The 61635-nt window shown below is 49.6% G+C and overlaps 1 long non-coding RNA gene and 17 other non-coding genes across 18 annotated transcripts; 9 read left to right on the forward strand and 9 right to left on the reverse strand.

The window, feature by feature from the left end:
* Positions 1–13278: 13278 nt before the first annotated feature.
* Positions 13279–17036, reverse strand: LOC148664618 (uncharacterized). The gene is made up of 3 exons (XR_015936522.1): positions 16950–17036; positions 14506–14553; positions 13279–13933 (listed from the first exon to the last, which is right to left on the reverse strand). It is a non-coding gene; the product is annotated as an uncharacterized LOC148664618 (long non-coding RNA).
* A 12023-nt stretch (positions 17037–29059) lies between these two features.
* Positions 29060–29131, reverse strand: trnah-gug (transfer RNA histidin (anticodon GUG)). The gene has a single exon. It is a non-coding gene; the product is annotated as a tRNA-His (tRNA).
* Positions 29132–29825: 694 nt separating this feature from the next.
* trnav-cac (transfer RNA valine (anticodon CAC)) lies at positions 29826–29898 on the forward strand. The gene has a single exon. It is a non-coding gene; the product is annotated as a tRNA-Val (tRNA).
* A 621-nt stretch (positions 29899–30519) lies between these two features.
* On the reverse strand, positions 30520–30591 carry trnad-guc (transfer RNA aspartic acid (anticodon GUC)). The gene has a single exon. It is a non-coding gene; the product is annotated as a tRNA-Asp (tRNA).
* Positions 30592–31615: 1024 nt separating this feature from the next.
* trnaf-gaa (transfer RNA phenylalanine (anticodon GAA)) lies at positions 31616–31688 on the forward strand. The gene has a single exon. It is a non-coding gene; the product is annotated as a tRNA-Phe (tRNA).
* A 109-nt stretch (positions 31689–31797) lies between these two features.
* trnav-aac (transfer RNA valine (anticodon AAC)) lies at positions 31798–31870 on the forward strand. Its single transcript has one exon. It is a non-coding gene; the product is annotated as a tRNA-Val (tRNA).
* A 574-nt stretch (positions 31871–32444) lies between these two features.
* trnah-gug (transfer RNA histidin (anticodon GUG)) lies at positions 32445–32516 on the reverse strand. The gene has a single exon. It is a non-coding gene; the product is annotated as a tRNA-His (tRNA).
* A 694-nt stretch (positions 32517–33210) lies between these two features.
* On the forward strand, positions 33211–33283 carry trnav-cac (transfer RNA valine (anticodon CAC)). Its single transcript has one exon. It is a non-coding gene; the product is annotated as a tRNA-Val (tRNA).
* A 621-nt stretch (positions 33284–33904) lies between these two features.
* trnad-guc (transfer RNA aspartic acid (anticodon GUC)) lies at positions 33905–33976 on the reverse strand. The gene has a single exon. It is a non-coding gene; the product is annotated as a tRNA-Asp (tRNA).
* Positions 33977–35002: 1026 nt separating this feature from the next.
* trnaf-gaa (transfer RNA phenylalanine (anticodon GAA)) lies at positions 35003–35075 on the forward strand. Its single transcript has one exon. It is a non-coding gene; the product is annotated as a tRNA-Phe (tRNA).
* A 760-nt stretch (positions 35076–35835) lies between these two features.
* On the reverse strand, positions 35836–35907 carry trnah-gug (transfer RNA histidin (anticodon GUG)). Its single transcript has one exon. It is a non-coding gene; the product is annotated as a tRNA-His (tRNA).
* Positions 35908–37294: 1387 nt separating this feature from the next.
* Positions 37295–37366, reverse strand: trnad-guc (transfer RNA aspartic acid (anticodon GUC)). Its single transcript has one exon. It is a non-coding gene; the product is annotated as a tRNA-Asp (tRNA).
* A 1022-nt stretch (positions 37367–38388) lies between these two features.
* On the forward strand, positions 38389–38461 carry trnaf-gaa (transfer RNA phenylalanine (anticodon GAA)). The gene has a single exon. It is a non-coding gene; the product is annotated as a tRNA-Phe (tRNA).
* Positions 38462–38578: 117 nt separating this feature from the next.
* Positions 38579–38651, forward strand: trnav-aac (transfer RNA valine (anticodon AAC)). The gene has a single exon. It is a non-coding gene; the product is annotated as a tRNA-Val (tRNA).
* Positions 38652–39735: 1084 nt separating this feature from the next.
* On the forward strand, positions 39736–39807 carry trnah-gug (transfer RNA histidin (anticodon GUG)). The gene has a single exon. It is a non-coding gene; the product is annotated as a tRNA-His (tRNA).
* A 574-nt stretch (positions 39808–40381) lies between these two features.
* On the reverse strand, positions 40382–40454 carry trnav-aac (transfer RNA valine (anticodon AAC)). Its single transcript has one exon. It is a non-coding gene; the product is annotated as a tRNA-Val (tRNA).
* A 109-nt stretch (positions 40455–40563) lies between these two features.
* On the reverse strand, positions 40564–40636 carry trnaf-gaa (transfer RNA phenylalanine (anticodon GAA)). The gene has a single exon. It is a non-coding gene; the product is annotated as a tRNA-Phe (tRNA).
* Positions 40637–60866: 20230 nt separating this feature from the next.
* Positions 60867–60938, forward strand: trnaa-cgc (transfer RNA alanine (anticodon CGC)). The gene has a single exon. It is a non-coding gene; the product is annotated as a tRNA-Ala (tRNA).
* The last annotated feature ends 697 nt before the right edge of the window (positions 60939–61635 follow it).

Consider the following 61635-nt stretch of genomic DNA (forward strand, 5'->3'; position numbering starts at 1 on the left):
ATAAAAAGGCAAAAACACCACACTTGGAATGCAAACGTACCCTAAAAAGGAAACACGGTTTTAAAACCAACTTGATTTTCCCCTGGAGAAACCTTTTTATGGACACATCGCATCTATTACACATGTATAACTAAATATAAAGATAAAACTTAATAGAAGAAGTCATGACATATCACACATGACGAAGTCTGGTCCAGAATAAACAGTTTACACTGACCCACCTTTATTTACCCTGGTCACTCACTTCTATTAACTGTTTTAATAAGGGTAACAAATGAATATTTGTTTCAATTTGGGATCTACACCTGGGAGCCCTGAAATGTTGGCCAGAGGGGAGAAGCTGATATTCAGACGTGAGAATATATTAAAAACAAGGATCTGATGTTGTTTTTCACCTGTCTAATCAAAGCTTGTTCAAAAATGATCTGATTATAGGACACACGAGTTTATAATCATACTCATTCCACTTTTTAACCCCGTATATATGCACAATATGAAACGTATATACACTAAATCTCACGTGTGACTCCCATAATATACATTTCTTTACGAAAATTAGGAACACTTATTACAATTATCAACCCCCCATGACGAGGCAATATTTCATACCTTTGTTTCTTTGTGGGTTCAAAGTTCTGTCCTGTCGTTTCACACGTAATGTTTTGGTAGTTATCTCAATTTTCCTTTGCAATTATCTCCAAGATCATCATCAACTTTTTGTAAAACGCTATGCCCAACTGATATTTAAAGAAAGTCCTGTACCAAAACGTCTTCGTAGGGAAAGACAACTTTTTTTTCCTTACGTCAGTCGCTACACGGTTACTCTTAAAATCCATTCATCGCCTTTAAAAAAAGGTTTCGTTTTTTATTGTGGTTCACTGACATTTCTGTCACAATTCTGAGGGACCCCAAATAAAATTAACTTGCCTGTTTGAAGACGCCGGCGAGGTTAAGACAGGTATCGAGCCACCTGCGTATCTAACGGGCGTTTAAAATAAAAAAATGGCGTGTAATGTTCCGAAGGGCTACTGTTTTTTTATAGTTTGTCGATTGTAAGGGACGTGGGCCGCGACAGAAATACTGGTCGGGGTGGGAAAAGATTTATTGATGGTTTATTGTACCGCAACGGTCACAATTGACTCACCAGCAAAGATGGCGCCGAGGCCACATCGACTCCCTCCCGCCCTGCCTCGCACCGAAGCTCGAGCTGCGGAGCGCGACGCCGAACCGCCGGTCCGCGGGTGCGGGCGCCGGACATAGACGTCATAACCCCTTCCGAGGCGCAGGAATTATAGATCACTGTAGTTTCTTCTGGGCCCGGGTTAGGGACAGTGTGCCCTCCGTGAGAGTCTTCTGAGGAAGACAGTGTCTAATGGGTGTCCAGGCTGGGTACCATCTGTCCATCACAGGACACACAGACACACACACTCACACACCCTGGACAGGACACCAGTCCATCACAGGACACACACACACACACTCACACACCATGGACAGGACACCAGTCCATCACAGGACACACACACACTCACTCACACACCCTGGACAGGACACCAGTCCATCACAGGACACACACACACACACCCTGGACAGGACACCAGTCCCTCACAGGACACACACACACAACCTGGATAGGACACTAGTCCCTCACAGGACACACAGACACACACACTCACACACCCTGGACAGGACACCAGTCCATCACAGGACACACACACACACCAGGTCCAGTTTTCCCAGAAGCCAATTAGCCCAAAAGCCTGTCTTTGGACCCGGAGAACACAGGGAGACCATGCAGACTCCACACAGACAGTCCCCCCCCGGGTCCAGACCCGAGCACGGAGCCCCCCCGCGCTGAACCCCTCCGTACAGACGGCCGCACACAGCTCCGTTGTTCCCGATTCCCGAGGTGATCTGTTAAAAGAAGCCGGTGTGTTGCCTCCAGGTGAGGCCCGCGGCCCGACGCCGGTGGTGGCGGTGGTGGCGGCGGCAGAGAACGCGGCGCCGGTGCCGACGACGAGCGGGGTTTTGTTGGAGCGAAGTCCCCCTCCAGATAACCCATGAACCCCGTCTCTACTGTCACTCCAGTCAGGACAGGAGGCTCTTCTGTACACAGAAGGGGGTGGGGGTGGGGAACAAGCTGCCCAGCCCTGTGGTTGAAGCCGATACCCTGGCTTCTCTCCAGACACAGCTGGCTGAGCTCCTCCAGTCAGGACAGGAGGCTCTACTGTACACAGAGGGTGGTGGAGGTGGGGAACAAGCCCAAGCCGCCCAGCCCTGTGGTTGAAGCCGATACCCCGGCTTCTCTCCAGACACAGCTGGGTGAGCTCCTCCAGTCAGGACAGGGGGCTCTACTGTACACAGAGGGTGGCGGGGGTGTGGAACAACTCCTTTGTTCGGGGCCTTGGGGCATTCTTGTTGTGAAAGGCGCTATATAAAAAAAACTTGCAGGTTTGGGTTTTTCGGAGATCTTTTCAGAGATCTTGTCTGACGTGCCCGTTTCAAAAACGTAACGACACTCCTCACGCCCGAGCGCCGCCGGTCTGTGACGTAACGTATCCTTACACAACCATGACGGTTTCATCATGGACACCACGAAAGCCCGAAATGTGGTCGACGTTTTAATTTGGCAACGCCACGATGGATCCCAGTTTTTTTTTTATTTTGGAGGCCAAAGAGGACAAAAAAGGAAACGTCCGGAGTGGATCGATGGTCATCTCTGCAGTTGTTCTGATGTTCTGGAAAAAAACAAACAAAAAAAAACGGCTCGCTTGCCCGGTCGTGTAGTGTTTCCACACCCCACGCAAATCAGCTTCTCTTCGCTCCCGGGGGCTCGTCGCCCGCCGCACCCCTCTCACGTGATAGGGGCTTCCCCCGGCTGTGACGTACTTACCCTACCCCCTTTGGCCAACGTCATACCGAAGGTCGGCGATGTTGACGGACTGTCTTGTAGCTGATAAGGGTTTAAATTTCGACTTAAGGAGTTGGCCATCGTTATATTTCGCGAGGTATAATACGGGGGGAAAAATAACATTTATATTTATCAACGTACTAGTAATACTGGGTGGATGTCACGTTCCCCAAAGTTCAGTGCCTCTCTGTAATAAAGTAGAAATGCGACATTAAACTCCGTTCGAAACGGGAGAAATCACCAGGACACGATACAACTGACGTCCGGAAAAGAAAGAAAAAAGAACTCCTATTCCCATTTGGATTAAGGGAGCCTGTACCTTCACGAGTCCGGGTTGTGAAAACTTCTTATATTAATAATTAATAAGTCTGGACTCTCCACTCAGAGCTCCTCCCAGGTCAGGGGGATCCCCTCCAGCCCCCCCTGGATGATGCTCCAGTCCGCTCAGCACACAGCAGCTCTCAGTGGGGAGGAGAGCAGAGGGATGGAGCCAGTTCAGAGAGGGGGGGTGATTAGGAGGCCATGATGGGTAAAGACCAGGGGGGGAATCAGGCCAGGACACTGGGGTAACACCCCTACTCTTCTCCAGAGACACCCCGGGATTGTTAATGAGCACAGAGAGTCAGGACCTTGGTTTGACGGCGCCTGTTTACAGTCCAGTGTCCCCCGTCACTATACTGGGGCATCAGGACCCACACAGACCGCAGGGTGAGAGCGCCCCCTGCTGGCCCCACTCACACCTCTCCCAGCAGCAGCCTTGGGGGGGGGGGGGGGAGGGAAAAAACCAAAAGCTAAACAGATTTTTTTTTATTTTTTTTTTATTGATCCTTAACAAAAGAATAAAAATTACAAGCTTCAGTCCAGTCCAGTCTGGTGTCTCTCAGCTCCAGTCCAGTCTGGTGTCCCTCAGCTCCAGTGCAGTCCAGACTGGGGTCCCTCAGCTTCGGTCCAGACTGGGGTCCCTCAGCTTAGGTCCAGCACAGTCTGGGGTCCCTCAGCTTCAGTCCAGACTGGGGTCCCTCAGCATCGGTCCAGCACAGACTGGGGTCCCTCAGCTTCGGTCCAGACTGGGGTCCCTAAGCTTCGGTCCAGCACAGACTGGGGTCCCTCAGCTTCGGTCCAGCACAGTCTGGGGTCCCTCAGCTTCAGTCCAGACTGGGGTCCCTCAGCATCGGTCCAGCACAGACTGGGGTCCCTCAGCTTCGGTCCAGTCTGGGGTCCCTCAGCTTCGGTCCAGCACAGACTGGGGTCCCTCAGCTTCGGTCCAGACTGGGGTCCCTAAGCTTCGGTCCAGCACAGTCTGGGGTCCCTCAGCTTCGGTACAGCACAGCCTGAGGTCCCTCAGCTTTGGTCCAGTCCAGTCTGGGGCCTCTCAGCTCCAGTCTAGTGCAGTCTGGGGCCCCTCAGCTCCAGTCCAGTCCAGTCTGGTGTCCCTCAGCTCCAGTGCAGTCCAGTCTGCAGTCCCTCAGCTTCAGACCAGCACAGTCTGGGGTCTCTCAGCTTCAGTCCAGCACAGACTGGGGTCCCTCAGCTTCGGTCCAGCACAGACTGGGGTCCCTCAGCTTCGGTCCAGCACAGTCTGGGGTCCCTCAGCTTCAGTCCAGACTGGGGTCCCTCAGCTTCGGTCCAGCACAGTCTGGTGTCCCTCAGCTCCAGTCCAGTCTAGTGCCTCTCAGCTCCGGTCCAGTCCAGTCTGGTGTCCCTAGGCTCCAGTCCAGTCGTCTGGTGTCCCTCAGCTCCAGTCCAGTCCAGTCCAGTCCAATCCAGTCCAGATCTTAGCAGGCACAGAACCAGGAAAGGAACCTGGAAAGAATATTGTTATTGCAGGTGTGAGGGACATAGACACAGACGTCACCATGACATCAAACAGCAAGAGGAGACTCCTCCTTGAATCACAGACATGACCGGGCGGCACCCCCCTGTCTGCTCACCCGCCCCTCCTCTTCCTCTTCTTGTCCTTCCCGGCAGCCTGCTCCTCCTCTCCCTCGCTCTTCCTCTCCTGAGCTACGGTCTCCGCCACCTCCATCGGCTCGTCCTGATCTTCTGTCTCCACCGACACGCAGCTCAGGGACATCAAAAAGACGCATCGGCGCTTCTGAAGCAGAGACAGGAGAGTCACGTTAAGAGTCGGACTGGACACTCCAGTACATGAACACTGCACTGAGAGAGAGAGGGGTTCATACAGACACACTGACTGGACACTCCAGTACATGAACACTGCACTGAGAGAGAGAGGGGTTCATACAGACACACTGACTGGACACTCCAGTACATGAACACTACACTGAGAGAGAGAGGGGTTCATACACACACACTGACTGGACACTGGACAGGAGTAAAGAGAGGATCAGAGCATTACCCACCTTCTTTTTCTTCTGTCTCACAGGAGGTGGTGATTGGACCTCCTCCAGCTGGAGTCCAAAGAGGGAGAGAGGGGGCAGGAGAGGGACAGCACAGGGAGAGAAAGAGAGAGACAGGTGAGTCAAGTGTCCCAAGAGCACAGAGACTCTGCTGAGATCACACTCGCAGTGAGTGAGCCTGGGTGTAGCCCACTAATACTGACCCACTGGAAACCACAGGACAGAGAGGAGGAGAGAGACACACTGAGGACAGAGAGGAGGAGGAGAGAGACACTGACAGACAGGGCTGAAAGAGAGAGAGACAGAGAGGCAGGGACAGGCAGACAGCAGGACGAGAGAGACACTGACAGACAGGGCTGAAAGAGAGAGAGACACTGAGACCCAGGGACAGACAAGACGGCAAAACTCCACCACAGACAGGACAGGGGGCAGGGTGGGACCAGCACTGACCTCCTTCCTCTCTCCTGCCGGAAGAGCTGTCTCCACCTCCTCTTCATCCTGCAAGTCAAGAGACAGGCTGAGAGAGAGACAGGCTGGCGGGACATCGGCGAACAGAGCTGAAGTCAGAGAGCAGAGGAGACTGGCCCAGCTGGGACAACGCAGGACAGACAGAGAGACAGACAGGGAGACACACGGAGAGACACAGGGAGAGAGACCCAGCTGGGACAACGCAGGACATACAGAGAGCAGGGAGACACACGGAGAGAGAGAGGAGGGAGGGAGACCTAGCTGGGACAACGCAGGACAGACAGAGAGACAGGCAGGGAGACACACGGAGAGACACAGGGAGAGAGACCTGGCTGGGACAACGCAGGACAGACAGAGAGCAGGGAGACACACGGAGAGACACAGGGAGAGAGGCCCAGCTGGGACAACGCAGGACAGACAGAGAGCAGGGAGACACACGGAGAGACACAGGGAGAGAGACCCAGCTGGGACAACGCAGGACAGACAGAGAGCAGGGAGACACACGGAGAGAGAGAGGAGGGAGGGAGACCTAGCTGGGACAACGCAGGACAGACAGAGAGACAGGCAGGGAGACACACGGAGAGACACAGGGAGAGAGACCCGGCTGGGACAACGCAGGACAGACAGAGAGCAGGGGGACACACGGAGAGACACAGGGAGACAGACCCAGCTGGGACAACGCAGGACAGACAGAGAGCAGGGAGACATGGAAAGACACAGGGAGAGAGACAGGGAGAGAGGGACAGACACAGAGAAAAAGAGAGACTCAGACAGAAGGACAGAAAGACAGAAAGAGAGAAGTACAGATGGACAAAAAGACAGAGAAAAGGACAGAAAGACAGAAAAGGACAGAAAGACAGATGGACAGAAGGACAGATGGACAGAGAAAAGGATAGAGTGATGGATAGAAAGACAGAAAAAGACAGAAAGACAGAAAAGGACAGAAAGACAGATGGACACAGAAAAGAACAGAAAGACAGAAGGACAGAGAAAAGGACAGAAGGACAGGACAGAGAAAAGGACAGATGGACAGAAGGATAGATGGACAGACGGACAGATGGACGGACAGACGGACAGACTCTGCCCCACTTGCCTCGTCAGACATCTCAGCCTCTCTCCTTGCCCTCCGCACCGGGGAGCCCCAGGAGGGGCCTGGCGGGGCCGGGCGGGCGATGGGGGGCAGGACGGGCGGGGGCAGGGGCAGGGGCACCGCCCCGGGCAGCAGGGGGGGCTCGAGGGGCATGACGGCGAGGAAGGGGGGGCGGCGGGGCGGGGCGGTCAGGGGCCTGAGGGGGCCGGAGGGGGGGGCCGGGGGCGGGGAGCGGAGGGGGCTCTCGGGCGAGGAGGGGGGGGACACCGAGCGGAACGAGCCGGGCGAGCCCGAGCGGGACGAGCCGGGCGACCCCGGGAGCTCCAGCTGCAGCTCGGCCGCCCTCTCCAGCTTCTGGACGAGCTCGGGGAGACACGAAGACACCACAGGATTCTGTCCAGCGGGGAGAGGGGGAGACACAACGCAGGGGGGATGAGGAGCACAGACTACGCCTGGACGGGTGAGTGTGTACACTGTGTCCAGTGAGAGTGTGGACAGGTGAGTGTGTACAGTGTGTCCAGTGAGAGTGTGGACAGGTGAGTATGTACAGTGTGTCCAGTGAGAATGTGGACAGGTGAGTGTGTCCAGTTTGTCCAGTAAGAATCCGGACAGGCGAGTGTGTCCAGTGTGTCCAGTAAGAGTGTGGACAGGTGTGTCCAACAGTAAGAAGCTGTCTTACCCTGTAACCCAGCTCAGGGGTGTTAGGGGGTGCTCTGTCTCCTCCCCAGATCTCACCTTCAGGTCGTGTGAAATGCCGGACCACTAGGAGACGCTGGAAACGAGGACACAAGACAAAGGTCAGGTCCACAGAGCTCACTCAATCACTACAACAAGCAGAGACCTCTCGGCCATCAGGACTGTGGGGGTCAGAGTGGGGAGCTGTAGGGTATCGGGAGTTTAGGGGTCAGTGTGGGGAGCTGTAGGGTATCGGGAGTTTAGGGTTCAGTGTGGGGAGCTGTAGGGTATCGGGAGTTTAGGGGTCAGTGTGGGGAGCTGTAGGGTATCGGGAGTTTAGGGGTCAGTGTGGGGAGCTGTAGGGTATCGGGAGTTTAGGGGTCAGTGTGGGGAGCTGTAGGGTATCGGGAGTTTAGGGGTCAGTGTGGGGAGCTGTAGGGTAGATGTGGGGCACCGGGCCCACCACAGGGCGGCCGGTCCAGTCTCGCGGAAGGCGACCAGGTGAGACTTACGGAAAAGCACCGGGACTTGGGCCGGGACCTCTCCCGCTGCCAGTCCGGATTCGGCCTGACCGGTGTGACCTGTGAAGACGCCAAACAGCCCATCTCCGAGACAGCTCTGACCACATAGCCCAGCCCAGTCGTGTCGCGACTAGGGGCCTTGGGCAGTCTCTACAGTGTGTCCAGTGAGAGTGTGGACAGGTGAGTGTTTACAGTGTGTCCAGTGAGAGTGTGGACAGGTGAGTGTGTACAGTGTGTCCAGTGAGAGTCTGGACAGGTGAGTGTGTCCAGTGTGTCCAGTAAGAGTGTGGACAGGTGAGTGTGTACAGTGTGTCCAGTGAGAGTCTGGACAGGTGAGTGTGTACAGTGTGTCCAGTAAGAGTCTGGGACGTTCAGAGGCAATCTGTGCTCTCAGAAGGCTATAATGGACCTGCGACCCTGTCTCTTGAGCCGAGGCGTGTCCTCAGTCAAGATCACCACTGGAAGTGTCTCTCCTCGTCTGGAGGTGTTACCGTGAGACCTGGTCTGTCAAGCGCTTTGCGCTGCTATGTGTGTGAAAGGTGCTCTATCAGTGAAGTTTATTATTATTATTATTATAATACAGCGAGCTCTGCTGGGGGCGGAGAGGCCAGTCGGAGGAGGGCTGGACGCTGGACGCTGGACGGCGGGCGGGAGGGGTGGACTTACGACGCCTCGCCGGGCCCGGGTCCTGCTGCGACCGCGCACGGCCGTGCGGCATCTCTGTCGGTCCATCGTCCTGCCGAGACAAGCAGAGTCACAGAGGGGAGGGGAGGGGGCGGAGCCACACAGCTGGGCGGCTTGTTCCCCACCCCCGCCCCCCTCTGTGTACAGAAGAGCCTCCTGTCCTAACTGGAGGACCTCACCCAGCTGTGTCTGGAGAGAAGCCGGGGTATCAGCTTTGTTCCACACCCCCGCCACTCTTTGTGTACAGTAGAGCCTCCTGTCCTGACTGGAGGAGCTCACACAGCTGTGGCTGGAGAGAAGCCAAGGTATCGGCTTCAACCACAGGGCTGGGCAGCTTGTTCCCCACCCCCGCCACCCTCTGTGTATAGAAGAGCCTCCTGTCCTGACTGGAGGAGCTCACCCAGCTGTGTCTGGAGAGAAGCCAGGGTATCGGCTTTGTTCCCCACCCCCACCACCCTCTGTGTACAGTAGAGCCTCCTGTCCTGACTGGAGGAGCTCACCCAGCTGTGTCTGGAGAGGAGCCAGGGTATCGGCTTTGTTCCCCACCCCCACCCCCCTCTGTGTACAGTAGAGCCTCCTGTCCTGACTGGAGAATCTCACCCAGCTGTGTCTGGAGAGAAGCCAGGGTATCGGCTTTGTTCCCCACCCCCACCCCCCTCTGTGTACAGTAGAGCCACCTGTCCTGACTGGAGGAGCTCACCCAGCTGTGTCTGGAGAGGAGCCAGGGTATCGGCTTCAACCACACGGACTGGGCGGCCTGTTCCCCACCCCCACCACCCTCTGTGTAGAGGTGCACCTCCTCTCAATATCTTTTTACAGCACGATCACACCCATAAGAGTGGAGTAACGGTAAAAAAAAAACAACTTATTTCTCCACTTATTTTGTTATTTCTTGCCAGCGGCGCTTTTGACTGACTTACCGATTTCACGGGGATACTGAAGAGCGATTCTGTTTATTAAGCGCTATATAGTTCTTTCCTCCTCCTCTCTCTTCACTCCTCTGAGCTCACGGGGCTCCGGCGCCGCCCCCCGCTAGAATCCGCCGCTCTGTGACGTCAGGCGGCTCATTGTGACGCCCCCGTGACGTCAGCCCCCGACGCGCTCACGGCTCGGCCGCGAAACAAAAATGGCCGCCATTTTTCGCGGTTGTTTTTTTTTGGGGGGGCGGACATTTTATTTTTCCAACTCTCGGCGGCCAGCCGGGTGTCCCTGTACGACCCCGGTAGTCGCCACCTCGGACAGGCAGGGGAAACGGGTCCAGCTGTTTCCGGCCCAAGGGTGACAAAAGCTGCACTTGAATTTAAAGACAAAATCACGTCGAGGGCGCATTCAGCACCCCCACGTCCAACACGGGTTTCCGTGGGGTGGGGTTAAGTGAAAGTAGCACCCCCCCGACCCCCAAGTCGAAGAAAGACCAACCTCCACCCCCCTCTAGCGCCCAAGGGCGGAGATTTCGGGCCACGCCACGTCCAAAAAACACGGGTCCCCCCCGTCCTGCGGGGAAAAGAGACGCCATTTTCTTTTCCGAGCGCTGCGTGGGACCTCACGACCCCCCCCAAAAAAAAAACGGGCTTCGGTAGACGAGGAAACCCAGGCACGTCGACCTCTCTACAACACCACCCGGCCGTTTCTGTTTCAGACCGTGGGAAAAAAAATAAATAAATAAAATGTCGCCCCTCACCGACCGCCGCGCAAAAAAACACAACTTCACGCTACAGAAACGGGCTGTGTGTGTGGGGGGGGGGACACGGGAAAAAAATAAAACCTGCGTGTTTTCGGCAGAGTAAGCTCAGCGGGGAAACTCCCTGAATCTCGGGGTTGCTTCTTGAACCCCGAAAACGACCTTTTTTCTCTCTCTCGTTTTCTTGTTGTCGGGGACGTTCACGAACTCCGCTGCGTCGGTGCGATTCCAAGCGGGACTTGAACATAACCCCCCCGTAGGGGACACAGTGCCCCCGTGTGGCCGAGAGGACCACCACCTGCAGGGCTGAGCTTTTACTGCCGTGTCCCGCTTTCACTCTGGCGATGAAGGAGGGAATCAAGGAGGAGAATTAATATTGTGATCCACCAGTCCATCACAGGACACACACACACCCTGGACAGGACACCAGTCTTTCACAGGACACCAGTCCATCACAGGACACACACACACCCTGGACAGGACACCAGTCCATCACAGGACACACACACCCTGGACAGAACACCAGTCCATCAAAGGACACACATACAAACCCTGGACAGGACAGCAGTCCATCACAGGACACACACACACACACTCACACACCCTGGACAGGACACCAGTCCATCACAGGACACACACACACTCACACATCCTGGACAGGACACCAGTCCATCACAGGACACACACACCCTGGATAGAACACCAGTCCATCACAGGACACCAGTCCATCACAGGACACACACACCCTGGACAGGACACCAGTACATCACAGGACACACACACCCTGGATAGAACACCACTCCATCACAGGACACCAGTCCATCACAGGACACACATACAAACCCTGGACAGGACAGCAGTCCATCACAGGACACACACACACTCACCCACCCTGGACAGGACACCAGTCCATCACAGGACACACACACACACTCACACACCCTGGACAGGGCAGCAGTCCATCACAGGACACACACACACACTCACCCACCCTGGACAGGACACCAGTCCATCACAGGACACACACACACACTCACACACCCTGGACAGGACACCAGTACATCACAGGACACACACACACTCACACACCCTGGACAGGCCACCAGTCCATCACAGGACACACACACACTCACACAACCTGGACAGGACACCAGTCCATCACAGGATGTTCAGTGCCTCTCTCTAATAAAGTAGAAACGCGACATTGGACTCCGTTCGAAACGGGAGAAATCACCAGGACACGATACACCTTGCTCCGGACGATGGGAGAAGACCTGTACCTTCACGAGTCCGGGTTGTGAAAACTTCTTCTGGCAGTTCAAAACGTTTCGAAGAGACTACAGCGCTACCCTGTTTTCCATTTCTATCGTGTGTTATTATACAGTCATAAGTATCTGTCCTGATCACAGAGTCCCCCTCTCACTGCCAGGACTGAAGCCCAGTGCAGCACGAATAATAATAATAATAATGAATAAGTCTGGACCCTCCACTCAGAGCTCTTCCCAGGTCAGGGGGATCCCCTCCAGCCCCCCCAGTGTGCAGCCCCCACCTGGATGATGCTCCAGTCCGCTCAGCACACAGCAGCTCTCAGTGGGGAGGAGAGCAGAGGGATGGAGCCAGTTCAGAGAGGGGGGGGTGATTAGGAGGCCATGATGGGTCAAGACCAGGGGGGGAATCAGGCCAGGACACTGGGGTAACACCCCTACTCTTCTCCAGAGACACCCCGGGATTGTTAATGAGCACAGAGAGTCAGGACCTCGGTTTGACGGCGCCTGTTTACAGTCCAGTGTCCCCCGTCACTATACTGGGGCATCAGGACCCACACAGACCGCAGGGTGAGAGCGCCCCCTGCTGGCCCCACTCACACCTCTCCCAGCAGCAGCCTTGGGGGGGGGGGGGGGAGGGAAAAAACTAAAAGCTAAACAGATTTTTTTTTTATTTTTTTTTATTGATCCTTAACAAAAGAATAAAAATTACAAGCTTCAGTCCAGTCCAGTCTGGTGTCTCTCAGCTGCGGTCCAGTCCAGTCTGGGGCCCCTCAGCTCCAGTCCAGTCTGGTGTCTCTCAGCTCCAGTCCAGTCCAGACTGGGGTCCCTCAGCTCCAGTGCAGTCCAGACTGGGGTCCCTCAGCTTCGGTCCAGCACAGTCTGGGGTCCCTCAGCTTTGGTCCTGTCCAGTCTGGTGTCTCTCAGCTCCAGTCCAGTCTGGTGTCTCTCAGCTCCGGTCCAGTCCAGTCTGGGGCCCCTCAGCTCCAGTCCAGTCTGGTGTCTCTCAGCTCCAGTCCAGTCTGGTGTCCCTCAGCTCCAGTGCAGTCCAGACTGGGGTCCCTCAGCTTCGGTCCAGCACAGACTGGGGTCCCTCAGCTTCGGTCCAGACTGGGGTCCCTCAGCTTTGGTCCAGCACAGTCTGGGGTCCCTCAGCTTCGGTCCAGCACAGACTGGGGTCCCTCAGCTTCGGTCCAGCACAGTCTGGTGTCCCTAAGCTTCGGCCCAGCACAGACTGGGGTCCCTCAGCTTCGGTCCAGCACAGTCTGGGGTCCCTCAGCTTCGGTCCAGACTGGGGTCCCTCAGCTTCGGTCCAGCACAGTCTGGGGTCCCTCAGCTCCAGTCCAGTCCAGTCTGGTGTCTCTCAGCTCCGGTCCAGTCCAGTCTGGTGTCCCTAGGCTCCTGTCCAGTTCCGTCTGGTGTCCCTCAGCTCCAGTCCAGTCCAGTCCAGTCCAGTCCAGATCTTAGCCGGCACAGAACCAGGAAAGGAACCTGGAAAGAATATTGTTATTGCAGGTGTGAGGGACACAGACACAGACGTCACCATGACATCAAACAGCAAGAGGAGACTCCTCCTTGAATCACAGACACGACCAGGCGGCGCCCCCCTGTCTGCTCACCTGCACCTCCTCTTCCTCCTCTTGTCCTTCCCGGCAGCCAGCTCCTCCTCTCCCTCGCTCTTCCTCTCCTGAGCTACGGTCTCCATCGGCTCGTCCTGGTCTTCTGGCTCCACCGACACGCAGCTCAGGGAGTTAAGAAGGGCGCACCAGCGCTTCTGAAGCAGAGACAGGAGAGTCACGTTAAGAGTCGGACTGGACACTCCAGTACATGAACACTGCACTGAGAGAGAGAGGGGTTCACACAGACACACTGACTGGACACTCCAGTACATGAACACTGCACTGAGAGAGAGAGGGGTTCACACAGACACACTGACTGGACACTCCAGTACATGAACACTGCACTGAGAGAGAGAGGGGTTCATACAGACACACTGACTGGACACTCCAGGACATGAACACTGCACTGAGAGAGAGAGAGGGGTTCATACAGACACACTGACTGGACACTCCAGTACATGAACACTGCACTGAGAGAGAGAGGGGTTCATACAGACACACTGACTGGACACTCCAGGACATGAACACTGCACTGAGAGAGAGAGGGGTTCATACACACACACTGATTGGACACTGGACAGGAGTAAAGAGAGGATCAGAGCATCACCCACCTTCTTTTTCTTCTGTCTCACAGGAGGTGGTGATTGGACCTCCTCCAGCTGGAGTCCGAGGAGGGAGAGAGGGGGCAGGAGAGGGACAGCACAGGGAGAGAAAGAGAGAGACAGGTGAGTCAAGTGTCCCAAGAGCACAGAGACTCTGCTGAGATCACACTCGCAGGGAGTGAGCCTGGGTGTAGCCCACTAATACTGACCCACTGGACACCACAGGACAGAGAGGAGGAGGAGGAGAGAGACACACTGCCTGGACACCACAGGACAGAGAGGAGGAGGAGGAGAGAGACACACTGCCTGGACACCACAGGACAGAGAGGAGGAGGAGAGAGACACACTGAGGACAGAGAGGAGGAGGAGAGAGACACTGACAGACAGGGCTGAAAGAGAGAGAGACACTGAGACCCAGGGACAGGGAGACAGCAGGCCGAGAGAGAGACACTGACAGACAGGGCTGAAAGAGAGAGAGACAGAGAGGCAGGGACAGACAGACAGCAGGCCGAGAGAGAGACACTGACAGACAGGGCTGAAAGAGAGAGAGACACTGAGACCCAGGGACAGACAAGACGGCGAAACTCCACCACAGACAGGACAGGGGGCAGGGTGGGACCAGCACTGACCTCCTTCCTCTCTCCTGCCGGAAGAGCTGTCTCCACCTCCTCTTCCTCCTGCAAGTCAAGAGACAGGCTGAGAGAGAGACGGGCTGGCGGGACATCGGCGAACAGAGCTGAAGGCAGAGAGCCGGGGAGACAGGCCCAGCTGGGACAACGCAGGACAGACAGAGAGCAGGGAGACACAGGGAGAGAGACCCAGCTGGGACAACGCAGGACAGACAGAGAGCAGGGAGACACAGGGAGAGAGACAGGGAGAGAGGGACAAACACAGAGACTCAGACAGAAGGACAGAAAGACAGAAAGAGCGAAGTACAGACGGACAAAAAGACAGAGAAAAGGACAGATGGACTGATGGACAGAAAGAGAGAAAAGGACAGAAAGACAGATGGACTGAAGGACAGATGGACAGAGAAAAGAACAGAAAGTCAGAAGGACAGATGGACAGAGAAAAGAACAGAAAGACAGAAGGACAGTGAAAGGGACAGATGGACAGAAGGAAAGATGGACAGAGAAAAGGACAGAAGGACAGACGGACAGAAAGACAGACGGACAGAAAGAGATGGACAGAAGGACAGATGGACAGAGAAAAGAACAGAAAGTCAGAAGGACAGATGGACAGAGAAAAGAACAGAAAGACAGAAGGACAGTGAAAGGGACAGATGGACAGAAGGAAAGATGGACAGAGAAAAGGACAGAAGGACAGACGGACAGATGGACAGACAGACAGATGGACGGACAGACAGATGGACAGAGAAAAGAACAGAAAGTCAGAAGGACAGATGGAAAGAGAAAAGAACAGAAAGACAGAAGGACAGTGAAAGGGACAGATGGACAGAAGGAAAGATAGACAGAGAAAAGGACAGCAGGACAGATGGACAGACAGACAGACAGATGGACAGACGGACAGACAGACAGACAGACAGACAGACGGATGGACAGACAGACAGACAGACAGACAGACGGACAGATGGACAGATGGACAGACAGACAGACAGACGGACAGACGGACAGACGGACAGACAGACAGACGGATGGACAGACAGACAGACAGACAGACAGACGGACAGATGGACAGACAGACAAACAGACAGACAGACGGATGGACAGACAGACGGACAGAAGGACAGATGGACAGACAGACAGACGGACGGACAGAAGGACAGACGGATGGACAGACAGACAGACAGACAGACGGACAGACGGACAGACGGACAGACGGACAGACAGACGGACAGATGGACAGACAGACAGACAGACAGACAGATGGACGGACAGACAGACAGACAGACAGACGGACAGACTCTGCCCCACTTGCCTCGTCAGACATCTCCGCCTCTCTCCTTGCCCTCCGCACCGGGGAGCCCCAGGCGGGGCCTGGCGGGGCCGGGCGGGCGATGGGGGGCAGGACGGGCGGGGGCAGGGGCAGGGGCACCGCCCCGGGCAGCAGGGGGGGCTCGAGGGGCATGGCGGCGAGGAAGGGGGGGCGGCGGGGCGGGGCGGTCAGGGGCCGGAGGGGGCCGGAGGGGGGGGCCGGGGGCGGGGGGCGGAGGGGGCTCTCGGGCGAGGACGGGGGGGACACCGAGCGGAACGAGCCGGGCGAGCCCGAGCGGGACGAGCCGGGCGACTCTGGGAGCTCCAGATGCAGCTCGGCCGCCCTCTCCAGCTTCTGGACGAGCTCGGGGAGACACGAAGACACCTCGGGATTCTGTCCAGCGGGGAGAGGGGGAGACACAACGCAGGGGGGATGAGACTACGCCTGGACAGGTGAGTGTGGACAGTGAGAGTGTGGACAGGTGAGTGTAGACAGTGTGTCCAGTGAGAGTGTGGACAGGTGAGTGTGTACAGTTTGTCCAGTAAGAGTCTGGACAGGTGAGTGTGTCCAGTGTGTCCAGTGAGAGTGTGGACAGGTGAGTGTGTCCAGTAAGAGTCTGGACAGGTGAGTGTGTCCAGTGTGTCCAGTGAGAGTCTGGACAGGTGAGAGTGTACAGTGTGTCCAGTGAGAGTGTGGACAGGTGAGTCTCTACAGTGTGTCCAGTGAGAGTCTGGACAGGTGAGTGTGTCCAGTGTGTCCAGTGAGAGTCTGGACAGGTGAGTGTGTACAGTGTGTCCAGAAAGAGTCTGGACAGGTGAGTGTGTACAGTGTGTCCAGTGAGAGTCTGGACAGGTGAGTGTGTCCAGTGTGTCCAGTGAGAGTCTGGACAGGTGAGTGTGTACAGTGTGTCCAGTGAGAGTGTGGACAGGCGAGTCTGTACAGTGTGTCCAGTGAGAGTGTGGACAGGTGAGTGTGGACAGTAAGAGTCTGGACAGGTGAGTGTGTACAGTGTGTCCAGCAAGAGTCTGGACAGGTGAGTGTGTCCAGTGTGTCCAGTAAGAGTCCGGACAGGCGAGTGTGGACAGTGTGTCCAGTAAGAGTGTGGACAGGTGTGTCCAACAGTAAGAAGCTGTCTTACCCTGTAACCCAGCTCAGGGGTGTTAGGGGGTGCTCTGTCTCCTCCCCAGATCTCACCTTCAGGTCTTGAGAAATGACGGACCACTAGGAGACGCTGGAAACGAGGACACAAGACAGAGGTCAGGTCCACAGAGCTCACTCAATCACTACAGCAAGCAGAGACCTCTCGGCCATCAGGACTGTGGGGGTCAGAGTGTGGAGCTGTAGGGTATCGGGAGTTTAGGGGTCAGTGTGGGGAGCTGTAGGGTATCGGGAGTTTAGGGGTCAGTGTGGGGAGCTGTAGGGTATCGGGAGTTTAGGGGTCAGTGTGGGGAGCTGTAGGGTATCGGGAGTTTAGGGGTCAGTGTGGGGAGCTGTAGGGTATCGGGAGTTTAGGGGTCAGAGTGGGGAGCTGTAGGGTATCGGGAGTTTAGGGGTCAGTGTGGGGAGCTGTAGGGTATCGGGAGTTTAGGGGTCAGTGTGGGGAGCTGTAGGGTATCGGGAGTTTAGGGGTCAGTGTGGGGAGCTGTAGGGTAGATGTGGGGCACCGGGCCCACCACAGGGCGGCCGGTCCAGTCTCGCGGAAGGCGACCGGGTCAGACTTACGGAAAAGCACCGGGATTTGGGCCGGGACCTCTCCCGCTGCCAGTCCGGGTTCGGCCTGACCGGTGTGACCTGTGAAGACGCCAAACAGCCCATCTCCGAGACAGCTCTGACCACATAGCCCAGCCCAGTCGTGTCGAGACTAGAGGCCTTGGGCAGTCTCTACAGTGTGTCCAGTGAGAGTGTGGACAGGTGAGTGTGTACAGTGTGTCCAGTGAGAGTCTGGACAGGTGAGTCTCTACAGTCTGTCCAGTGAGAGTCTGGACAGGTGAGTGTGTACAGTGTGTCCAGTGAGAGTGTGGACAGGTGAGTGTGTACAGTGTGTCCAGTGAGAGTGTGGACAGGTGAGTGTGTACAGTGTGTCCAGTGAGAGTCTGGACAGGTGAGTGTGTACAGTGTGTCCAGTGAGAGTGTGGACAGGTGAGTGTGTACAGTGTGTCCAGTGAGAGTCTGGACAGGTGAGTGTGTCCAGTGTGTCCAGAAAGAGTCTGGACAGGTGAGTCTCTACAGTCTGTCCAGTGAGAGTCTGGACAGGTGAGTGTGTACAGTGTGTCCAGTGAAAGTGTGGACAGGTGAGTGTGTACAGTGTGTCCAGTGAGAGTGTGGACAGGTGAGTGTGTACAGTGTGTCCAGTGAGAGTCTGGACAGGTGAGTCTCTACAGTGTGTCCAGGAAGAGTGTGGGACGTCCAGAGGCAATCTGTGCTCTCAGAAGGCCATAATGGACCTGCAGCTTGGTTTTCCTCGGACCCGCGACCCTGTCTCTTGAGCCGAGGCGTGTCCTCAGTCAAGATCACCACTGGAAGTGTCTCTCCTCGTCTAGAGGTGTTACCGTGAGACCTGGTCTGTCAAGCGCTTTGCGCTGCTATGTGTGTGAAAGGTGCTCTATCAGTGAAGTTTATTATTATTATTATTATTATAATACAGCGAGCACTGCTGGGGGCGGAGAGGCCAGTCGGAGGAGGGCTGGACGCTGGACGGCGGGCGGGAGGGGTGGACTTACGACGCCTCGCCGGGCCCGGGTCCTGCTGCGACCGCGCACGGCCGTGCGGCATCTCTGTCGGTCCATCGTCCTGCCGAGACAAGCAGAGTCACAGAGGGGAGGGGAGGGGGCGGAGCCACACAGCTGGGCGGCTTGTTCCCCACCCCCGCCCCCCTCTGTGTACAGTAGAGCCTCCTGTCCTAACTGGAGGACCTCACCCAGCTGTGTCTGGAGAGGAGCCAGGTTATCAGCTTTGTTCCACACCCCCGCCACCCTCTGTGTAGAGAAGAGCCTCCTGTCCTGACTGGAGGAGCTCACTCAGCTGTGTCTGGAGAGAAGCCAGGGTATCGGCTTCAACCACAGGGCTGGGCAGCTTGTTCCCCACCCCCACCACTCTCTGAGTAGAGGTGCACCTCCTCTCAATATCTTTTTACAGCACGATCACACCCATAAGAGTTGAGTAACGGTAAAAAAAACAACTTATTTCTCCACTTATTTTGTTATTTCTCACTTTTGACTGACTTACCGATTTCACGGGGATTCTGAAGAGCGTTTCTGAAGTTGAAACTAACGATCTAAGTCGAAGTAACTTTATTGGAAGAAACACGTGTTTAGAAAGGACTATATAGCGCTTTCCTCCTCTTCTCTCTTCACTCCTCTGAGCTCATGGGGCTCCGGCGCCGCCCCCCCGCTAGAATCCGCCGCTCTGTGACATCAGGCGGCTCATTGTGACGCCACCGTGACGTCACCCCCGACGCGCTCACGGCTCGGCCGCGAAACAAAAATGGCCGTCATTTTTCACGGTTGTTGTTTTTTTTGGGTGGACATTTTATTTTTCCCAACTCTCGGCGGCCAGCCGGGTGTCCCTGTACGACCCCGGTAGTCGCCACCTCGGACAGGCAGGGGAAACGGGTCCAGCTGTTTCCGGCCCAAGGGTGACAAAAGCTGCACTTGAATTTAAAGACAAAATCACGTCGAGGGCGCATTCAGCACCCCCACGTCCAACACGGGTTTCCGTGGGGTTTGGTTCAGTGAAATTAGACCCCCCCCGCCGACCCCCAAATCAAAGAAAGACCAAACTCCACCCCCCTCTAGCGCCCAAGGGCGGAAATTTCGGGCCACGCCACGTCCAAAAAACACGGGTTCCCCCCCGTCCTGCGGGGAAAAGAAACGTCATTTTCTTTTCCGAGCGCTGCGTGGGACCTCACGACCCCCCCCCCCCCCCAAAAAAAAAAACGGGCTTCGCAGACGAGGAAAACCGGGCACGTCGACCTCTCTACAACACCACCCGGCTGTTTCTGTTTCAAACCGTGAGAAAAAAATAAATTAAATTTCGCCCTTCACCGACCGCCGCGCAAAAAAACACAACTTCACGCTACAGAAACGGCCTGTGTGAGGGGGGGGCACGGGAAAAAAATAAAACCTGCGTGTTTTCGGCAGAGTAAGCTCAGCGGGGAAACTCCCTGAATCTCGGGGTTGCTTCTTGAACCCCGAAAACGACCTTTTTTCTCTCTCTCGTTTTCTTGGTGTCTGGGACGTTCACGAACTCCGCCGCGTCGGTGCGATTCCCAGCGGGACTTGAACATAACCCCCCCGTGGGGCCACAGCGCCCCCGTGTGGCCGAGAGGACCACCACCAGCAGGGCTGAGCTTTTACTGCCGTGTCCCGCTTTCACTCTGGCGATGAAGGAGGGAATCAAGGAGGAGAATTAATATTGTGATCCACCAGTCCATCACAGGACACACACACACCCTGGACAGGACAGCAGTCCATCACTGGACACACACACCCTCACACACCCTGGACAGGACACCAGTCCATCACAGGATGTTCAGTGCCTCTCTCTAATAAAGTAGAAACGCGACATTGGACTCCGTTCGAAACGGGAGAAATCACCAGGACACGATACACCTTGCTCCGGACGATGGGAGAAGACCTGTACCTTCACGAGTCCGGGTTGTGAAAACTTCTTCTGACAGTTCAAAACGTTTCGAAGAGACTACAGCGCTACCCTGTTTTCCATTTCTATCGTGTATTATTATACAGTCATAAGTATCTGTACTGATCACAGAGTCCCCCTCTCACTGCCAGGACTGAAGCCCAGTGCAGCACGAATAATAATAATAATTAATTCGTCTGGACTCTCCACTCAGAGCTCTTCCCAGGTCAGGGGGATCCCCTCCAGCCCCCCCAGTGTGCAGCCCCCACCTGGATGATGCTCCAGTCCGCTCAGCACACAGCAGAGGGAACAGAGGGATGGAGCCAGTTCAGAGAGGGGGGTGAGTAGGAGGCCATGATGGGTCAAGACCAGGGGGGGAATCAGGCCAGGACACTGGGGTAACACCCCTACTCTTCTCCAGAGACACCCCGGGATTGTTAATGAGCACAGAGAGTCAGGACCTTGGTTTGACCTCCCATCCGAAGGACGGCGCCTGTTTACAGTCCAGTGTCCCCCGTCACTATAGTGGGGCATCAGGACTCACACAGACCACAGGGTGAGAGCGCCCCCTGCTGGCCCCACTCACACCTCTCCCAGCAGCAACTTTGGGGGGGGGGAGGGAAAAAACCAAAAGCTAAATAGATTTTTTAAAAAAAAATTTTATTGATGCTTAACAAAAGAACAAAAATTACAAGCTTCAGTCCAGACTGGGGTCTGGGGTCCCTCAGCTTCAGTCCAGTCCAGTTTGGGGCCCCTCAGCTTCAGTCCAGTCCAGTCTGGGGCCCCTCAGCTCCAGTGCAGTCCAGACTGGGGTCCCTCAGCTTCGGTCCAGCACAGACTGGGTTCCCTCAGCTTCGGTCCAGCACAGTCTGGTGTCCCTCAGCTTCGGTCCAGCACAGTCTGGGGTCCCTCAGCTCCAGTCCAGTCCAGTCTGGTGTCTCTCAGCTCCGGTGCAGTCCAGTCTGGTGTCTCTCAGCTCCGGTCCAGTCCAGTCTGGTGTCCCTAGGCTCCAGTCCAGTCCAGTCTGGTGTCCCTCAGCTCCTGTCCAGTTCAGTCTGGGGCCCCTCAGCTTCAGTGCAGTCCAGTCTGGCGTCCCTCAGCTCCACTCCAGTCCAGTCCAGTCCAGTCCAGTCCAGATCATAGCTGGCACAGAACCAGGAAAGGAACCTGGAAAGAATATTGTTATTGCAGGTGTGAGGGACACAGACACAGACGTCACCATGACATCAAACAGCAAGAGGAGACTCCTCCTTGAATCACAGACATGACCGGGCGGCGCCCCCCTGTCTGCTCACCTGCACCTCCTCTTCCTCTACTTGTCCTTCCCGGCATCCTGCTCCTCCTCTCCCTCGCTCTTCCTCTCCTGACCCACGGTCTCCGCCGCCTCCATCAGCTCGTCCTGATCATCTGTCTCCACCGACACGCAGCTCAGGGACTTTAAAAAGACGCACCAGTGCTTCTGAAGCAGAGACAGGAGAGTCACGTTAAGAGTCGGACTGGACACTCCAGGACATGAACACTGCACTGAGAGAGAGAGAGGGGTTCATACAGACACATGACTGGACACTCCAGTACATGAACACTGCACTGAGAGAGAGAGGGGTTCATACAGACACACTGACTGGACACTCCAGTACATGAACACTGCACTGAGAGAGAGAGAGGGGTTCATACAGACACACTGACTGGATACTGACTGGACACTGGACAGATTTAAAGAGAGGATCAGAGCATTACCCACCTTATTTTTCTTCTGTCTCACAGGAGGTGGTGATTGGACCTCCTCCAGCTGGAGTCCGAGGAGGGAGAGAGGGGGCAGGAGAGGGACAGCACAGGGAGAGAAAGAGAGAGACAGGTGAGTCAAGTGTCCCAAGAGTACAGAGACTCTGCTGAGATCACACTCGCAGTGAGTGACACCGACACTAACCAGCCTCAGGACAGCACTGCTAGAGCACCACAACCCAGACTCAACCACATCACAGCACAGATCAAACAGCAATATCTCACACACTGGGACACACACACACAAACACAACATAAACTGGAATGCTACAGAACCTTAAACAGACAATACACACTAGCTGAATATTTGACCAAAATAAAAAATAACAAACAGAAACAGACCCTGACGAAGTACAGGCTCAGTGACCACAACCTGGCCATAGAAACTGGGCGACACAGGCAGACCTGGCTGCCCAGAGAGGACAGGCTGTGCTCCCACTGCCAGCGGGGAGAAATAGAGACAGAGGTGCACTTCCTACTGCACTGTGACAGATACTCTGGGATTAGAGAAACATTCTTCCCGAAATTCAGAAATCTAATCCCAGAGTTCCCACACCTGCCAGAATCACAACGGGTCCCAATCCTACTGGGAGAGGGAGGAGTGAACTCAGTTGATCTGGCAGCCCAGTATGTGATCTCCTGTCACAGCCTGAGGAACAGTGAGTCTGTCTCCCAATAATGCTCCAGCCGCCTACAGTATATGTCAATATTTTATAATATGTCTTTGTTGTAAATGTCTGTAACGTGTCTGCTTTACGCAGAGAGTGGCGGGGGTTGGATGTCAAGGCCTGACGATACCGTATTACGCAGAGAGTGGAGGGGTGGGATGTCAGGGCCATACGACACTTCTTTATTCAGAGAGTGGAGGGGGTGGGATGTCAGGGCTAGATGACACTGCTTTACACAGAGAGTGGAGAGGTGGGTGTCAAGGCTATACGACAGTGCTTTCCGCAGAGAGTGGTGGGGGTGTGATGTCAGGGCCATACAACAGTGCTTTACACAGAGAGTGGTGGGGGTGGGATGTCAGGGCCATATGACACTGCTTTACACAGAGAGTGGCGGGGCTAGGATGTCAGGGCCATATGACACTGCTTTACACAGAGAGTGGTGGGGGTGGGATGTCAGAGCTTGACGACACTGCTTTATGCAGAGAGTGGAGGGGTGGGATGTCAGGGCTATACGACAGTGCTTTCGACAGAGAGTGGTGGGGGTGTGATGTCAGGGCCATATGACACTTCTTTACGCAGGGAGTGGCAGGGGTGGGATGTCAGGGCCTGACGATACTACTTTACACAGTTAGTGGTGGGGGTGGGATTTCAGGGCCATACGACACTTCTTTACGCAGAGAGTGGCAGGGCTTGACGACACTGCTTTATGCAAAAAATGGAGGGGTGGGTGTCAGGGCTTTATGACAGTGCTTTCCGCAGAGAGTGGTGGCGGTGTGATGTCAGGGCCATACAGCAGTGCTTTACACAGAGAGTGGTGGGGGTGGGATGTCAGGGCCATATGACACTGCTTTACACAGAGAGTGGCGGGGGTGGGATATCAGGGCCTGACAACACAGCTTAACGCAGAGTGTGGAGGGGTGGGTGTCAGGGTTATACGGCAGTGCTTTACGCAGAGAGTGGTGGGGGAGGGATGTCAGGGCTTGACAACACTGCTTTATGTAGAGAGTGGAGGGGAGGGTTTCAGGGCCATAAGACACTGCTTTATGCAGAGAGTGGAGGGATTGGTGTCAGGGCCATATGACACTACTTTACACAGAGAGTGGCGGGAGTGGGATGTCAGGCCCTGACGATACTACTTTACGTAGACAGTGGCGGGGGTGGGATGTCAGGGCCTGACGATACTTATTTACGCAGAGAGTGGCAGGGGTGGGATGTCAGGGCCTGAAGATACTGCTTTTCGCAGAGAGCGGAGGAGGTGGGATACAACCTCTCAGTGGGGCCAGCAGGGGGCACTCACCCTGCGCTCTGTGTGGGTCTTAATGCCCCAGTGTAGTGACGGGGGACACGATCTGGCCCACCAGCGACGAGCAGGTTACCAGATCTAGACAAAGGGGGCAACTCTTAGTCGTATGAGCTTAGTCACACATCGCAGCGATTAAAAAAACAAAACAAACATATTATGTCTGTTACTAACGACTTTTTTTTCCTACATTGAAAGTCTCTTTCCCGGGTGATTTTCTAGCGCGACTGGGGCTCTTCATTTCTCCTCGGTGTCTCATCGCGGGCGGATTTGAAACAGACCACAGAAGATGGTCACACACTATATTATTATTGAGAGACAGGCTCACTGTACCTCAGGCTGGGACAGTAGATCACACTGTATTATTATTATTAAGATTATTGAGAGTCTGGCTCACTGTTCCCCAGGCTGGGACAGGAGATCCCACACTGTATTATTATTATTGAGAGACAGGCTCACTGTCTGTTCCTCAGAGTTGGACAGGAGATCCCACACTGAATTATTATTTTAGAGAGACAGGCTCACTGTATGTTCCCCAGGCTGGGTCAGGAGCTCACACAGTATTATTATAATTATTGAGAGACAGTCTCACTGTCTGTTCCTCAGTCTGGGACAGGAGATCACACACTGTATTATTATTATTGAGAGACAGGCTCACTGTCTGTTCCCCAGGCTGGGACAGGAGATAACACTGTATTATTATTGAGAGACAAACTCACTGTCTGTTCCTCAGGCTGGGACAGTAGATCACACTGTATTATTATTATTGAGAGTCTGGCTCACTGTTCCCCAGGCTGGGACAAGAGATCCCACACTGTATTATTATTATTTAGAGACAGACTCACTGTCTTTTCCTCGGTCTGGGACAGATGGTCACACACTGTATAATTATTGAGACAGGCTCACTGTCTGTTCCTCAATCTGGGACAGTAGATCACATTGTATTATTATTATTAATATTATTGAGAGTCTGGCACACTGTTCCCCAGGCTGGGACAGGAGATCCCACACTGTATTATTATTATTTTGAGACAGGCTCACTGTTTGTTCCTCAGGCTGGGACAGGAGATCACACACTGTATTATTTTTATTGAGAGAGAGGCTCACTGTCTGTTCATCAGACTGGGACAGGAGATCCCACACTGAATTATTATTATTGAGAGACAGGCTTACTCTCTGTTCCTCAGGCGAAGACAGGACATCACATACTGTATTATTATTGATTGACAGGCTCATTGTTCCTCAGGCTGGGACAGGAGATCAGACACTGTATTATTATTATAGTGAGACAGGCTCACTGTATATTCCCCAGGCTGGGACAGGAGGTCATACATTATATTATTATTTTAGAGAGACAGGCTCACTGTATGTTCCCCAGGCTGGGTCAGGAGCTCACACAGTATTATTATAATTATTGAGAGACAGTCTCACTGTCTGTTCCTCAGTCTGGGACAGGAGATCACACACTGTATTATTATTATTGAGAGACAGGCTCACTGTCTGTTCCCCAGGCTGGGACAGGAGATAACACTGTATTATTATTGAGAGACAAACTCACTGTCTGTTCCTCAGGCTGGGACAGTAGATCACACTGTATTATTATTATTGAGAGTCTGGCTCACTGTTCCCCAGGCTGGGACAAGAGATCCCACACTGTATTATTATTATTTAGAGACAGACTCACTGTCTTTTCCTCGGTCTGGGACAGATGGTCACACACTGTATTATTATTGAGAGACAGGCTCACTGTATGTTCCACAAGCTGAGACAGGAATTCACACTGTATTATTATTATTGAGAGACAGGCTCACTGTCTGTTCCTCAGGCTGGGACAGAGGATCACACACTGTATTATTATTGAGAGACAGGCTCACTGTCTGTTTCTCAGGCTGGGACAGAGGATCACACACTGTATTATTATTGAGAGACAGGCTCACTCTCTGTTCCTCAGGCTGGGACAGGAGATCACACATTGGCTTCTTATTGAGAGGCAGGCTCACTGTCTGTTCCTCAGGCTGGGACAGGAGATCACACGCTGTATTATTATTATTGAGAGACAGGCTCACTGTCTGTTTCTCAGGCTGGGACAGGAGATCACACACTGTATTACTATTATTGACAGATAGGCTCACTGTGTCTTCACTTGGGCTTGAACAGGAGATCACACACTGGATTATTATTATTGAGAGAGGCTCACAGTCTGTTCCTCAGGCTGAGACAGGAAATCACACACTATTATTATTACTGAGAGACAGGCTCACAGTCTGTTCCTCAGGCTGGGACAGGAGATCACACACTCTATTATTATTATTGAGAGACAGGCTCACAGTCTGTTCCTCAGGCTGGGACAGTAAATCACACACTCTATTATTATTATTGAGAGACAGGCTCACTGTCTGTTCCTCAGGCTGGGACAGGAGATCACAAACTGTATTATTATTATAGAGAGACCTGCTCTTTCCTGACTGTTCCTTAGGCTGGGACAGCAGATCATAATCTGCTTTATTATTATTGAGAGACTGGCTCACTCCTGTCTGTTCCTCAGGCTGGGACAGGAGATCACACACTGTATTATTATTATTGAGAGACGGGCTCACTGTCTGTTCCTCTGACTGGGGCAGGAAATGACACACTGTATAATTAGTATTGAGAGACAGGCTCAGTGTTCCCCAGGCTGAGACAGGAGATCACACTCTGTATTATTATTATTGAGTATCTGGTTCACTGTTCCCCAGGCTTGGACAGGAGATCACACACTGTATTATTAGTATTGAGATACAGACTCACTGTCTGTTCCTCCTGCTGGGACTGGAGAACACACACTGTTCTATTATAACTGAGGGACATGCTCACTGTTTGTCCTTCAGACTGGGACAGGACATTCCATACTAGGTTATCATTATTGAGAGACAGGCTCGCTGTCTGTTCCTCAGGCTAGTACAGGAGATCACGCACTGTATTATTATTATTTAGATACAGGCTCACTGTGTGTTCCTCTGGCTGGGACAGTAGATCACACTGTATTATAATTATTGAGAGGCTGACTCACTGTTTCCCAAGCTGGGACAGGGGATCACACACTGTATTATTATTGAGAGACAGGCTCACTGTCTGTTCCTCTGGCTGGGGCAGGGAATCACACACTGTATTATTATTATTGAGAGACAGGCTCACTGTCTGTTCCTCAGGCTGGGACAGGAGATCACACACTGTATTATTATTGAGAGACAGGCTCACTGTCTGTTCCTCTGGCTGGGGCAGGGAATCACACACTGTATTATTAGCATTATTAAGAGACAGGCTCGCTGTCTGCTCCTCAGGCTGGGACAGGATATCACACACTGTTGTAGTGTTCTCTCACGAGGCACCAGTTCTGTAGGGGTTTGGGCATTTAATGGGACAATTATTTTTGTGGCAGTAAATCACAAAATTGATTATTTTAATGGTTTAGAATCCAACCATGCGACATAACTCAAACAATGCACACACAGGTACTAATACACGAGGATACATTTGTTAATATATAGAATATGCATGCAAACCTAACAGATCTTATCGTAAGGCTTAACAGAATACAAAAGATATAAATTCATTCAGTTACAAAGAGTTACACATATCAAGAGGACATAAGTATATCATTCATTTAGACCGTTTCGTAATTGAACTTGTTTACAACGTCTACATGAGATACTCAAAACAAGAACATAACCCTTAGGAATTAAATTGATATCAACTGGTTGGGAGCAGTAATGCAATAAGGTTCAATACTCACTGCCAGTGGGTCCCTTTTCTCACCGTTTCCGTAGTGCAGCGGTTATCACGTTTGCCTCACACGCGAAAAATCCCCGGTTCGAAACCGGACGGGAACAGCCTCTTTCTGTACGCTCCTGTACTTCACAGAGGTCTTGAGCGACCGGTCACATGTTCCTTTCCTTCTGAGTGACGTTCCTGCAACACTCTCCCGCTCCTCTTGGTGCGCTCATGCCGCAACACAGGAAGGCTGGAGCAGGTGGCTGTGGGCTTTGCGCACTGCCGAAATAGCTCAGCTGGGAGAGCGTTAGACTGAAGCTCTGAAGGTCCCTGGTTTGATCCCAGGTTTCGGCATTTTGTTTCATCGCGCCCTTTGTTCCTCTCTCCAGCGCCCCCTGCCTACAGTGACGCGTCCCTTTCTCAGCCCGAAACGCAAGCGAGACACCAGCAGCGGTCCCTGCAGGTTTCCGTAGTGTAGAGGCTATCACGTTCACCTAACACGCGAAAGGTCCCCGGTTCGAGACCGGGCGGAAACAGCCTCGTTTTGCACGCTCCTGTACTTCACAGCGGTCTTGAGCGACCGGCCATTTGTTCCCAATGTATTTCCGGTGCCTTCGTGCACTCTTGTACCAAACGCACGTTCCTTCTGTACGCGGAGCCGATCATTTGCAATTGGGCTGTGCCGACAGACCAGGTCGAGCTCTGTCGGCTCAAAAGCAGCGCAGGACCTGCAAGAACAACAGAAAGATTAGCATCCAGCGGGGGCCTCTTAGTGAGCCCAAGAGCTCATCAAGAATCGGCTCCAGCAACAGGGCTGGGCGCATTGTTCCATTCTCCGCCCACTCTCGGTGTAAACAAGTCCCTCCTAGTCTCTGCTTGAAATGCACTTTCCTGCGTTTGCTTTGGTGTAACTGGCTTCCCCTGCATGGGCGAATGTGAAGAAGATCCTTAGTAAGTCATTGAAGAAAACCGAGAAGAGGTCGGAGTGGCCTCTGTCGTTCATCAACGATCCAGTCAGGCAGTACTCCTCTGTAAAGCGCCGTTCGTTCACGTCGATTGGCTTTTTTTTGCCTTCATTCGTGCGAGTAGTAAAAGCAGACGCCCCTATTCTGCCGTGACCCGGATTCGAACCGGGGTTGTTGCGGCCACAACGCAAAGTACTGACCACTATACGATCACAGCGAGTTACCGAGACACACGCGGCAGGGCGGAAAGGGCTGTGCTCTCTTCGTGTGACATAATTCGGAAAAGTCCTGACGTTGCATTTCAACTGAGCCCCAGTATACATCGACCCTTCGACACTCTGAGTGACAACTCTCTTGCGTGTTTTCTCATATTTATGTAGTTTGCTTGCTTGATGCCGTGAACAGCATGGTTGTTCGCTGCCATATAGTCTAGCGGTTAGGGTTCCTGGTTTTCACCCAGGCGGTTCGACTCGGTTTTGCCTCCTGCTTTCCAAAAGATCAGCACCGTGTACGAAAGAGCCGCATTAAAACTACTCGAACGTGCAAAACGTGCGAGAAGAGGGGGCGCTTGTTTCCAACCGAAACTTCTCGCGTGTGAGACGAGCTGATCATCGCTGTGGGAGGGTTACTCTGGTAGACAGGGCTGACCTTCGGCAATAGGATTTATAGTCTCCAAGATGATATTTGCACTTTCTGGAGAGGCGATTTTCTCCACTTCAGTAGCCCGATTTCGTCGATTGCGTGGAGAGGGCTGTAGAATGTGGCGCCGCCTTTCCTGCTCCGTCCATGACAGGCGTGCTGGTCTCTGGAGAGAGAGCACGGTCCATCAGCGCACTCCAATAAAGGCACTGGAAGCAGCTAAATCGCATTGGCGAAGCTCAGCGCTGGGCCGCTGGGCACGTCTTACCACCGTTTCCGTAGTGTAGTGGTTATCACGTTCGCCTCACACGCGAAAGGTCCCCGGTTCGAAACCGGGCGGAAACAGACATCTTTTGTCGCCAGGCACAAAAGGGGATTGGGGATTCGCCTAGCGCTGTGATCGAACAGACCCACTGGACCAACCTCTTAGTGTGGCGGGATCTGCACAGTGCATGTCACAGCGCATCCTGCTTTCACTTCAAGGCGCGTCCTGATGCACCCCAGTCTCCCGCGTGACAGGTGGGGACAGGTGACAGGTCCTATACTAACGAGGAAGACATCGCTCTCTCCGACCCCCGGCATCGTGTCCCGACCCACCGTGCTGGAAGCCGACGCGTGCTGTGATTCCTTTACGGAGCAGAAATGACAACCGAGGAGCCGAGAGATCATTTCAGCATTTCGCGTCTGAACGGAAAACACAAACGACCAACTCGGAATGACTTGCCTTTGACGCTTCTCAAAGCGTTCTTTGTGCATCGAACAGACCCACTCACCTCTTAGTGTGGCGGGATCTGCACAGTGCATGTCGCAGCGCTTCCTGCTTTCACTTCAATGTGCTTCCTGATGTCGAGTCGACTGCCGTGCGGAGGCTCTGAAAGCGAGAGCAATGAAAAGGTGCACGACGCTGTGAAAGAAAACAGAGAAGTGAAAGGCAGTCATTTCTCTAAGGAGGTGAAAGAAAAGCTACTCCCCGTCGGGGAATCGAACCCCGGTCTCCCGCGTGACAGGCGGGGATACTTGCCACTATACTAACGAGGAAGACATCGCTCTCTCCAACCCCCGGCATCGTGTCCCGACCCAGCATGCTGGAAGCCGACGCGTGCTGTGATCCCTTTACGGAGCAGAAATGACAACCGAGGAGCCGAGAGATCATGTCAGCATTTCGCGTCTGAACGGAAAACACAAACGACCAACTCGGAATGACTTGCCTTTGACGCTTTTCAAAGTGTTCTTTGTGCACGACGACTGCGCCGCCTAGCAGATACAAAGGGGTTGTACAACTTTGAACTAGCAAATGGAAGAGGGCTAAGCCCCCTCTCTTTTAGCCCAGGTTCGATCTGTCTCCCAGAATCACCAGGGCGCACACACACACACACCCGTGCCGTTGAAGTGCTCTGCTTCATTTCTAAGGGCAACTCAACATTCACTCCTACCCCGAGTGCAGAAAAGACAGCATCCGCAGCAACAACAGCTCAGGTCTCTGCACAGGAGCTAAGATGCCCTCATCTCCTCTGCTCTGCGGCTCCTGCGGAACGGAGTCCTGCCTGGAGCCGTGTTTGCAGGCGGCGGCTCCCCGCGCCCTGTCTGGGCGTCGTGTCCAAGAGCCCCTGGGAGGAAGAGCGAGCCCTCCCACTCGGGGGCTTTTCCACGGTCTGTGTGAGGAGGGGCGGGTGTGTCCAGTAGCTTATCGAGCGGAAGCCTGGGGCGGCGGAGAGCTGTGATCGTGCAGACCTTGAGGTGTCTCCTCTTTGTCTGCTTTCCCGCCCCCCCTCCGCCCAAGCTCTGCTCCAAAGTAGCCCGGCAACCCCTCACACCTGCACGTGTCACAACCTAAGGTGCGGTCATGAGACACCCATGGGGTGTCGTTCTGTTCTTGCTAATTGTTTCCTGCCCGTCGCAGGCAGGAGTCCATGCGAGGAAGATGCGCTGGACAGAGCTCAGAGGGCGCAGCTGGGTGGCTTTCCTTCTGAGTGACGTTCCTGCAACACTCTCCCGCTACTCTTGGTGCGCTCATGCCACAACACAGGAAGGCTGGAGCAGGTGGCTGTGGGCTTTGCGCACTGCCGAAATAGCTCAGTTGGGAGAGCGTTAGACTGAAGATCTAAAGGTCCCTGGTTCGATCCCGGGTTTCGGCATTTTGTTTCATCGCGCCCTTTGTTCCTCTCTCCAGCGCCACCTGCCTAAAGTGACGCGTCCCTTTCTCAGCCCGAAACGCAATTGAGACACCAGCAGCAGTCCTTACAGGTTTCCGTAGTGTAGCGGCTATCACGTTCGCCTAACACGCGAAAGGTCCCCGGTTCGAGACCGGGCGGAAACAGCCTCGTTTTGCACGCTCCTGTACTTCACAGAGGTCTTGAGCGACCGGTCATTTGTTCCCAATGTATTTCCGGTGCCTTCGTGCACTCTTGTACCAAACGCACGTTCCTTCTGTACGTGGAGCCGATCATTTGCAATTGGGCTGTGCCGACAGACCAGGTCGAGCTCTGTCGGCTCAAAAGCAGCGCAGGACCTGCAAGAACAACAGAAAGATTAGCATCCAGCGGGGGCCTCTTAGTGAGCCCAAGAGCTCATCAAGAATCGGCTCCAGCAACAGGGCTGGGCGCATTGTTCCATTCTCCGCCCACTCTCGGTGTAAACAAGTCCCTCCTGGTCTCTGCTTGAAATGCACTTTCCTGCGTTTGCTTTGGTGTAACTGGCTTCCCCTGCATGGGCGAATGTGAAGAAGATCCTTAGTAAGTCATTGAAGAAAACCGAGAAGAGGTCGGAGTGGCCTCTGTCGTTCATCAACGATCCAGTCAGGCAGTACTCCTCTGTAAAGCGCCGTTCGTTCACGTCGATTGGCTTTTTTTTGCCTTCATTCGTGCGAGTAGTAAAAGCAGACGCCCCTATTCTGCCGTGACCCGGATTCGAACCGGGGTTGTTGCGGCCACAACGCAAAGTACTGACCACTATACGATCACAGCGAGTTACCGAGACACACGCGGCAGGGCGGAAAGGGCTGTGCTCTCTTCGTGTGACATAATTCGGAAAAGTCCTGACGTTGCATTTCAACTGAGCCCCAGTATACATCGACCCTTCGACACTCTGAGTGACAACTCTCTTGCGTGTTTTCTCATATTTATGTAGTTTGCTTGCTTGATGCCGTGAACAGCATGGTTGTTCGCTGCCATATAGTCTAGCGGTTAGGGTTCCTGGTTTTCACCCAGGCGGTTCGACTCGGTTTTGCCTCCTGCTTTCCAAAAGATCAGCACCGTGTACGAAAGAGCCGCATTAAAACTACTCGAACGTGCAAAACGTGCGAGAAGAGGGGGCGCTTGTTTCCAACCGAAACTTCTCGCGTGTGAGACGAGCTGATCATCGCTGTGGGAGGGTTACTCTGGTAGACAGGGCTGACCTTCGGCAATAGGATTTATAGTCTCCAAGATGATATTTGCACTTTCTGGAGAGGCGATTTTCTCCACTTCAGTAGCCCGATTTCGTCGATTGCGTGGAGAGGGCTGTAGAATGTGGCGCCGCCTTTCCTGCTCCGTCCATGACAGGCGTGCTGGTCTCTGGAGAGAGAGCACGGTCCATCAGCGCACTCCAATAAAGGCACTGGAAGCAGCTAAATCGCATTGGCGAAGCTCAGCGCTGGGCCGCTGGGCACGTCTTACCACCGTTTCCGTAGTGTAGTGGTTATCACGTTCGCCTCACACGCGAAAGGTCCCCGGTTCGAAACCGGGCGGGAACAGACATCTTTTGTCGCCAGGCACAAAAGGGGATTGGGGATTCGCCTAGCGCTGTGATCGAACAGACCCACTGGACCCACCTCTTAGTGTGGCGGGATCTGCACAGTGCATGTCACAGCGCATCCTGCTTTCACTTCAAGGCGCGTCCTGATGCACCCCAGTCTCCCGCGTGACAGGTGGGGACAGGTGACAGGTCCTATACTAACGAGGAAGACATCGCTCTCTCCGACCCCCGGCATCGTGTCCCGACCCACCGTGCTGGAAGCCGACGCGTGCTGTGATTCCTTTACGGAGCAGAAATGACAACCGAGGAGCCGAGAGATCATTTCAGCATTTCGCGTCTGAACGGAAAACACAAACGACCAACTCGGAATGACTTGCCTTTGACGCTTCTCAAAGCGTTCTTTGTGCATCGAACAGACCCACTCACCTCTTAGTGTGGCGGGATCTGCACAGTGCATGTCGCAGCGCTTCCTGCTTTCACTTCAATGTGCTTCCTGATGTCGAGTCGACTGCCGTGCGGAGGCTCTGAAAGCGAGAGCAATGAAAAGGTGCACGACGCTGTGAAAGAAAACAGAGAAGTGAAAGGCAGTCATTTCTCTAAGGAGGTGAAAGAAAAGCTACTCCCCGTCGGGGAATCGAACCCCGGTCTCCCGCGTGACAGGCGGGGATACTTGCCACTATACTAACGAGGAAGACATCGCTCTCTCCAACCCCCGGCATCGTGTCCCGACCCAGCATGCTGGAAGCCGACGCGTGCTGTGATCCCTTTACGGAGCAGAAATGACAACCGAGGAGCCGAGAGATCATGTCAGCATTTCGCGTCTGAACGGAAAACACAAACGACCAACTCGGAATGACTTGCCTTTGACGCTTTTCAAAGCGTTCTTTGTGCACGACGACTGCGCCGCCTAGCAGATACAAATGGTTTGTACAACTTTGAACTAGCAAATGGAAGAGGGCTTAGCCCCCTCTCTTTTAGCCCAGGTTCGATCTGTCTCCCAGAATCACCAGGGCGCACACACACACACACACCCGTGCCGTTGAAGTGCTCTGCTTCATTTCTAAGGGCAACTCAACATTCACTCCTACCCCGAGTGCAGAAAAGACAGCATCCACAGCAACAACAGCTCAGGTCTCTGCACAGGAGCTAAGCTGCCCTCATCTCCTCTGCTCTGCGGCTCCTGCGGAGTGGAGTCCTGCCTGGAGCCGTGTTTGCAGGCGGCGGCTCCCCGCGCCCTGTCTGTGCGTCGTGTCCAAGAGCTCCTGGGAGGAAGAGAGAGCCCTCCCACTCGGGGGCTTTTCCACGGTCTGTGTGAGGAGGGGCGGGTGTGTCCAGTAGCTTATCGAGCGGAAGCCTGGGGCGGCGGAGAGCTGTGATCGTGCAGACCTTGAGGTGTCACCTCTTTGTCTGCTTTCCCGCCCCCCCTCCGCCCAAGCTCTGCTCCAAAGTAGCCCGGCAACCCCTCACACCTGCACGTGTCACAACCTAAGGTGCGGTCATGAGACACCCATGGGGTGTCGTTCTGTTCTTGCTAATTGTTTCCTGCCCGTCGCAGGCAGGAGTCCATGCGAGGAAGATGCGCTGGACAGAGCTCAGAGGGCGCAGCTGGGTGGCTTTCCTTCTGAGTGACGTTCCTGCAACACTCTCCCGCTACTCTTGGTGCGCTCATGCCACAACACAGGAAGGCTGGAGCAGGTGGCTGGGGGCGCTGCACACTGTCGAAATAGCTCAGTTGGGAGAGCGTTAGACTGAAGATCTAAAGGTCCCTGGTTCAATCCCGGGTTTCGGCATTTTGTTTCATCGCGCCCTTTGTTCCTCTCTCCAGCGCCCCCTGCCTACAGTGACGCGTCCCTTTCTCAGCCCGAAACGCAAGCGAGAAACCAGCAGCGGTCCCTGCAGGTTTCCGTAGTGTAGCGGCTATCACGTTCGCCTAACACGTGAAAGGTCCCCGGTTCGAGACCGGGCGGAAACAGCCAGCCTCGTTTTGCACGCTCCTGTACTTCACAGAGGTCTTGAGCGACCGGTCATTTGTTCCCAATGTATTTCCGGTGCCTTCGTGCACTCTTGTACCAAACGCACGTTCCTTCTGTACGCGGAGCCGATCATTTGCAATTGGGCTGTGCCGACAGACCAGGACGAGCTCTGTCGGCTCAAAAGCAGCGCAGGACCTGCAAGAACAACAGAAAGATTAGCATCCAGCGGGGGCCTCTTAGTGAGCCCAAGAGCTCATCAAGAATCGGCTCCAGCAACAGGGCTGGGCGCATTGTTCCATTCCCCGCCCACTCTCGGTGTAAACAAGTCCCTCCTGGTCTCTGCTTGAAATGCACTTTCCTGCGTTTGCTTTGGTGTAACTGGCTTCCCCTGCATGGGCGAATGTGAAGAAGATCCTTAGTAAGTCATTGAAGAAAACCGAGAAGAGGTCGGAGTGGCCTCTGTCGTTCATCAACGATCCAGTCAGGCAGTACTCCTCTGTAAAGCGCCGTTCGTTCACGTCGATTGGCTTTTTTTTGCCTTCATTCGTGCGAGTAGTAAAAGCAGACGCCCCTATTCTGCCGTGACCCGGATTCGAACCGGGGTTGTTGCGGCCACAACGCAAAGTACTGACCACTATACGATCACAGCGAGTTACCGAGACACACGCGGCAGGGCGGAAAGGGCTGTGCTCTCTTCGTGTGACATAATTCGGAAAAGTCCTGACGTTGCATTTTAACTGAGCCCCAGTATACATCGACCCTTCGTCACTCTGAGTGACAACTCTCTTGCGTGTTTTCTCATATTTATGTAGTTTGCTTGCATGATGCCGGGAACAGCATGGTTGTTCGCTGCCATATAGTCTAGCGGTTAGGGTTCCTGGTTTTCACCCAGGCGGTTCGACTCGGTTTTGCCTCCTGCTTTCCAAAAGATCAGCACCGTGTACGAAAGAGCCGCATTAAAACTACTCGAACGTGCAAAACGTGCGAGAAGAGGGGGCGCTTGTTTCCAACCGAAACTTCTCGCGTGTGAGACGAGCTGATCATCGCTGTGGGAGGGTTACTCTGGTAGACAGGGCTGACCTTCGGCAATAGGATTTATAGTCTCCAAGATGATATTTGCACTTTCTGGAGAGGCGATTTTCTCCACTTCAGTAGCCCGATTTCGTCGATTGCGTGGAGAGGGCTGTAGAATGTTGCGCCGCCTTTCCTGCTCCGTCCATGACAGGCGTGCTGGTCTCTGGAGAGAGAGCACGGTCCATCAGCGCACTCCAATAAAGGCACTGGAAGCAGCTGAATCGCATTGGCGAAGCTCAGCACTGGGCCGCTGGACACGTCTTCCCACCGTTTCCATAGTGTAGTGGTTATCACGCTCGCCTCACACGCGAAAGGCCCCGGTTCGAAACCGGGCGGAAACAGACATCTTTTGTCGCCAGGCACAAAAGGGGATTGGGGATTCGCCTAGCGCTGTGATCGAACAGACCCACTGGACCCACCTCTTAGTGTGGCGGGATCTGCACAGTGCATGTCACAGCGCATCCTGCTTTCACTTCAAGGCGCGTCCTGATGTACCCCAGTCTCCCGCGTGACAGGTGGGGACAGGTGACAGGTCCTATACTAACGAGGAAGACATCGCTCTCTCCGACCCCCGGCATCGTGTCCCGACCAACCGTGCTGGAAGCCGACGCGTGCTGTGATTCCTTTACGGAGCAGAAATGACAACCGAGGAGCCGAGGGATCATTTCAGCATTTCGCGTCTGAACGGAAAACACAAACGACCAACTCGGAATGTCTTGCCTTTGACGCTTCTCAACGCGTTCTTTGTGCATCGAACAGACCCACTCACCTCTTAGTGTGGCGGGATCTGCACAGTGCATGTCGCAGCGCTTCCTGCTTTCACTACAATGTGCTTCCTGATGTCGAGTCGACTGCCGTGCGGAGGCTCTGAAAGCGAGAGCAATGAAAAGGTGCACGACGCTGTGAAAGAAAACAGAGAAGTGAAAGGCAGTCATTTCTTTAAGGAGGTGAAAGAAAAGCTACTCCCCGTCGGGGAATCGAACCCCGGTCTCCCGCGTGACAGGCGGGGATACTTGCCACTATACTAACGAGGAAGACATCGCTCTCTCCAACCCCCGGCATCGTGTCCCGACCCAGCATGCTGGAAGCCGACGCGTGCTGTGATCCCTTTACGGAGCAGAAATGACAACCGAGGAGCCGAGAGATCATGTCAGCATTTCGCGTCTGAACGGAAAACACAAACGACCAACTCGGAATGACTTGCCTTTGACGCTTTTCAAAGTGTTCTTTGTGCACGACGACTGCGCCGCCTAGCAGATACAAAGGGGTTGTACAACTTTGAACTAGCAAATGGAAGAGGGCTAAGCCCCCTCTCTTTTAGCCCAGGTTCGATCTGTCTCCCAGAATCACCAGGGCGCACACACACACACCCGTGCCGTTGAAGTGCTCTGCTTCATTTCTAAGGGCAACTCAACATTCACTCCTACCCCGAGTGCAGAAAAGACAGCATCCGCAGCAACAACAGCTCAGGTCTCTGCACAGGAGCTAAGATGCCCTCATCTCCTCTGCTCTGCGGCTCCTGCGGAACGGAGTCCTGCCTGGAGCCGTGTTTGCAGGCGGCGGCTCCCCGCGCCCTGTCTGGGCGTCGTGTCCAAGAGCTCCTGGGAGGAAGAGCGAGCCCTCCCACTCGGGGGCTTTTCCACGGTCTGTGTGAGGAGGGGCGGGTGTGTCCAGTAGCTTATCGAGCGGAAGCCTGGGGCGGCGGAGAGCTGTGATCGTGCAGACCTTGAGGTGTCACCTCTTTGTCTGCTTTCCCGCCCCCCCTCCGCCCAAGCTCTGCTCCAAAGTAGCCCGGCAACCCCTCACACCTGCACGTGTCACAACCTAAGGTGCGGTCATGAGACACCCATGGGGTGTCGTTCTGTTCTTGCTAATTGTTTCCTGCCCGTCGCAGGCAGGAGTCCATGCGAGGAAGATGCGCTGGACAGAGCTCAGAGGGCGCAGCTGGGTGGCTTTCCTTCTGAGTGACGTTCCTGCAACACTCTCCCGCTACTCTTGGTGCGCTCATGCCACAACACAGGAAGGCTGGAGCAGGTGGCTGTGGGCTTTGCGCACTGCCGAAATAGCTCAGTTGGGAGAGCGTTAGACTGAAGATCTAAAGGTCCCTGGTTCGATCCCGGGTTTCGGCATTTTGTTTCATCGCGCCCTTTGTTCCTCTCTCCAGCGCCACCTGCCTAAAGTGCACCTGCCTAGAGTCCCTTTCTCAGCCCGAAACGCAAGCGAGACACCAGCAGCAGTCCCTACAGGTTTCCGTAGTGTAGCGGCTATCACGTTCGCCTAACACGCGAAAGGTCCCCGGTTCGAGACCGGGTGGAAACAGCCTCGTTTTGCACGCTCCTGTACTTCACAGAGGTCTTGAGCGACCGGTCATTTGTTCCCAATGTATTTCCGGTGCCTTCGTGCACTCTTGTACCAAACGCACGTTCCTTCTGTACGCGGAGCCGATCATTTGCAATTGGGCTGTGCAGACAGACCAGGTCGAGCTCTGTCAGCTCAAAAGCAGCGCAGGACCTGCAAGAACAACAGAAAGATTAGCATCCAGCGGGGGCCTCTTAGTGAGCCCAAGAGCTCATCAAGAATCGGCTCCAGCAACAGGGCTGGGCGCATTGTTCCATTCTCCGCCCACTCTCGGTGTAAACAAGTCCCTCCTGGTCTCTGCTTGAAATGCACTTTCCTGCGTTTGCTTTGGTGTAACTGGCTTCCCCTGCATGGGCGAATGTGAAAAAGATCCTTAGTAAGTCATTGAAGAAAACCGAGAAGAGGTCGGAGTGGCCTCTGTCGTTCATCAACGATCCAGTCAGGCAGTACTCCTCTGTAAAGCGCCGTTCGTTCACGTCGATTGGCTTTTTTTTGCCTTCATTCGTGCGAGTAGTAAAAGCAGACGCCCCTATTCTGCCGTGACCCAGATTCGAACCGGGGTTGTTGCGGCCACAACGCAAAGTACTGACCACTATACGATCACAGCGAGTTACCGAGACACACGCAGCAGGGCGGAAAGGGCTCTCTTCGTGTGACATAATTCGGAAAAGTCCTGACGTTGCATTTCAACTGAGCCCCAGTATACATCGACCCTTCGACACTCTGAGTGACAACTCTCTTGCGTGTTTTCTCATATTTATGTAGTTTGCTTGCTTGATGCCGTGAACAGCATGGTTGTTCGCTGCCATATAGTCTAGCGGTTAGGGTTCCTGGTTTTCACCCAGGCGGTTCGACTCGGTTTTGCCTCCTGCTTTCCAAAAGATCAGCACCGTGTACGAAAGAGCCGCATTAAAACTACTCGAACGTGCAAAACGTGCGAGAAGAGGGGGCGCTTGTTTCCAACCGAAACTTCTCGCGTGTGAGACGAGCTGATCATCGCTGTGGGAGGGTTACTCTGGTAGACAGGGCTGACCTTCGGTAACTCGCTGTGATCGTATAGTGGTCAGTACTTTGCGTTGTGGCCGCAACAACCCCGGTTCGAATCCGGGTCACGGCAGAATAGGGGCGTCTGCTTTTACTACTCGCACGAATGAAGGCAAAAAAAAGCCAATCGATGTGAACGAACGGCGCTTTACAGAGGAGTACTGCCTGACTGGATCGTTGATGAACGACAGAGGCCACTCCGACCTCTTCTCGGTTTTCTTCAATGACTTACTAAGGATCTTCTTCACATTCGCCCATGCAGGGGAAGCCAGTTACACCAAAGCAAACGCAGGAAAGTGCATTTCAAGCAGAGACCAGGAGGGACTTGTTTACACCGAGAGTGGGCGGAGAATGGAACAATGCGCCCAGCCCTGTTGCTGGAGCCGATTCTTGATGAGCTCTTGGGCTCACTAAGAGGCCCCCGCTGGATGCTAATCTTTCTGTTGTTCTTGCAGGTCCTGCGCTGCTTTTGAGCCGACAGAGCTCGACCTGGTCTGTCGGCACAGCCCAATTGCAAATGATCGGCTCCGCGTACAGAAGGAACGTGCGTTTGGTACAAGAGTGCACGAAGGCACCGGAAATACATTGGGAACAAATGACCGGTCGCTCAAGACCTCTGTGAAGTACAGGAGCGTGCAAAACGAGGCTGTTTCCGCCCGGTCTCGAACCGGGGACCTTTCGCGTGTTAGGCGAACGTGATAGCCGCTACACTACGGAAACCTGTAGGGACTGCTGCTGGTGTCTCGCTTGCGTTTCGGGCTGAGAAAGGGACGCGTCACTTTAGGCAGGTGGCGCTGGAGAGAGGAACAAAGGGCGCGATGAAACAAAATGCCGAAACCCGGGATCGAACCAGGGACCTTTAGATCTTCAGTCTAACGCTCTCCCAACTGAGCTATTTCGGCAGTGCGCAAAGCCCACAGCCACCTGCTCCAGCCTTCCTGTGTTGTGGCATGAGCGCACCAAGAGTAGCGGGAGAGTGTTGCAGGAACGTCACTCAGAAGGAAAGCCACCCAGCTGCGCCCTCTGAGCTCTGTCCAGCGCATCTTCCTCGCATGGACTCCTGCCTGCGACGGGCAGGAAACAATTAGCAAGAACAGAACGACACCCCATGGGTGTCTCATGACCGCACCTTAGGTTGTGACACGTGCAGGTGTGAGGGGTTGCCGGGCTACTTTGGAGCAGAGTTTGGGCGGAGGGGGGGCGGGAAAGCAGACAAAGAGGTGACACCTCAAGGTCTGCACGATCACAGCTCTCCGCCGCCCCAGGCTTCCGCTCGATAAGCTACTGGACACACCCGCCCCTCCTCACACAGAACGTGGAAAAGCCCCCGAGTGGGAGGGCTCTCTCTTCCTCCCAGGAGCTCTTGGACACGACGCCCAGACAGGGCGCGGGGAGCCGCCGCCTGCAAACACGGCTCCAGGCAGGACTCCACTCCGCAGGAGCCGCAGAGCAGAGGAGATGAGGGCAGCTTAGCTCCTGTGCAGAGACCTGAGCTGTTGTTGCTGTGGATGCTGTCTTTTCTGCACTGGTAGGAGTGAATGTTGAGTTGCCCTTAGAAATGAAGCAGAGCACTTCAACGGCACGGGTGTGTGTGTGTGTGTGCGCGCGCCCTGGTGATTCTGGGAGACAGCTCGAACCTGGGCTAAAAGAGAGGGGGCTTAGCCCTCTTCCATTTGCTAGTTCAAAGTTGTACAACCCATTTGTATCTGTTAGCAGTAAAAATTACTTAATGTCTTTGATGTTGTCATCAAAGATAAACTGTAGTCAGCAAAGATAAAAAGAAAATTATCTTTGCTTACTGCCCTGTCTTTCTCACACCTGAAGAAGGCTCCACAGCTAAAACGTTGTGATTCTTTTTTTCTCTTTTCAGCATGGAATAATCCTTTACTTGTTCCTTTGCAGCCTACGCATGTTCCTGACGTTCCTGACGCAGCTACTCACCTGATATTTAACATTTCTATAATCACAAATAAGAATACCACTGTGGGTATTTTTTTCCATGATTATTTATTCTGTCATTGAAGCATATTTATATCATACCGAAGTGTCATAATCACTGAAATTTTTATTTTTCATTTAGAAAATAAGAAAATGATAAATCACTATGAATTGCATTTAGCCTGTTCTGATCTAGATATTCTATATACTTTAACATGCCATGTTCACAATGTCACAACTCAGAAATGCAACAGTGAAGTGTTGTAATAACAAATGTACATACTGTTGGTGACATTGAGATGTTTTGGTAATAAAGAAGGAGGGACATGCAATGTTCACAGGATCAAATTTAAAAAACAATACAGTAAAATGTATTGTACTTCGGGATTATGAGGGCCTGTTCCATTGTGTCTCACACCTCAGTGTCAGAATTTTGAAACGTTTTTATAACCAGGGGGAAAACACTTTAACCAAATCAGCCAAGGTGCTGTCAGAGTATTAATATCATGTCTGCGTCGGTGATTACAGCTGACTATCGCTGGAGGACAGTTCACTGTGAACAAGTCAGCCTGCATAATGAGGGGGAAGAGACTGACCTCTGTGATGCACTATAGAGTTACACTAACCTTCTATCCAACTGTTCTATGCTGCATTCTATCATAGTGGTAAATATTGGTTTCTGTGCGTGTAATATTCCTTTTGTTGTCAAATATTTTTTAAGCACAAAGTTTGCTGTTGAAAATAAGCCTTGTGGTTCTCAATGTTGTGATCCTTTTCCCCCAGTGTCACCCAAATTGATACATTGTGCTTTGGCAATTCTTCAGGCTATATTGTTTAGAAGAGCTCAGTTGAATTAGTTTGCGTAGATAAAGTATTTATTTTCCCTTTAATCCTTTAAAACATTACATTTTCAATGCATTGTACTGTATCTTTCTTCCTACTAATTGTCATCATTTTTTTCTGGCTTGACCTTGTAATCAGAGATTTCAGAATATTCCTTAAAAACTAGTAAAAGAAGAGGGACAGATTCGTACACACTAAAAAATATGAAAGGGTAGCAGGACACAGTAACCACCAAACATCTTATAGATTATGAATGTGCCTGAATTTTTTCAGTGATTTAGAGGGTTCTGCCATTTAAGATGTTATGCTGTTCCTGTGTGATGTATCAAATGTGTTATTTAAATCTCCAGTCATTACTATATCAGTCTGATGGCCTTGCAGTATAGATTGCAATTCATCCAAAAATGCCAAAAAGTTTCCCATTGGTGATACACACAAGGAAATTAATGTACACCCCCCCCCCCAATCAACCAATTTAAAATCAAATACCTCCCTCCTCATCTGCAGGTGGAGAGATTAATGTCAGAAGAAATACAGGTTTAAAAGTCAGGAGCACTGATAGTCCTATTTTAAAATTATGCTAAAATGCTCACAATATATTTAAAAAGTTCTGTAAAATGCAAAAATAATTAAAAAATATTAAAAGAAGGTTAAAAGAAATGATACACAGTTATAAAGCTCAGGAATGATCAATTTGAAGTTACAATTCACTTACAATATGCCAAAATATTGTAAGTGGAAATACAAAAATATGTAAAACAGGTGTATAAAATTAAAAAAGAAGTTAAAAATAAATACTAAATACTTTGAAAATTCAGGAATGTGATTGGTCAGATGCTTACGATGAGTGTTGTTGGTGTTTCGTGTGATTTAGCGAAATTAAAAAAAAATTCAATTTAAAAACGGCAAGAGCTCGTATGAAAAAAAAGTTCGTAATGTATCTTTGTTGTAACAGCTGCGCCAGAACTAGTGTATTCATATACATCAGAAAAGTACCTGAACTTGACTGGTTTATATTCAGATATATGCATTGGGGACGAAAAGGAGACTTACATGGATTTTATTAGGTTTTAGGAATCAGAAAATTTATTTTTATATGTTTATGTCTACGAGCAGAAATAACTTCCTGCTTTCAGCGCTTTTATTGTTTCTGCTTGTAACCTCGAACAGAGAAACCCAGTACTGACTCACAGAAACGCCCCAGAGTTTCTGTGTTTCTGGGATTTAAGAGGGATGTACTGTATGATGACAGTAAAGGGAGTTTTTTTTCCCGCTGTAGAGTATGAAGGCGGTTTGATGAGTCTGGAGGGAGGAGACGCGCATTCCGCACGGGGAGCACAGAACAACGAGTTTCACCTGCAGCTCGCCGAGTCCTGTCCTATATAACTGCTGAGCCTGGGACACACTGAGTCTCTAACCAGTGTTGGAGATGTAAAGGGTTAAACCCAGAAGTCGGGAGTGGAGTTTTTGTATAAGTGTAAGATTAAAGGAATAGGGTTTTGGGGGGTTTGGTGCACAGCAGAGGTTTCGGTTTCGGTTTAGGTTTAGTTTGCTTTTGATACATTTGTAACGGCCATGGCGACCTGTAGAGTCGGCATGCACCGTTACTTTTGTTCACTTTTGGTGTATAAGGGTGGTGAGGGTTGGCTCACTCAGGTGATATTTCACAGTTGGGCTTTTCAAGGAAGGTGTTACAGAAAGGATTAAGGCATTAGATGTTAAATGCTTAATCACTTTGCTGAAGGGAATTGGTTTTGAAATTAGTTTCACTTGGTGAAGTTACTGGAAGAATTTTGGATGAAAATAGAGGAGAAAAAAAGATGTGGGCCTGATTAGAATGTTTGAATGGCAGAAGCTGATGGATCTTTCTAATGTGGTGTGAGCCTGGTCAGTACCTGGATGGGAGACCTCCTGGGAAAAACCAAGGTTGCTGCTGGAAGAGGTGTTAGTTGGGCCAGCAGGGGGCCCTCAACCTGTGGTCTGTGTGGGTCCTAATGCCCCAGTATAGTGACGGTGACACTATACTGTAAACAGGTGCCGTCCTTCGGATGAGATGTAAAACCGAGGTCCTGACTCTCTGTGGTCATTAAAAATCCCAGGGTGTTTCTCGAAAAGAGTAGGGGTGTAACCCCAGCATCCTGACCAAATTTCCCATTGGCCCTTACCAATCATGGCCTCCTAATAATCCCCCTCTATGAATTGGCTACATTACTGTGCTCTCCTCCCCAGTGATAGCTGATGTGTGGTGAGCGTTCTGGTGCACTATGGCTGCCGTCGCATCATCCAGGTGGATGCTGCACATTGTTGGTGGTGGTGGACGGGAGTCCCCATTACCTGTAAAGCACTTTGAGTGGAGTGTCCAGAAAAGTGCTATATAAGTGTAAGCAATTATTATTAATTAATAGAACTGTGACTGTTTGCATGTTTAATGAGATGGTGATGAAGGAAGATGGTGTGACATGGTTGTCTAAGTATTGTTTAGTGAAAGGTGAGCTTCAGAAAGTCTTGGATGATGATGGCATCTGGAACTGTGCATGGAGAGTACCTGTTTCATTGCATGAAGACAAAAAATGGTTATGGTGGATTTAAACACATTCCTTCTTTGATTGAATTAGGTGAAAATAGAGGCCTTGTGTTCTACCAAGGGCAGCCAAAACCGTGCAGGAGATGTGGGGAGATGGGTCACTTTGTGGAGGCCTGTACAAAGGTGGTGTGTGGTAAGTGCAAGGAAATTGGACATGCATATACTGAATGTACAAGCGCGAGGAAATGTAATCTCTGTGAGTGTGAAGGTCATGTGTTTAAAGACTGTCCAAATTCCTTTGCAAATAGAACAAAACTGGGAAGACCATTGCTCTTCCAATAGCCTGCCACCTGTGGAGACTGAAAGTGCTCAAATGAAATGTACAGAACAGAGGGTGCAGTCTAAAAGAGACATTGGATTTAGAAAATGATTGAACTCCGAGTAGAAGAGTGAGGGAAGATCATTTTCCGAGTCCTCAGGTAGGTTCTCCCATGGGTTTAGATGTCTCTAATATATGTGATCTTACTTACCAAGCTTTAGAACCAAAGACTCAAGGAGGGCAGGTGGTGAAATATCCTATGGATTGTGGGGGTGGTGGAGGAGGAGACAATTAAAGCAAAAGGGGGGGGGGGAGGCCTGTTGGGTAGGTGTCATCTACTGAATGATTGTAGCCAGAGCTTTTAGTCTCCCCTGGTCCTACTTTAAGTATGGCTCTTAATATTGTGTCAATAAATGTGAGAAGCATTCGCTCCAAGTTAAGGGCAAGGACTATACTATCATTTGTGAGGAAGGTAAATGCTGATATTGTGTTGTTACAGGAGTGTGGGTTACCCTTTTAAAACTGCCATAAGGATATGGAAGAACTGGGGACATTGGGCCCATCAATCTGGAGTGGGTCCAAAGAAAATAAATCTGATGGTATAGCTGTTCTAATAAAAAATAAGATGGTAGAGGTACGTCAGCACCTTGTAGTGAAACCAGGGAGAGCACTGGTGGTGTATCTGGGTTTCATGAATGTCTAATTTAAACTCTTAAATATATATTGTCTGAGTTGCTCACATGACAAATATGTCCTAATTCAGGAACTGAGTAAATTGATTGGGATGGGATTTTAATTCTCTTTTAGAAAGAGAAGGCAGAATGAGGGGCGAGAGACGGGTCCAATTTGATAAATCATCAATATTATTGCAAACATTATGTAAAGATTTTAAACTGAAAGATGGCTTCAAACTTCATAGTCAGGGGAGGGCAGGTTTCACATGGGACTAGTCTAATGGGACCCAAGCCTCACGCATTTTTTTTGATACGTGATTTTACTTGCACGACCGCAGGCCTAACCCCTGTTTTTTTTTCTCTGACCATTGTCTGATGTCATGTACAATTTCTATTCCAACAGCTGTTACTGTGGGGAAGGGTGTGTGGAAGCTCGATATTTTGCTTCTGGAAGGTGAGGAAGTGACGCACAGGTTCAGGGAAAGATATAAGGAATGGCAGTCTTTGTATGACCTGTTTGACACAAGAGCACAGTGGCCGACCCTGCGCTCTGACCCCCAGCTTCTCTCCCTGTCTGTGTGTCTCATGGAGTTAGAAAGACTACAAGCTGTGCAAACTTCCAAATCTTTAACATCATTTCAAGGGTGTATGATAGATCATTCACAAGATCAAATGGCTGTTTATTATTGTAAGAACTGTAGTTCACTACTGTTCTTTTTACTCTTTTGCTTGCATTATACAGCCGTTAAGTGCATTTAGAACCTAAGAGATATCCAACTGATTAACCTGTCTGATGAATGTTAAATGGGTTGTGACATTTGGAAAAGTTTTTTGCAACATTATTTGTTTCATGAATACCATTCATCTCTATAACAACTTTCCTGTACCCTGAACATATGTTTTAAATTGCTTGATCCCATTTGGTGCAACCTTTCCGTTGTACTCGTAATGTGTTGTTTGCATTAGGAGTGTGTTAAATAAGCAGAAAAGAAGCCCGTTTCTTCTGCTGCTTCTGATCTTATACAGTGGTCAGAATCTCTCATCCAAAAGCTGATGAGTGGGAGGGGGGGAAATTAGTGTGTAAAAAAACATTAAAGAGCATAAGGGTTTTCATCACATGGACTTGTTTGACTGTTTAGGATTAATGTTTTGGTGCCAGATCAATTAAAGGACAACAACCAGAAACACTGGTTCTCAGACTGAACGCATTCTCCTTCAATAATCTTTTTTACCAACAGGTGAGTGGAGTTGCCATGGCCACCAGAATGGGACCCAGCTATGCCAATATCTTTGTTGGCTGGGTAGAAGAACGCTTCTTCGCTTCCTACACTGGCTATGTCCCTGACCTCTACAAGCGATATATCGATGGCTGCGTCAGTGCCACCACATGCTCCAACGATCAGCTTAAGTGCTTCCTGCACCATTTCACCAACTTCCACCTGTCCCTCAAATATATGGTTAACATATCTTCCACTACTCTTCCGTTTCTGGACATCAACTTCTCCATCAACTACCCCAGACTCTCCACTTCTGTTTATTACAAACCCACGGATTCACACAGCTATCTCTTGTTTTCACCCCAAACATACTAAAAATTCTCTCCCTTTTTCACAGTTCCTTCGGCTACAACAAATATGCAGCAACGACATCGACTTCCAGAATCAAACCCTCAAAATCTACTCCTTTTTCATCAACAGAGGATACCCCAGCAGTGTTATTGACAGGGCCTTTGCCCGAGCCAAAAACACCCCTCGGACCATCAACCCAATCAGGAACTCCCACCATAACAACCGCATTCCTTTGGTGCTTCCCTAACACACTTCCTATCCCCAGGACTGTTAACGACAACTTTTCCATCCTACAGGATGATTCCTCCATTGGGGCCCTCTTTTCTGACCGCCCCATCATCTCATATCGACAATCACCTAATCTGCGCAACCTTCGTGTTCACAGCTCCCTTGACCGCTCTCAGCAACCATCCACACCAGGTACTTTACCCTGCAACAGAGCTCGCTGTATCGCCTGCAAGTACACATCCAACACCACACTCATTCAAGGGACCTCAGGACAATTCTGGATCACCCAGATGGCATCTTGTACCTCCAGCAACCTTATTTACTGTATCACTTGCAGTAAATGCCCAGTTTCTCTCTATATTGGAGAAACAGGAAGGAGACTTGGAGACCGCTTCAGAGAACATGTCAGGGCTGTGAAGATTAAAGATCTCTCCAAAAACCATTGTTTCTCATTTCACCTCTGATGGCCATGACCACTCTAATCTCTACGTCTGTGTTCTCAAAGATGGTTTTCTGAACTCATACATTAGTAAGACTACTGAAACCAAATTTATCCTGCAGTTAGGATCACAAGTTTTTCTCCATTCATTGGAAGTTTCATTTCACACCTCTCAAAACCTATTCTGACTGCACACCTCTTGATTGGCCTCTCTTTCTGTCCCCTGCTCCCGCGTCTCACACCTCCTCCCTCCCAGCCTTTGTTCTCCCACTACCGATGCAGCAATTCAAAATGGGTGAGGTATTTCGCAGCATGCCCCGGTGGGCGTGTCACGGTATCACGCGGTATCACGCATTTCACGTGTGTCACGTGACTAGCTATCCGGCGTCGCCTTGTAAAACCGCCAGGGGGAGCTTAGCCTCTCATGTACAGCATTTGAGCCTTTAATTTTGAACTGTGTATTACAGCATGTTAATCATCAGTCATTAAAATGTTGGTATATTTTATGAAAGCAAGATTGCTCAGTTGAACAAAAGTGCACAACCTACCTTTATCAGAAATATTTATGCATCAAAGCCTTTACTGAAGATATTACTAATAGTATTAATAATGGATGACTTTGGACAAGCTGTATACTCAAAGTATAATTTCTTTAGCACATTTGTACAAGCACTTGGAATCTGTCCAAGCCATACTTTGTCAGGCATTCTGTTTTACTTCAACGGGCATAAAAACTTCCTTGCTTTTAACAGGGCATTTCATAATTTCTAGCTACGAAAATGATTTAAAATGCGACACCTATCATTTAACTAGAGCTTAAAATATCACAAGGAAAAATACACACCGGTATTCCATTTCTCCCTAAACATTGTAAGCTTAGAAGTCTTTAACTAACGTGATACCAGAGTCAACAAGCATACTTTTAGAATTTGATTAAAAGGGAATATAATATGGAATCGCGTATCTAAAGAATTTAATAACGGTATGATTATATCCGTGTACTGCGGCAGGGCTGTGTAGGGCTGTTTCGCCTACCTGATCATGCGGGCTGTCTTGTAGCCTACTGGTCTAGGTGTGTGACTACCAACTGGCAGGTTGTGTGTTCGAATCCAGCTGGTGCTGGACTTTTCATTTTTATTTATTTATTTTTTAATCGCGTAACATAAACATATTACCGTATGCAAACTGTACTGTATACAGTATGTATATGTATATTTAATGTCTTAACTGTGCCCGTTTAATTGAATTAAAAAAAAAAATTTAACACGAACATTAAGCTGTTTACATCTTCCGCCTGAGAACAGTCACCCGTTGCTACCCAACGCAGAATGGTGATTGGCTGACACTATCTGACACCCCTCTGATTGGAGAAAAAAGACGTGCTGGTTTGCTATACATACTGTACCAGGAAGAGGATTTCTTTCTATTCAAAACGTGTATTTTAAAAAATTAAGAAGTAAAAACCTTACAGCGTACACAGATTTCTAAACTGATCAGGATCGTTATCTTTGTCTTATGCATAATAATGTTCACCGCTCTGTCCAGCAAATTAATAATAAACTTTATTTTATATAGCGTTTTAAACGAATAAGTAATTAGATTGCTCATAAACCTAGTCACTTGCTTTTTCTTTTTATTTAGGCTCAGATTTCAACTATAGATCGTATTATTAATAACCATAATAACAACCAACCAACAAAAACAACAATATAAACATAATGGTGGTGCTGGACCTTCCAGTTTTATTTATTTATTTTTTAATCGCGTAACATAAACATATTACCGTATGCAAACTGTACTGTATACAATATGTATATGTATATTTAATGTCTTAACTGTGCCCGTTTAAGTATTGAATATTCATATCTAATTTTACCACTGAAGGGAAATCTTAACATAAACATACAGTATATGGCTGGTCTCGGTACTTTAAAGAAAAAAATACACACCGGTATTCCATTTCTTCCTAAACATTGTAAGCTTCGAAGTCTTTAACGTGATACCGGAGTCAACAAGCATACTTTTAGAATTTGATTAAAAGGGAATACAATATGGAATCGTGTATCTCAAGAAATTAATAACGATATAATTATATTCATGTTGCAAAAGAACTGCAACGGACATAAAAACTCCCTTGCATGGTTTCATTACGACCAGAATCGGTCTTGAGATATTTTTAACTTGATTTACAGTATTTGAGAGGTATGTCTTAACACCGATACTACAGTGCTTAAGTACTGCTCACGTATATGTTTCTAGGTTTATATTATGCATTTCATACGGTCAAATTACTTTTGAGCAACTAATAAGAAGCGCGAAACGGTATGCGTTTTACTTTCGTTTTGTGCTGGGACCCGTGGATTGATTAGAGATATCAAGTACATACAAGTCATTTTTTAAATGTTGTAGTTCGTCTTGAAAAAATGTTACGAGTACATAATCTATCAACAATTACACAGGTTCTGTTTCCATATTGCGGATTTTGGTTACGTAATATTATTTTCTAGATTTCACGTTGTGAATATGATGGGATGTCTGATGGGATGTTTCTAAAAATCCATCCGCTGTAAAACGTCTTCTCTAGTTGTCCTGCATATGTATTCGCTAATGAAGCTGTGTGTTCTGAGCCTGGATCTCTACATTTCTGTATGAACCAGCTTAGAGGGCTAAAGACAGCTTGTGTTTAAATTGAGTGTAAGGCAATTTATGCTTCTAAAGTCATGGTCAGCATTTATTTTTGTACTGTGCTGTAAACTTGTTCTGTGCCAAGTCACATTATTTTATAGCGTTTTTATAGCGTTATCAAATACGGTGTTACTGTAGTTTACTGAGTCCCATGTCACATGGTCTGTGATTGAAACCTGTAAAACTGGTTTAATTCGTCACAGTCAGCACTCTTTAGGTGTGAGGGTCTTCTGCTCAGAATGAAACGCTAAAATGTTTGTGTATATTCTAATGGTAGTGGGGGCAGGGTGTGTGGGAACAGGTTTGGTTGAAATTGCATTGGAGATCTATGTTCTTCACACCTGAAACATTTTCTCTGAAAGCATTTTCTTCGCAGTTTAACCGATCTTGTTACAGCATGTTACAGTTTACTATTATTAACCATATTAATTTTAAGTGCTTAATGTAAAATCTTGTAAAAATATATTTTCATTGTTCAAATATACATTAAGTCTGACTATCATATAATAAGTTAAATACAAAACTAAAGAAAAAATAGGGTTAAATATAATTCAAAATATTTTGCTAACAATGTTAACTGTTTATGAATAATAAAATGTATTAACTAAGGAGTAGGATGGCACAGTTGTTAGTATGTTTTTTGTTTTGTTTCTTTTTCATAAATACAACAGTAGTACCTGATGTCTCAGTGGCTTTCAAAATTAAATTATGCATGCAAACCTGTGAACTAGAAAGATAACTAAGATATCCATCCATTATATTCCATAATATCCATGAAATATATGGCGCTGAAATACAGTATGTGTGACGCATAAAAGACACCAAGGGATTGGGTGAGCTCCCATCACAAAAAAAAAACTGCGAACCTGCACTACAGCGACCACAGTACAGTATGGAGACCAAGGCGTTTTACGGGAAGAGACGGGGTGCTTCTGCCGCCCCAGCTTCCAAAGAGCAAAGGGTAAGCAAATACAGCAGACTTCATCTGAAATACGCGATTACAGCGCATATTACAAGGTATTATTGCCGTTTTGAATTTTAAATTAAATTATAATTATTTCTTCGTAGCCTGTTCTTCAAGAAAACACTGCACGGGCGAAACGATCTACCACCAGGACAGTAAAAAAGAAAGCGGTAAGACGGAAAAAAAGAAAAGTTTATTTTGACTTCTGTTCCGCGACTGATGAATACTACTGTGTGACTTTATTTCTTACATGAATTATGTTATTTTGCCACAGACCGTGGGTCTCTGCTCTCGGCCACTGGCCAGGGTGCCAACCTGTAGAAGCAGCACCTGTATGGAGACATTTCGGCAGCAGCGGGAGCATTACGATGCATTACTGGGGAGGATTGGGAGGCTAGAGTTCCAGCAGTCAAACAGTTGAGCAGCTGTCTCCCGAAAAGTGCCTCTCCCCGCCGCGCAGGCTGCAATGCCTGGCGGAAGCTCTGCCACCGCAGAGCACACACCGCCTCAGGACACTCCATCCCGGCCTCTCAGTTCACCACCGCGCAGGAATCTGTTGATGCTGTCCCCGGCGGCTAGCTCCCCCCAGGAAGCACAGCGGAATTCACAGATGCCAGTGGGACGAATAATTCTCCCAGATGTCCAACTGCTACCCATCACCCAGGAGATGGAGGGGGGGTTGTACTTGCAGTGCATCGGCATAGACGGGAAAGCAAGAGCCGACCGCTACGCCGCCCTCGTGTTTCGAAATCTTGTGACTTGTGAAATTTACTGGGGGTGGACCACGTCTGTAAATTTCGATGGGTCCAGAGGCAAAAGTGCCTTGCCTTGCAATCTCCGGGAAACCATTAGTACGATGGTGAATCGGAGATTTTCAACCCTTGCTGCGTACGACTGGAAAAGAATTCGTGATTGGATCAACGAAATGCTTCGTAGGAGGAGGCGGTCTTTTCCTCTTGTCTAACAGTCTGTCCACAAACAAAACATTCCTGTTAGACAAGAGGAATTGAAAAAAAAACAATTTTGTCAATGAAAACCGGTGTGTGTGTCTCTCCCTGCTGGATGTCCCTCTCACAAACTGCTGAATGAATAAAATAATTTTATTGAAAACGAGTTTGCGATTGTCTGGTCTTTAAATTCTTGAGATACGTGATTCCATATTATATTCCCTTTTAATCAAATTCTAAAAGTATGCTTGTTGACTCTGGTATCGCGTTAGTTAAAGACTTCGATGCTTAAAATGTTTAGGGAGAAATGGAATACTGGTGTGTATGTTTTCTTTAAAGTACCGAGACCAGCCATATACTGTATGTTTAAGTTCCAAAATTAACATCGTTTATGGGCTTCACACGCGTTGCAGTATGCTCAGGCACTAAGTAAAAGGAGATGCTTCGTATTGCTTGACTAATTTTAAAAACTAAGTTATAAATGCAGACACTCCCTCGATGCGCTGCTCTGGTGTGTCGGCTCCTACACAGTGCCTGTCTGCCGTAAGCGTTACAATATACTAAATACTAAATACTAAAGCCAATACTGGCTCAATGGGCTTTGACGTGCTCATGCGTTGGTTTAACAGTCCGGGTGTGGCAGGCTTCCAATGTCAACTCGACTCGATTGGAAGACAATGAACGTATTTTAGCCCTAAATGAATTAATAGCAAACATGGTTTACATAAAATACATTTTTCCAAGAAAGTTTATAATAATACAATCTATAGTTGAAATCTGAGCCTACTTTAAAAATAAAGGAAAAGCATTTTCAGAGAGCAATCACGCTGTGTTTATGTAGAAAAAGTGATTAGGTTTATGAGCAATCTAATTACCTATTCGCTTAAAACGCTATATAAAATAAAGTTTATTTAGAGATGAATGATCAGTGTCACAGTTTAAGTAATGTGAGTCAGGAAACTAACACAGCGCCACCGGATTTAATAACGCAATAAAAACGCTATAAAATAATGTGACACAGTACAGCACAGTACAATAATACTGACCATGACTTTAGAAGCATAAATTACCTTACACTCAATTTAAACACAAGCTGTCTTTCTGTATGAACCTCTAAGCTGGTTCATACAGAAAATGTAGAAATGCATTAGCCTGATTATGATTAAAAAACACATAATTAAACACGCGTTTGCGATTTAAATCAGAACACGATTTAAATCAATATATATGTTTATATTGTAACGCATACTGTCCAGCCTCCATTTCTCTATAAAAATTTACTGTTGCACACACACACACAATAGAAGCAGGAACCGCTGTCAGAAGGGAAGATATGTTCAAAATATCGCAAATATCGATCATGTTGCGATATTTTGAAATATAAAAGTCAATTGATTGTCCATAATATCGCTTACCTATTTTTTCGAAGAAATGTTTGTTAAAATAAAAGTCCAGCACCAGCTGGATTCGAACACACAACCTGCCAGTTGGTAGTCACACACCTAGACCAGTAGGCTACAAGACAGCTCACATGATCAGGCAGGCGAAACAGCCCTACACAGCCCTGCCGCAGTACACGGATATAATCATACCGTTATTAAATTCTTTAGATACGCGATTCCATATTATATTCCCTTTTAATCAAATTCTAAAAGTATGCTTGTTGACTCCGGTATCACATTAGTTAAAGACTTCGAAGCTTACAATGTTTAGGGAGAAATGGAATACTGGTGTGTATTTTTTTCTTTAAAGTACCAAGACCAGCTATATACTGTATGTTTACGTTCCAAAATTAATATCGTTTATGGCCTTCACACGCGTTACAGTATGCTCCTATTCTTTTTATGCTCAGCTATTAAGATTTCCCTTCAGTGGTAAAATTCAATATCTACAACGGGCACAGTAAAGACGTTTACAGTAAGTCTTTCTACGACAGACCAATGGACCACGAGTGCCCCTGTCGGTCAACCAATCACGCACCGCGGTACCCCGTGTCATTATACCTGCGGTACGTGTCTGTACCGCTCACTTTGAATGGCTGCATCTGTACATTACCTTTGCCTACTGCCTTCTCTCTCTCACACCTGAAGAACGCTCCACGACCGAAACATTGTTTTCTCTCTTCTTTTTTTCAGCATGGAATAAACCTATTACTTGTTCCTTAACAACTGGAAACAATATCTTCGGTCTTTCCAGAGCTGTAAGTAGTCATTCCAAGTTTATTAACTTGTCTCTGTGCTTGTATGTACTCTTCAATAGCCACTTATGTTATTTACAACAGCTATTTTAAAAAAGTAAATTTGCATTCTTTTGGACTTCTTTCTAAAGAATTGGCACATTTGGCAGAGCGGTGGCTCTGTGGCTAAGGATCTGCACCTGTGGCTGGAAGGTTGCTGGTTTACATCCCACGGTCGGCAGAGGAATCCTACTCCATTGGGCTCCTGAACAAGGCCCTTAACCCCAACTGCTCCAGGGGTGCCGTATAAATGGCTGACCCTGTGCTCTGACCCCCAGCTACTCTCCCTGTATGTGTATCTCAAGGAGAGCAAGCTGGGGTATGCAAAATAGGAATTCCTAATGCAAGAAATTGTATATGGTCAATACAGTGATCATATCTTATTGGCACATGGTATTCTCCAAGGAACAAGTAATAGGTTTATTCCATGCTGAAAAGAGAAGAAGAAAACGCAATGTTTTGACCATGGAGACTTCTTCAGTTATGATTTGATTTTTTACAATCATACCCACACAAACTTTGCAATTTTTAAAAATCTTGCAAACACAACCCAGATATGTTGACTTAAAAAAAAACAAAAACAATCTGGGGGTATTTTTTTTAAGAAACACATACTTCTTTTCTAGTTTTTTTATGTGGCTTTGACTGTCAGAAATCCTCAGTGAAAAGGTATGCAGATCCTATGCAGATGCAGGAGCAAGTAGTTATTGAGACAGGCGAACAATCTAGAACGTCAGGCGAGATTGTTAGGTGAAAGGTAGATTGAAATACCTGAAGTACAGAGAGAAACAAACAATCCAAATCGGAAGGTGAGGTCCAAGGTCCAGAGGCAAAAGGGAGTTCAGTAACCAGTAAGCGATATTCAGAGTAAATGCGAGGTAGAGCTCTCAAAGAGAAGACTCAATACCGAGTAGCGGGAAGCGGGTTTGAATGGTTAAAACAATGCTGCTTGCCGCACAGTAGAGCATGTACTGGTGGATTTACACAAGTTATTATTAACCCACTGCTGGTACTGGTTAGTTCTTTTGTGAGTTGATCTCCCCGGTCTGGTGGTTGTGACATTGACAGAATGCTGTTTTGTGATTGATGCTATATCAAAATATAGGGTCCCTCAAAAATTAAACACAGAAATAAAAACATTTAATGGACTTGTACATCTGTTGCACTCCTACACTCTTAACATCCATTGGGAGTTGAATTTCAATTATGTTTCCACTTCATTCAGATGTGTTCCCTATTTTTCAGATTGTTGGCAATGCCACATGTTAAAGGAGGACAGAGGAGTAGGATGCCAGACCTGTGGTCAAGGGCTGGTGGAGTAGGGAGTGAGATCAAAGAATTTCTGAAGTTTTCTAAGATAGAAAAAAAAATTAGGTGACATGACAATATGTGGTCAACACTGTCAAACAGAGTCCTTGGAGAGGATTACTCCAGCAACAGGAAATGGTTATCAGTGATTTGGCATGAAGATAGAAAAAAAGTAAGAATCCAAGTGCTTAGGGCGCAGAAGGAGGTGAGTATTGGTAAGGATTCAAAACCAGATGACAGTACACAATCTATAGTCCATATTTCAAGTCAAAGTGAGGGACATAGTTTGGAAGGCAACACAGAGCTCAGAAGTTCATCAGAAGATACAAAAGATGCATGGGCTGCACACGGCAGCACAGACAGTGGTGACATGTTTGAAGGAGAAAAAATCTGTGTAGAATCAGAAAAAAAGCCTGAAGAGCACAGTGAATATTCCCAGGGGGAAAGCTTACCTGGGACATCACCTCAGGATAAAAGGGGATTAAGAAAGATTATGTCTGTGCCTAAAACTTTCCAAGTATGTCTGAAGGCTGAACAATGGAGAATAATACCACCTTTAAAAGGTACATCTAAACTAAGATGATAATGGACCCATATCTTATATAGAGAGTTCAGGAAGATAAATCCTTGCTGCCCAATGGCCTTCAAATACCAATACATCAGGAAAAAGAACAGCAGAAAAAAAACTTTCTTATAATTAAAGCAGTCTGTACTTTCAGTTCCTACCTTCAGTACCTTCAGTTCAGTACTTTCAGTTCCTGTAATGTAAAATACACAATGACAACAAGACACAAACCAATGGGCAATGATGACATCACAATTGATGTTGTACGAGTAGGGCAAATACAACACAGTGAAAGGGAAACACAATTTCGACAGGCACCTCAGCCTTATCGTTGAAAGATTGCCCGTGCCCTCACAAAAGGAATCAGCAATGTGTACTACAGGCAGCTGAACAGAACGCCGCTTGCTGAAATTGCAGCAGCCAATTTATCTAGGGCTCACAAGCAAGTATTAAACTTGCTTGGCAAGTTCGGCATTTAATTTATTCTGCGGAAACATCGTATCGGAATGAACTGCCCGAGATAAAAGAGTAATTGCGGCTTCAGATCGTTTTTACAGAGCATTGCGTTGTTCTGTTCATGCTGACTACACGCTTTAGATTTGTCATTTACTGCAAGCGTTGCTTTTCCAGGTTTTTCTGAAATTCCTCGCATTTGAGCCAGCACTAAAATATTTCATTCCCGTCGCTGAATACATCGTGGAAACGGTATTTGCAACGGAATGCTGTCACACATGAAACCTCTTTGTTATTCGGTTCTGAAGTTTGAAAATGAAAATAAAACGGGGGTCACTTCATAGGCTCGAAAGAAGTCCAAGCAGCATAAAAACCCGCGAATTCTCACAAATTGCATTGTGCTGCACCTTTCTTCTGCTGCTGTTATAAATAAGCCTTAAACATTTGAGTGCATACCTTACTGCTGCTAATCACATTCACGTGTTTACAAAGCTTTTTTCTGTCCGTTATGTTTTTGCTAAGCAGTTTCTCCGTTTCCCTCGTACTGTGATTGTCAGTGAGCACAACAAGACTGAAACAGTGTAAAGGCAGGTAAAAAAGACAGCGTAAAACGCCTGATTGTCGGGAGTGGGATTTGAACCCGTGCCTCTATTTGGAGAGTGAAACACAAAGCTTAAAAGACACGAAGCTGTGAATTTGCTGTTTTAAACCGCTCGACTATCCTGAAAAAATGGATGCTCATTGCACCAGTCGCATCCGATTTTCCGTAACTTTAGGATGATAGATACGACTGGACTAACACAATTTGTGGCGTTTAGCATGACATGGAAAACGGTACCGGAGCATTCGGGTCCGGACTACCAGACTCAGAAACAGTTTTTATCCCCGCACTATTAAACTCCCAGCCTCTCTCACTCTCTCCTCACCTCTCACCTATGATCTGAACCTCACAGTGCCTTCTTTCTTACCAAAAACCCAAACACACATTGAAAATCTACCTCTACCATACATGTCAAAAAGCTCACTCCCCATCATTTCTATCCCTTTATTTCATTCTTTTGATGCATGTTTTTGCACATAACCTGTTACCTTTTTGTTGTTTTGCACACTGCCTGTTGTTTGTTTTTGCACATCAGTTGTTATCTCTGCCTTTCTTTTGTTATACAATTGTATTGTTGTTGTGTTTTTTTATTTGTACTACTTATGTCCGAGAGCTAGCTAAATAGCATTTCGTTATACCATATACCTGCGTATGAGTATAATGACAATAAACTTGAACTTGAACTTTAAACTTGAACTTGAACATGACATAGTCTTGCAGGCAGTATATTATTTTATCGTTTACTCGTTTAAAAAAACATGGTCTTCTTGTTCCTAAGTCAGATTTTTAGTGCTTTCGAACGTTACTTCCAACCTGGACTGACAGCTCACCCGATCTGTTTGTGATCAGACCATGGAGTCGGGGGGCTGTACCAAGCGCACGTTCCTTCCCAATGCTGAGGCGATCATTCGGAAGATGGGTGTGAAGAGAGACAAGCTTTGTTGACTAAAAAGCAAGGCAGGATATGCACTAATCACTGGCAACAGTTATGTTTTCTTACAATTGAGACTCCCACATTGCTAGTTTTTTTGAAGACTTTGAAACAGGCACAGGTGGGGTTTGAAACCACAGCCTTCGATTTACGAGACCGACACCTTACCACTTGTCCATGGCACTTTCAAGCAAATATAGGAATAATGTTGTTCAAATTATTTTTTTTCTGAATCTGGTTTACATCGCCTGGAGGCAGCAACAACAATAAAAGGGATACTTAACAAGGAGATACGCTGTAGCAGTGTGACTCCAACAGATGCTCCTGAAGAGGCTCAAGGTTTAAGCCAGCTCCTTAGAGCGCTCCGCCGTGTTACTTTCAACAGCGGCTCTTCAGCTCTTGTTTGACCTAGTGGTTTTATAACGTGTGGAAACGACCGCAACTTCGTTTTCTGAGATGCTTTCTCTCACGTGGTGAAATCTCGACCTCTTTGGCATCTCTGGCTTTTGTTCTTCTGTAGAGCAGGCTTTCACACCTCTGCTTATAGTGCCCTTGAAGTCATTTTATTTTTACAGGAAGACGCATTCCCTAACGATCTCTCCTGTTTTAGAAATGTTTCATAAGGCGTGTTTGATTCAACGGACAAACAGTATACTAATTGTACAATGCAGATCTATGCTGCATTCGTACTGTCTTTGACTGGGATTCTGAAATACTTCTTCAGGTATTCAGATTTTCTTGAACCTATAATAAAAACACAGACCTGAAACTCCCTAGCTTCCAATCTCTGATGTTGCTGTCCTTAAACTCGGACGTGATGTTCTGCAGACGTGCAGTGTGCCTTTACTCTCGTTGTTTTCAAAACGACCTCCGTTGTCGGGCGCAGTTAAAGTGGAACTGGCCTGACTGCACAGGAAAGTACGGAATGATAAAATGTTTCTACGGCTCAAAATGTCCCCTTAGACCCTCGTCATGTCTCTGTGAGGAACGGGCAGGTAGAGAGGTTTAACAGATGCTCATGATGTTTCACACGGGTGTTACCTGTTGTAGTGTTTCAAAAGATGTGTTAGCGGACCACAGATTATCTTGAAAAGATTTGGGTTTGCACTGGCTGGGATTCAAACCTGACTCAATTATTTGGAAGGCGCCTGTACCACCAACGCACTTCCGAGAAGCACCTGCAAATTATCACACTCCTCTCTCTCACCTACAAAGTTATGGAGACACAGACGTCCAATGAAAGCTCAAGGCTCCACTCAAGGCTTTATTCACTCAAGGCTCCACTCTTTTGTTGTGATGTCATTTTAATTAATATTAGCTTTGATAAGGTGTCATTTTTGCCTCTTAAAGGTAAAGTCTGCTCCTTTCTTCCTGGTATAGAAAGAACGTGTTCCATCTTTGTTTAAAAACACCACTAAAAGTAAATTATTCAGCTCTACCGCCTGTGTGCATTGACAAGACACCTCAAAAGGACATATTAAATAAGAACACGATCCTTCCTGTTACCATTCCTGTATTTGGGGCGTCGTTTCACCCTTTTACATTAAATCATCAGCACTGCTGTTTTTCTATGCATAGATTAATCAAGAGCACTTAAAAGATGCAAAAAGCTTTCAAATAAAACAGAATTGAAAGACAGTCGAGTAATGAGGTAGAAAAAAAGCACTCCCCCGTCTGGGAATCAACCACCGTCGCCCATGTAACTGGATGCAAAAATAACAGATTAATTTGTGCACAGTCTCTTGAAGCTTCGATGCCATTATTTTTCCTTCCTTATTTTTTCATTCCTATGAATTTACTCTGTAGTAGAAGAAACGCGAAAGTGGGAAACTGCTGGCATTCTTCATGAGTGGTGTGATCAGTGAGCATTTGCACATCTCTAAGTCTGTTCCGTAAGCTTTTTTTCATCGGAGATGTAGCTCAGTGGTAGAGTGCATGCTTCGCATGTATGAGGTCCCGGGTTCAATCCCTGGAATCTCCAGGTACTTTATGTTACAGTACTCACATCGCAATCTTCTGGTGAGTGAGAACTCTTTGCTTGTGTTCAGAGAGAGCCAGGTTTACACAATTAAATGCAGGCACACTCGACGTGCTGCTGAGTTGCAGTGCTGTTTTAAATGTACCTCTTTTAGTTCTGTTAAATCCTAAATTATTTGAACTAATAATTTAGTTCAAATTCAGGAAATCCTGAGATTGCTTTACACTTGTCATGGCTGTTGCAGAAAACACCTGTTGAATCTCACCCGGGATTTCCTGAGAGATCATTCAGCGAGCGAATCCTCCTTCTGAACTCCGCATTAAACTGAAAGCTTCACAAACTCCTCACTGCGTGTCCTGTACTGTTACAAGTGCTGTCGTGTAGATGTGAAGCACAGCCATAAACACACTTCGAACTTTTTCCGTTTGTTAAGGAAAATGCAAAAGAGCATGACAAGTATTGAACATATAAAATATCCATGGCACAACTGGAGAAAGTACTGAAGGACTACACATCGACTTTTGATGATTACAAGAGATTCAAGAAACACAACAGTCCGCACCTGGGTTTGGATCCTGAACGCTAGAGTTAAAAGAACATAAGCGACGGATATGACCTATAAACTCTCTGAATTGTCTTATAGTTTATGAAATAAAACAATTTCTTAATAAATTCTAACTGTTGATAGACGATGTATTGA

The sequence above is a fragment of the Lepisosteus platostomus genome, chromosome 5 (assembly GCF_059453375.1).
Source record: "Lepisosteus platostomus isolate fLepPlt1 chromosome 5, fLepPlt1.hap1, whole genome shotgun sequence".
NCBI lineage: Eukaryota > Metazoa > Chordata > Actinopteri > Semionotiformes > Lepisosteidae > Lepisosteus > Lepisosteus platostomus.